Source organism: Bos grunniens, chromosome 27, assembly GCF_055505025.1.
Source record: "Bos grunniens cultivar Pamir isolate PY7600 chromosome 27, Bosgru_T2T1.0, whole genome shotgun sequence".
NCBI classification, from domain to species: domain Eukaryota; kingdom Metazoa; phylum Chordata; class Mammalia; order Artiodactyla; family Bovidae; genus Bos; species Bos grunniens.
This window is the reverse complement of record NC_141191.1, coordinates 8531591-8584356: the sequence shown is the minus strand read 5'-3', so window position 1 is coordinate 8584356 and position 52766 is coordinate 8531591. Positions and strand designations below refer to the sequence as shown.

Here is a 52766-nt window from a genome sequence, read left to right as displayed (position 1 = left end):
GGAGCGCGGGTCCGAAGCCTAGGTCCAGCGTCATCTTTCCACATGACATCCCAGAGGTGTCTGAGGCTGCTTCTGAGGGAGCGAGGGGGCTGCAGGACAGGACACGTGCGCTGGCGGGGCCGGCTGTGCGTCGACCCGGGGCTCAGTCCTCCTGACCTCCATGTGGTCCTGCTCCCTGCGGAGGGAACTGCCGCTCGAGGTCACACTCCGAAGGCTGCAGGGAGGGTCCCGGGGAGGGTCACAGAGCGCTCGGCGCGGAGAGGGTCCGGGGCGCTCTGCCGGAATCCTGCGGGGTGTGGCCCACACCCAATACACTTCCGGGCGCAACCGAGGCTCTTGGCTGCTGACCGCGGCCCAAGACCCAAAGCCACCCGTGCGCACGTGGGATGGTGCCTCCCCCAGAAAAACCGGAGGCAGAGCGTCAGGGGCTTGAAGGGCCCCTTCTTGTTCTCACTGGAAGCACGACCCTGAGACTGGAGTGTGTGTAGAGGCGTGCAGGCCGGGGTTGGGGGTCCTGAGCCCCTGAGACAGGAGCGATGAGTGAGCCCCCTCGGGGTCCAGCATGGAAGGCGTGGGACCCCAGGCTCGGATGGGAGAAGTCTGGGCACAGACGAAGAAGGAGAAGAATCCCATGTTCCTATGGTTCTGTCAAAGGTGCTTCCTGTTTTCAGGCTCGAGTTACTCTCCGTCTGGTTCACACCTAAGGGCTCAATGCTGAGGAGACTCAGTCTTGGGTTTTCAAGACCTCGGAGTCTTGTAGGTGAAACAAGGTCGACAAGTAACAGGACTCCCAACTCGTTCATGACTCAAGGTCATCATTCTGTTTCTCGAGCGAGAGAACGTGGGCTCAGAGTGAGGCCTGTCCTGTCAGAGTGCAGTCAGTAAGCTCCTCAGAGCAGAGCTGGGTGGGAACAGAGCTGCCAGGACCCGACAGAGAAGAGACGTGCTTACCCAGGGCCACATGCTCCCTGGCCTGCTCTGCTGGAGGAGCACGTGGGGAGCAGACTGGGGCCTTTTATGGCCCCAAAACTGAAGAAGAACTTTATGATATTCTGTGACTGCTCTCTCTCCCTCCCTTCTTCCCTCCATTTCTATATTCTTTCCTTTGAAGTAGCAACCATCCTTGCTTTGGACAATTTTCTCACAGCCCATACATCCTCCAGAGATTTCACTCAGGGTCCATAATCAGAATTAGCCCACATTACTAGACCCAAGGTGAATTTTTATCTCGCTCTAACTTTTCAAACAGAAATCTTGACATGAACTCAGTCATCTCCATTTTGACCCTGCAAGAGTGGTAGACTTAATCCCAGGGTCGCAGAAGCACTGGGTGTTGGTGTTGTCATTAAGATTCCCTCCATTTCTTCACTGGACACAGTCATTTCTGACCACCCAAGGACATCTTGGCTGAAACTACAACTTGTGTTTCATGCATGAGTTGAAATTCTTCATCAAGCCCTGGAAGAAAAATCAAAGGTTTTTACAGAAGAAATTACACATAAAGAAAAAAAGGTGGAAGCATCTATTTAAAACACAGCAACTGTCTTTAAAAACTGTTTTTGAAAAACCTTGTTTCATTTTTGGAGATTGAGGAAGTTGATCTTTGACAGGAGAAAGAAGGGATAAAGAAACAGGTAAACAGGGGAAATGGATAGAAACAAGTTAATGTTTTCATTGTCATAACTGAGAAGAGTTTGCAGCATAAAAGACATTTACCAGAGGATAACCCCTAGACATGATTTTGACCTTGTTTGGCCACAATTTCTTCTTCTGTGAAGTAAGGACGTTGGCTTTGAGGATCTCTGCCAGTTCCAGGCATTGTGAGTCAATGTCTTTCATTGAGAGCAGAAAGGAAGAATCCTACACTTCAGAACCCAGGAGGTTAATGATAATTCTTACAGACCTATAATGTTAGAACTGCAAAACCACTGAGAAGTAACCACAAAAAATCAAAATCAATAAGAGTTCAACTTGTGGGCTAGTAATGCATTATTATCCCAGATCTACAGCTTTTTAAAATGCAGACAGTAGCAGTTATAAAATGTAATGAAAGAAGAATGTGGCTCAAAAAGAAAAACCATGAAATATCTAGGAGTCAATTTACAAAAACACTCTGAAGGACCCAGAAAAAACTTACTGAAGGTAAGTTTCTTAGTACAAAATGTTGTACTAAGAGGAGGCAAAAACATCTAAAGGGAAATCTAGTTCTTAGACTCAATCACCCACATATCATTTTTTTTTTCTTTAGTAAAACCTGTAATTTCAATGAAGCAATAACATTGTGTTTAACTTGATGGAATAATTTAAATGTTATTTGGTAATGGAGAACCAGTGAGTGTAGCCATGCCCTCTGAAAGAGACTAAAGAGGGAGATTTGATTATCTTGAACTTGAGGAGCTGTGTTATTAATACCTCAGATCACTTAGTGCTGCCTCTGGCAGAGACAAACAGAAGAGCAGAAGGAAGAGAACTGTCTCTGACCAGGACTAGGTAGGTGCCAAGCAGGCTGTGTGGTTTAGGTGCTCTGATGGGTGTACAAAATGTGTCCCCCCATCCTCCCCTGGATGGCCTGCTGTACTTGGATCACCCAGGTGGCCCTGATCATTTTCAATTCTTCCAATCATGTATGAGCTTGTTTCTCTTCCATGCAAGACTAGGTTTCCTAAGAGGACAGAGATGTGAACTCAGACATCAGCCTTCCATATGAGACATGTGGGAGTGAGGGCATGTCTGTGGGCTCAGGAAATTCATAGTGCTGGATGGTGCAAGCAACAGTTCTCAGGTCACTGCTGGGAACTTGTCTGTCATAGGTTTTCAGAAGAGCCTCCATTCCAGGGCTGAAAGAATTAAGGATGAAACTAACCAGGAATACAGACAGAAGTAGATAAACATACTAATAAATATCTTTGAAGAAAACCAAATGTAATCTCTAAGGGTAGGTATAAATTTCATCTATTAGATGAGCAAGCACACAGCTAAAAGCAAGCCAGAAACAATTTTTGCAATACATATAATATAGGATTAGTGACCTTAAATATACATGGGATTCTGAGAAGTCAGTAAGGAAAGATGAATAGAAAAATGGGTAAAGTGTAGGAGATAAAAATAACCAAAAAGATTTTCAAAATGTTCAACCTCAGAAACAATTTTTTAAAATATATTAAAACAAAAAAGAAAATATTATTCCCTCATTCAATTTGGAAAAATTGAAAAAATTCTTAAAACCACTATTAATGAGAATACTGACTGTCAAATATACTTTTTAACATTGTCAGTAAAAGGATAAAGTGGTACAACAGTTTCTAGCATAGGCAATTGGGAAAAACCCATTAAAACTTGAAAAATGCATATATATATATGGAGATTCCACTTGTAGGAATTTATACAAAAGTAAGTGTTAAATAAATTTCTCAAGATATATATATATATATAGTCATAGATTTATGAGGCAAATTCATTTGAACAGATGTAAAATTTTTACAAGATAATATTTAAGTGGTAAAAACACATTGGCATTGAGTGTGAAGTAAGATTCTATGTTTTAAATTAAAAATAAATATTTACACAATTTCATTTGCAAAGGAAAAGAGCTGAAATATTCTGAATTGTAGGTAGTAGTTATAACTGAAGGGTGTGCCTATGGGTTTTTAAAAAATCTTTCATTTTTGCATTTACTTATGACCTGAAATTCTGGGTGTTTTTAGTTGAAACTTCCTGATGTGTATTATTTTTTATAATCAGAAAAACTGTGATAGATTTAAATGAAAGCAAACATTAAAATTAAAATCCTAGAAATAATTTGGTATATTTCTCTACTAATTTTTAACCAGTACAAACTCTTTCTTCCTTTATGTGGATTCTCTAGGAAGATTATAACCCACCACGATTCTGCATCTTCCTTTCAAGTAGCCCTGAAGATCCAATCAACTGGGCCCTAAGTCTTTTCTAATGAACCTCCTCACCCACAAGGGGCTGGCTTTACCCTCCTTTTGTAACAGCCAGACTCCCGCCCTACCCCTGGCTTTGGATGCTCCAGCCTCTGCCTCACGGGGACGCCACCTCCATAGATGTGGGCACAGGAGGGCCTCAACCCCAGATCTGAAACCCCAGGTCTAAGCAAACCCAGGGCGAGTGACAGCTGGGGCTCAGAGAGCAAGAAATGACGGAGCAGTCACACTCCTCCTGCTGATGCAGGCACAGGGCCCTGGGGTAGGAGGTCGTGTCTGCTCTGGTCCTGGAGGCCCTGAGCTCCTCGGACTTCTGACTGTGTCCTTGATCCTTCCCACCAGGCCTTCTGGGACCTCGATTCCAGGACAATGAGGCTCCTCCATGTCTTCCTCACCGCTCTCTTGATCCTCTTCCAGGTACTGCCTGGTAAATACCAGCCATGATGCCCTTTCTTATCATTACTTGGTTTTTCCTTCCCTAAGTTAACCATCATCAGAAAGTAAAGCATGACAGAGCTACCAGTAGGTCACTTCCACACCCAAATTAGGCATTGAGTGATTAGAGAATTCTTTCCAAAGCATGTTATTGGTCCAAAGACACCCTAAATGTCTTATTGGTGGTAACTTTCTCCCTCCTCTCCTTTCCCTGGAATGAGCTGGATGATTTGTGAACTAAATCAGTTGAATCACTTGGCTAGTATAACCCAGTATGAGACAAAGTTCCTTTATTCAGGCCTGGACTGGAGACCTCTTGCCACATGTCATGGTGTGACCTTGAGTTCTGCAGGACAAGGCTTCCATCTGACAAGCCTGTGAGAGCTGGGTGGGTTTTGCATGATGGGGAGGTGGGGTGACTGGTGAGGCACACAGGGCAGTGGTTACAGACCCTGCAGTTAACACCCAGGTGTTCCTGTGGCACGAAGGGTGTATATATATATATATTTTTTTTTTTTTCTTTCTTTCTTTCTTTCTTTTGGCTGTGCTGGGTCTTCATTGCTGTGTGGGCTTTTCTCTAGTTTTGCAGACCTAGGCTACTCTCCAGTTGCAGGCACATGTTTCTCATTGCAGGGGCTTCTCACTGTGGAGCCCAGGCTCCGGGGCACAGGCTCACGGTGGTGTCTCAGGGGCTTAGTTGCTCCCACATGTGGGATCTTCTTGAACCAGGTTCATCAGCAACACTGACATCTTACATCAGAACAGAGAGTGAGGGATACGAGGGGGACACTTTTTATTGGAGTTTAGCTGGGAAAGAAGGGGATCCCAGTCAGATGGTGAGACCCCCCAGATTTCCTCATGGGACTTCCATGAGGCTTCATATAAATGTCTTTTCCATTCCCAGACAGCACTAGGGCGCTCAATTTTGAAAGACCCTGCCGTCTTCGGGGTGGAATCTGCCTGAAGCAAGGGACGCCGAGCTGTGAGCCCTTCAGAGGACCCTGCCGGGCATTCACCATTTGCTGCAAAATAAAGCCGAGCTGATGGAGGCAGCCCAGTTGAGGAACCCGGCGAGAGACACTGAGCAAATCTCCTCTTGGGCAAATAAAAGCATACACGTCTCAAATCTACACAATCGAATGTTTTATCATTAGGACTGATGTTGTTTTCCATGGCAGGGTAGGCAGTGGGAGGGAGACAGTTATTATGCTTTAAATTCTTGCCTGGAGGTTTGAGGCTGGGGTCCAGGAGGTCCCAGCGTGCGCGGCTGTGCCTTCCCGCGGAGCCTGGTGTGAGCAGAGCAGCAGCTGCGGCGGAAGCCGTGGCCAAAAAAAAAAAAAAAAAATTCTTGCCTGGAAAATTCCATGGACAGAGGAACCTGACAGGCTACAGTCCATGGGGTTGCAAAGAGTTCGGCAGGACTGAGCAACTGAACACAAATGTTGCAACAGTGTTTTCATTCACAGAGCAAATGTGACCCTTAAGCCACTTTGGCCTGAGGCTGGAGTCCTGAGAGAGGTGCGATCATGCGGTGTCTTCCTTGTTCACTTGTCTTGTTCAAGGCGTGGCCCCGTCTGTAGCTTACTGAGTAGGCCGCCTCTCCATACAGGTGTCACTCTCCTCTCTCTGGGGAGGGAGCAGGCCTTGACAGGATCACAGCTCTCTGCAGTTTACAGAGCAGGTTTAGAGTAGGAGGACAGAGACAGGATGCAAGGTGCCCAGGAAGCGGGGGACAAAGAGGAAGGAGAAGAGACATGAACATTCTTCCAAAACCTGAACAATCTCATGGGAAATAAAGAGTGTAACTGGCACTGAGGAGATGTGACAAGGACCAGTTCTATAGCTGGGTCCCAATCAGTGATGAGTGGGCTTCCCTGGTGGCTCAGATGGTAAAGAATCGGCCTGCTATGCAGATGTCTGAGTTAGACAGAACCCCTGGAGGAGGAGACAGCAATCCACTCTAGTATTCCTGCCTAGGAAATCCCATGGACAGAGGAGCTTGGTGGGCTACAGTTCATGGGGTCAGGAAGATTAAGACACAACTGAGCAACTAACACTTTCACTTGACTTTCAATCATGAATAATTAAAGAAAATTCAGAACAGGTTAGCAGATGAACAACCAGTGTACTGTTTCTGGCTTCTTTGTCTTGCCTCAGGTTTCATTTTTTTTAATTCCTCAGCCGAAGTCACATATTTCAAATCTCAGCACCATCATAAATTATAACTGGTAATGAAAGCCACTGCGTTGTACTTTATAAAAATTATCCTGCTTATTCTTGAAAGTTTTTCCTTTACAGGGTATTTTAAAATCAACTTGGTCAATATAAAAATATTTTTAAATCCTAATTTCTAGATTATTACTAGTGTATGGAAAGTCGTGAGCCAATTTATCATTCTTTTAAAAATATAATAATTTTCACTTGATTCTAATACTTAATCCTTGAGGAAGGAGACCAGTAAAACATCCTGCAGTAATAAATAATTCAGTATCTAGTGTCAGATTCCTGATATCAAGTTTAATTTCACCACATACAAACTCGAACACCACATTGAATATCTCTAGTCTTATTTTTTCCCCATGGATACCATTAGGGATGATATTAGCATTGGTATAATGTAAGACTAGTTTACTTCTGGTTGTAGGAAGGCCATCATAATCACCTTCAATACACTTCACTTGGTGGGTTCTGATTAATTGCATAACTGTAGGATTAGTAATCAGCCATCATCTTGAGATGAGATGGAAAATACAAGAATTCTTGAGTCAGTCACTCTGAAGACATTTGTTACAGAAAAATGCTTCATTCAGAATAAGGGGGATCATTTCTTATGAGAAGCCCAAGATTTTCTGGGTGAGAAAGGAAATGAAATCCAACACTCAACCTCTGAGACTCTAAGTTAGGGATGGCTCAGCCAAAGCCCGGAGACAGAGGAGAGAAACAGCAGGTTAAGGAAAACCAGGAGGAGGGTGCCTGGATGTCTGTTAGCATCACTGACGCCATCTTGGCCTCGTGCAGCTCCCACCATCCTTCTGCTGACCATGCCCGGAACTGGCCTGTGCAGTGAGTCTCATCTCTGTCATCAGGGTCTTGTAGTTAATAGATATTGTTTAATAACCATTAGAACCAGGCAGCCTCTATGCTCTGTCAGTCCCCAAACAATGAGGATAACCTTTCCTGATGTATTCCCATGTGACTAGTTACCCTTACACAAATCTTAGGAAAAAAGATTCCTATTTCCAAGCCCCCACCTACATACACCAGGTTAGCAACAAAATAGTCCCAGGGGCTGCTCAGAGGGAGCCTTGGAGTCCTGCTCTGTGAGTAAGTAAGGTGCTCCCCCAACCTTGGTGAAAAACGGACTGATTGATTATACCCAGCGGCCTCCTCATTTTTTGGTCTCAAGATGCCATCTCAGGTTGGTGAGCTGTTTTCATTCCTTCTGTCCTTCATCAGGGACACTAAGCCCCTGTCCCAAACTTGTTTTGATTCAGGCTTTGGCTAAGGAGCAAAGCCCTTCGACTTTCACTTGCCCTGGAACTATGCTGTGTTTTATAGCATAAGAGTCAAGATCATGAGGCTTTATCAGTCATTAGACATCACCATGGCCTGGACAGGGCCCTGAATCAGCAGGGTCATTCCTAGAGCACAGATAAAGCCCATTGTCAGATGCAGGGGGACCGTCTTCTGTACAAACTGAGCCAAGTGACATGCTACAATAGATCGCATACACCTCTCGGCATCTGAAGAGAAGTGAATCCTAAACCCTGTGATAGTTTTCCTTCTGGAAGTTCCATTTGGTTAAGTGCAAGAGTGACTATCAGAAAAATAAAAGATTGTATCTTGACTGTACTTGTGCCTGAGTTGAAGTAGTGGATGGTCCTAACTCCATGAAAGCGAATGGAAAAAACATCATCTACACTATTCACAGGTTCCCATAGAGTAAGTGCTCCATCAATTTTAATCATTCTTTTAGATTTTTATTTTTTTGATGTGGACCGTTTTCAAATCTTTATTGAATTTGTTACCCTATTACTTCTGCCTTATGTTTTGTCTTTCTGACCACAAGGCATGTGGGATCTTGGCTCCCCAGTCAAGGTTGGAACCCACATCACCTGCACTGGAAGGCCAAATCTTAACCACTGGACTGCCAGGGACATCCCATCTATTCATTCTTTTCTTTTTTTCCCATCTATTTATTCTTATTTTTACTGTCATCATCATTGTTGTTCTCTTCAGGTCCTGCACCCATTAAGAGCTAACAAAAGAAACCCCTCCAGCTTTGCCAGGAACATTGTTAATCATTGCTCCTGTTTATGTCATGGGCTTTCAAAGTCCAGCAAATATTTTAGTTAGTACTCAGATCAGAACTCAACACTGTCTTCCACATGCAGTCGCCCTGATTGGACCTATAAAAGAAGCTTTGGGTCGCTTTTTATTCAACCCGCTGAAGTGCTGTTTGTTTTCTCCTTTCCAGGAACTTGCAAGGAGTCTCTTCTGAACCAGCCTTGAAGCTGTCTTGCCTCCTCATCTTTGTTGTCTTCTTCTCTCAAGTGATACCAGGTAAATGGTCTCTGGCATTTCCCTGTCATGTCTGAGTTCAATTTCATTTCTCCAACCTGCTCCACTTTCAGAGAGATACCCTGGTGTCCCCAAAGCAGCTCAGGGATGCAAATCTGGGAAGAGAAGGAAAGGGAAGTTTCCCCACTGGGTTTTCCAAAGGCCATCTGGCCTGGAGGCATAGAGAAGAAACCCTGATTCAATGGGAAAGAATGAAAATAAACCATTATCTGCTTTCTTTAAAGTCTAATATGATGACATAGTCATAACATACATAGTCTCCTTTTTTAAACCTTCCACCCACTGACGTATGTCTGACTGATAGCAGTATCTAAAGTTTACCATTTTCCTCATTCCAGAGGCATTTTGTTCCTGGCTGCAGAGCATGAAAAAAGAGGAAGCTTAGAGGTATTCTTTAGGAGATAATTCATATAGGTAGAACCATGGCATTTTGGGAAAAAACACAGATGTATATTCTGCCCTATATATTGAGCAAGTGGTGGCAGGGATGAGAAAAGAAGAAGAGGTGGGGATCTTAGCCCCTGTGTGATTGCTCCTCACATCACAGAAGTGCTGACTGTCACGAGGCAGCTCAGAGGGCAGTAAGATCACTTGGATGTGGGGGAGGAGAGTGGCTGGTGTGGCTGAGAGGGGCTGGAGGGTCCCCGAGAGCCAGCGCCTCGCCTCTTGAAGAGAGTCTTGTCTTTTGCCGCCATGTTGAGCTTGGTGCCCAGCACCCTTTGTCCTCTGTCTCCCCTCACTCACTTCCTCCCATCATCACATCACACCATGTGGTCGCTCAGTCGTGTCCAAGTCTTTGTGACCCCATGGTCTGGTCAGGCTCCTCTGTCCATGGGGTTCTCCAGGCAAGAATAATGGAGTGGGTAGCTATGCCCTCCTCCATGGGATCTTCCTGATGCAGGGATCTATCCCAGATCTCCCACATTGCAGGCAGATTCTGGACCACCTGAGCCACCTAATGTAAATACACTCATCTGACCAATCATTCCTTTCCTAAGTCTCACTGCCCAGGGCTCCTTGTGCTTCCCAGGGTGTTAGCTCACAAAACCTGACAGATAATGAGCTAAGTGAGCACGGGCTGGCTGGATGCAGTAGCTCCCCCGATGCCCACCCCAGAACCCGACCTCTGTCTGCTTCTGGTCAACAAGCCGATCTCTGCTGTGGGCCCACTGGGCACAGTCATCAATTCTGTGGCCTCACTCAGATGAGTGACTCCAAGTCAGTTTCCTCACTGGGCTAACTTTCAATCAGAGAGAAGGGGGTGTAGATTCCCTTCCTCCACTGGGCTCTGAGGGGATGTCCTGGGTAAGAATGAAGACAGAGCCGCAGAACTCCTCATGTGAGATTCTCGGCACAGCACTAGGGCATCTGTGGGTCCCAGCGATGGGCAGTCCAGAGGTCAGAGCTCCTGGGTCACAGCTGCCATGATGAAGCCCAGCATGGCATGGGTAGGCATAAGGACAGCCTCCACGATGTGGCACGTAGCTGCAGGTGCAAGGAACCATGATGAGCAAGCTCTCTGCTGGAAACTAAGTTCTAGCACATTCCACCATCCTGTGGGTAGAATGAGCAGTTCAAGAAAGTGGAAACAAGGTTGACGTCCCTGAGTGGGCAGAGCGGAGAGTGTGACCCTGCTGCCAGCCCTGGCATTGACCCCAAAGGGCGTTGACCCCCCAGGCCAAAGCCAATGAGAGCCAGCCCTCTGACCAGTCAACCTGGGCTCCAAAGCTGGTGACCTGTACTAATGCCCCAGAGTGGACAGGCTGGACTTAGACGGTCCTTGGGGGGGCCCTTGCTTATCTCCCCCACCTCCTAAGAGGCAGGAAAAGCAAATTTTTTCCTTTTTTTTTTTTTTTTTACTTTTTGGTTGCACTGTGTCTTTGCTCCTGAGCCCGAGCTTTCTCTAGTTGCAGTGACTGGGGGCTCCTCTCTGGTTGTGGTCCTCAGGCTTCTCATTGTGGTGGCTTTCCTTGTTGTGGGTCCTGGATTCTACATCACAGGCTCAGCCATTTGGCACATGTGATTAGGTGCCCCGAGGCATGTGGGATCTTCCAGGACCAGGGATGAAACCTGTGTCCCCTGCACTGGCAGGTGGACTCCCAGCCACTGGACCACCAGAGAAGTCACAAAACAACCTTAGTCCTGGTTTGGAGCCAGGCGGGCTATTCCTTTTCTCTTTTAGAAACCTCTCTCCCCTCAGCTGGTGCCTTGATCATTCTAGGTCCTGGGCTTCAGGGTCTTAATGTTTAGATCTTTAATCTTAATTGTAAGACTTATCTGAGAAACCCTGAAAGCAGGCGTATGTTCTTAGCCTGGGAATGGTGAGTGACCTTCAGAGTATTGCTGCCACTCTTCAACTACGTGGGGAATATGTGTGAGTATGTTCACAGATTTTAGTAAGAATCTGAGGTCTGTGGTACCATCTTATCTTCAGTGGGATGCCTTGCCAAGAAGATGAAAACACAAACTAACAAAATTTTAATGTGCTGTTTCCAAAAGACATCTGGTAACCCCACAATGGCGCATTTCAGAGGGCACAATAACAGGCTGTAAATGTCATCCCAAGAGAGATGTTTATAGTCTCTGATCCTAGTTTCCAAATTACAGCATAAAATTTCTATTCACAACAAATTTGAAATTCAGCCTTTCTCCTACTGAACAAGCAAGTATAATAGAAGGGAGAATGTGAGGGAAAAGAGGTGCATAAGACAGAATACTTTCCTGGCAGTGTATTTTGGGGATTCCTGGTTGAACTGAATTATTTCTTCCCCCGGATCATGATCTCAAGACTTTCTTCCAAAACCAGACATTTGTTGTTCTTTCTTTAGGTTGTAGAATGCTTAATTTGTGTGACTCTCACACAAGTGTGTGCCTGGGAAGAAAATAAATTGTCTTCGTCACATGGTAAACACTTCCGCTGTATGATGGACTCATGTTTGATGGAACTTTCTAAATTAAGTAAACTGAGGAATTCACATTGAATGGATCATCCCTGAATTACATTGGAAAGCTGAAGCCTCATTCTATCGTTTTCTTTATTCATTGACTATTCTGTCAACATCTGTTGAACACCTACTGTGTGCTAGAAACTGTACTGGTAGCTGAGGCCATGGAACCAAAGTCTCTTCTGTTACTCAAGTTGGGTGAATGAAGGATGTCTTCCCAGTGAAGGCCATGTGTGAGCTGAGACTATAAACAGCGAGTACAAATCAGGCAGGGAAACTCAGAGGACAAGTAGCTTAAGTGTGTTTCAGTGTGACGACTGACACTGTGTCAGGGGCTAGTTTGAGAACCAGGCTGATGAAACTCGAGAAACTATGGTGAACAGGTGAAGGACCTGAGACACTAGAGAATTTGTCCTTCATCCTTTTAACAGAGAAACACTGAAAATTTTACATGGAGGTCTGATGAGGGATGGGAACATGGAGAGACTGGGAATTCAGAGGTCACTGAGATTATCAGCAGCAACCACAGCTGCTTCAGAAAGCAGTTTGCTGTCTCTTGTGAAGTTAAGCACATGTTGACCATGTGGAAACCCATATGCCAATGGAAACACAGACGTCCTTCCACAAAGGGACACAAAACCTCAGTGACTTTTCATACTATACCACACACACACACACACACACACACACACTCAAAGCTCTTTCTCCCAGTCCATACATTTGTAGACATATATGAACAGGTTGTCTTTCCTGAGGCTCAGTGCTAAATACTCTGCCTGCCAACGCAGGAGACACAGGAGATGTGGGCTTGATCCCTGGGTCAGAAAGATCTGAAAAAGGAAAGGACAGCCCACTCCAGTATCCTTGCCTGGAAAATCGCACAGACTGAGTCCATGGGGTCACAGAAGAATCAGACATGATTTAGCAAGTAAACCCCACCACCAACAAATGAGGTTGTGGAGAACATCCATTTCAACAGTCACAGGAGCAGAGGCTGGGACCTAGGAAAGGCAAGGCCTGTCCAGAGTTAATCAGGTAACGAGTGGTGTGACCAGACTTCCAACTGAAATCTTCCCATCCAGTTCATGACCTCATGCAGTTAGAAAGACCCCACAGGACCCGAATGAGCAGTGTCTCTTTGTAAACAGGACTCAACTGTGGGGAGTGTCTTGTGTTGCTGAGGATGCTCCGATGCTGAAATTAGACTCTGCAGCAGTGTTTCTTCCAACTCTTGCATTCTCCAGGCAGGATGATGCAATCATGGGTGTTCTGATACTTGCAGGCACCACCCATTTTCTCACGTTCAAGGTTTTTCATTTTTCTTTCTCCTATAAAGAAAGGGGAGTTGAAAAAGAAACAAATAAATAAGACATGTATAACTAAAGCTACCAGAATTCATATTATACGCAAGGAACTCCAAATTACAGTCCACAGGGACACAACTGGCACTCTCCTTGGTTTGGTGTGACTTCCAAGCTTAGAATGTTTTTCCACATTTTTTTAAAATTATAGTAAGTACTGAGATCAGATTAGATCAGTCGCTCAGTCATGTCCGACTTTTTGCGACCCCATGAATCACAACACGCCAGGCCTCCCTATCCATCACCAACTCCCAGAGTTCACCCAGACTCACGCCCATCGAGTCAGTGATGCCATCCAGCCATCTCATCCTCTGTCATCCCCTTCTCCTCCTGCCCCCAATCCCTCCCAGCATCAGAGTCTTTTCCAGTAAGTCAACTCTTCGCATGAGGTGGCCAAAGTACTGGATTTTCAGCTTTATCATCATTCCTTCCAAAGAACACCCAGGACTGATCTCCTTCAGGATGGACTGGTTGGATCTCCTTGCAGTCCAAGGGACTCCCAAGCATCTTCTCCAACACCACAGTTCTAAATCACCAATTCTTCGGCACTCAGCCTTCTTCACAGTCCAACTCTCACATCCATGCATGACCACAGGAAAAACCATAACTTGGACTAGCCGGACCTTTGTTCGCAAAGTAATGTGTCTGCTTTTGAATAGGTTATGTAGGTTGGTCATAACTTTCCTTCCAAGGAGTAAGAGTCTTTTAATTTCATGGCTACAGTCACCATTTGTAGTGATTTTGGAGCCCAGAATAATAAAGTGCAACACTGTTTCCACTGTTTCCCCATCTATTTCCCATGAAGTGGTGGAACCAGATGCCATGATCTTCATTTTCTGAATGTTGAGCTTTAAGCCAACTTTTTCACTCTCCACTTTCACTTTCATCAAGAAGCTTTTTAGTTCCTCTTCACTTTCTGCCATAAGGGTGGTGTCATCTGCATATGTGAGGTTATTGATATTTCTCCCGGCAATCTTGATTCCAGCTTGTGTTTCTTCCAGTCCAGCGTTTCTCATGATGTACTCTGCATATAAGTTAAATAAACAGGGTGACAATATACAGCCTTGAACTCCTTTTCCTATTTGGAACCAGTCTGTTGTTCCATGTCCAGTTCTAACTGTTGCTTCCTGACCTGCGGATTGTTCTCTAGGAAGGTGATCATGGTCATTGATTTAAACAGCGTCTATGGGGCTTCTCTCCAGAGAAGGCAGTGGCACCCCACTCCAGTACTCTTGCCTGGAAAATCCCATGGATGGAGGAGCCTGGTAGGCTGTAGTCCATGGGGTCGCTAAGAGTCGGACATGACTGAGCGAATTCACTTTCACTTTTCACTTTCATGCATTGGAGAAGAAATGGCAACCCACTCCAGTGCTCTTGCCTGGAGAATCCCAGGGACAGGGGGTCCTGGTGGGCTTCCGTCTATGGGGTCACACAGAGTAGGACACGACTGAAGCGACTTAGCAGCAGAAGCAGAATGGGGCTTCCCTCAGGCTTCCCTGATGGCTAAGCTGGTAAAGAATCGGCCCACCAATTGAGGAGACAAGGAGATGCAGGTTCGGTCTCGGCATCAGAAAGATTCCTTGGAGAAGGGAATGGCAACACACTCTGGTATCCTTGCCTGGAGTATCCCATGGACAGAGGAGCCTGGTGGGAGACAGTCCATGGGGTCACAAAGAGTCGACCACAACCCAGTGACTAAACAACTGGACTTGCTTGGTTAATGAATTCTGAGAGGAACTGACATATCCCTTCAGGGTGGGGGCCCTTAATCGCCAGCACGAGAGTCCTGAGAGCACTTTGCTCAGACACAGGACCAGCAGCACCCACGGTGGTGGCTGCTCCTCAGGGGTAGGGGGTCTGATCAGAGCATATGGGACTTCCTGGGTTGGCATCATTTGAGCAAGAATTACCTTTGGCTCTTCGAAGATGCTAATCTGGAGGTGCTGTCACCACAGCACAGCCTGGAGCATGCTGTAAACTGAGGAGGGCTGCAGGGAAAATGCAGGACACACAGTTTAGCTTGGATTGCAGGTGAGCAACACATAACCTTGTAGGATAAGTATGTCCCGAATGATGCACAGATCACACTTGAGCTAAAGGATTGGTTGATTTTATGTAATTCAGTAAGTACATTAATTTTCATGGATTGTTGAGTATTTAATGAAACAAGGTCTTTGGAGTCAAACCCACTTGGGCTTGAGTTAAAGTGCTCCCTACATTCAATCTGCACTCCTTTGAACAAATTACTTCATTTCTTCATTGCATCTTGTAAAATGGCCTACCCCATAAATATTGCTATGAGGAATATATTTGGGATAAGGCATTAAAAGTTTCATTGTTTTAGTTAAAGAGGAATATCAGTTCACTTCAGTTCAAGCACTCAGTCCTGTCTGACTTTTTGTGAACCCATGAATCTCAGCATGCCACCCCTCCTTGTCCATCACTAACTCCCAGAGTTCACTCAAAGTCATGTCCATCGAGTCGGTGATGCCATTCACCATCTCATCCTCTGTCATCCCCTTCTCCTCCTGCCCCCAATCCCTCCCATCATCAAGGTCTATTCCAATGAGTCAGCTCTTCGCATGAGGTGGCCAAAGTATTTGAGCTTCAGCTTCAGCATCAGTCCTTCCAATGAAAACACAGGACTGATCTCCTTTGGGATGGACTGGTGGATCTCCTTACAGTCCAAGGGACTCTCAAGAGTCTTCTCCAACACCACAGTCCAAAAGCACCAATTCTTCGGCACTCAGCCTTCTTCACAGTCCAACTCTCACATCCATACATGACCACTGGAAAACCATAGCCTTGACTAGACGGACCTTTGTTGGCAAAGTAATGTCTCTGCTTTTGAATATGCTATCTAGGTTCGTCATAACTTTCCTTCCAAGGAGTAAGCGTCTTTTAATTTCATGGCTGCAGCCACCATCTGCAGTGATTTGGGAGCCAAAAAAAAAATAAAATCTGATACTGTTTCCACTGTTTCCCCATTTATTTTCCACGAAGAGATGGAAGCAGATGCCATGATCTTAGTTTTCTGAATGTTGAGCTTTAAGCCAACTTTTTCACTCTCCTCTTTCACCTTCATCAAGAGGCTTTTTAGTTCCTCTTCACTTTCTGCCATAAGGGTGGTGTCATCTGCATATCTGAGGTTATTGATATTTCTCCTGGCAATCTTGATTCCAGCTTGTGCTTCTTCCAGCCCAACATTTCTCATGACGTACTCTGCATATAAGTTAAATGAGCAGGGTGACAATATACAGCCTTGACGTACTCCTTTTCCTATTTGGAACCAGTCTGTTGTTCCATGTCCAGTTCTAACTGTTACTTCCTTATCTACATATAGGTTTCTCAAGAGGCAGGTCATGTAGTTGGGTTTTCCCATCTCTTTCAGGATTTTCTACAAACTAGTACAGCCTAAATAAATAAACAAAACAAAAATTGGTTTGTTTTAGTGATCTATGGTTTGCAGCACAGCAGATTTTTTTTTTTTTTTTTTTTTGCTTTTAAGGAAGCTGATGATGCAGTTTTATGTGCAAGACCAGGCATAACTTTTCATAGAAGAGTGTTTCCAAAAGGGGTCAGGGTGCCATGGTGAGTTTCAAGGGAGTTTCTTGCCATGGTTCCTCACCAGTTGGAAAACGGCCCTTGTCAGGAATTGCACAGTTGCAATGGCTTATTTTTCCTTGGCAAGGTCTAAAGATGACTCCATTGCAGCTATGTTAATCCTGGAGATAGCACCCAGGGACATCTCTGTCCATCAGGGAAGGGTCCTGTTGCCTCAGCAAGGAGGTCACACACCCAAGAAAGCATGGGGTGGCTCACCAGAAACCAGAGATGAGTTCATATAGGATAGAGGGAAGGGTTAATTTTAGGTCAAGTCTACATGAATTGTTAATTTTCCCAGGTTCAAAGCCAAACAAGGCCATGTTGATCGTGGTTGCTTCATGCCTGGACTGAGAGGTAACTCATGGTTTCGTTCTTTAAAGGGAAGATAAATGCTCTGTCCCAAAACCTTAACCTGTGAGTAGGAAATTAAGGCAGGCTCTTTTCAGCAAAGCGCCTCAGTTCCTCAGGTAAGAAGGGGTGGCCCAGTTCTACAGATAACGTTTTGAAGAGCAAAGCCCTTTACATCTACTACTCTACAAACAGGTGTTCTCAGCACGGAGCCCTGGGTGTTAATGGGCAGAGGCCGTTGTCCCAAGTTCCCTTATCCTATGGAAAGGGTGGGTGCCATGGATTCTGACAGTCACATGGGGACCTGCCCTCAGAAGGGGACCAGGGCTGGGTCTAATGCTGTGCTCCACCGCTGACACTTTTACTAGTTTCTTCTTTGACTTTGTCCCACAATTATATTTTGCAATGAGCCTTACTCAGTAGCTGGCCACTTTTATTCAAATTATCTCTTTGAATTCCCCTAAACAAACCTGCCAGGTAGGTATGCCCCAAGGTTTATACAAGATGGTCCTGCGGACTAGAAAGCCATGTCTGAGGCCACAGGCAAAACTGACTTAAACAGTCGATTAAAATTGGCTGCAAATCTAACAAAAAGTTGTGTCCAAGGCCAGAGTCTACTAAGTGGCAGTGATGTAACTTGGAGCAAAATCGACCTCTCTTCCAATGTTCCTGCCTGCCTCCTGCAGTCATCACAGTGTCCTGAGAGCTTTACCAGAACAGTCTCCTATAACGCGAAAGCTTGAATAGTGCTGTCAAATGCCAGCTATCTGGTGCTAATGAGACTGGGATTGGGCGGGGCACAACCTTTAAAAGAATGACAGGGACTTCCCTGGTGGTTCAGTGGTTAAGAATCTGCCTTGCAGCACAGGGGATGTGGATTCAGTCTTTGGCTTGAGCACTAGGATTCCACATGAAAGAAAGAATGTGAAGTCGCTGAGTTGTGTCTGACTCTTGGCGACCCCATGGACCTTGAACCACCATGCTCCTCTGTCCATGGAATTTTCCAGGCAAGAATACTGTAGTGGGTTGCCATTTCCTTCTCCAAATGCCGCCAGGCAACTAAGCCAGTGTGCTGAGATGAATATCCTGCATACCGCAACTAAGACCTGAAGTAAATATACTTTTTTAAATCCCTTTGTAACACGGCAGCTGGTGACACACCCACAGGCGCTGTGACAATTCCAAGGCTGACCATAAACGTCAAAATGGAGGTGCTGACCCAATTCCTGGAAATCCCCACCCTTTCCACAAAATAGCTGGAATACTCCTCCCACTCATCAGCCTATGAAATGACCCACCCCTATAAACACCTACAGCCCCATACCCTGATGCTGGGCTTGCCTTCCAAGATGGCCCACACTCTCCGTGTAGCATGTTTCCTCCCTGGATTGACCTTCCTTCACCGATACTCGCTCTTGAGTCCCTGCCTGTGCGAAGCCAAGTCCCCACATTCGGCGGCCATCCCAGGGACTCGGACGTGACCTGGGATGCGACCATCCTCTCTCAACCTACTCTCTTTCCCACAACACTGCTGCCATCTCCTCCAGCCTCAGAGATCACTGGAGCGTTAAAAGAGCATCATCTTTTCAGTTTGTTCATTGTTTTCTTTGCTGTGCAGAAGCTTTTCAGTTTGATGGATCCTACCATTTGGCTTTGTTTTTGTGGCTTGTGCTTTTGGTGTCAAGCTCAAAACCATCCTTGTGGAGACCCATGCCAAAGAACTTTTCTGTGCTTTCTTTTAGGAGTTTTGTGGGTTTTGTAAACCTTTAATCTATCTTGCATTGAGTTTTGTGTAGGGTATAAGAGATCTTACTTGCTCAACCAGGGATGGAACCTGTGCCCTCTGCATTGAAAACTTGGAATCTTAACCATGGGATTGTCAGGGAAATTCCAATTGTAACTGCTAATTTGTCTGTCTCTCCGATGATTCCTGTAAGTTTTCTCTAAGAATTTTAAAATTCCTTTGCTAAGTACATTCCAATTCAGTATTCATATGTATTCTTGATGAATTAAACATTTTTTCATTAGGTTAAATACCCCTCTCTATATCTGGTCCTTGTCCTAAAAGTTACTTGATTGTGCTGTGCTTTGTCACTCAGGCATGTCTGACCCTTTGTGACCCCATAGACTGTAGCCTTCCTGGCTCCTCTGTCCATGGGGATTCTCCAGGCAAGAATACTGGAGTGGGTTGTATTGATGCCTCCTCCAGGGCATCTTCCCAAACCAGGGATCAAACCAGGTCTCCCGCACTGGAGGTAGATTCTTTACCATCTGAGCCACCAGGAAGCCTGTCAATTAACCAATACAGCCTACCATGTTTTCTTTAAATTAATGTTTCCGTAACATATCTGTCAGCTCAACAGCAAAGAATCTGCTTAAGATGCAGGAGATGTAGAGACATGGTTTTGATCCCTGGGTCGGGGGAGATTCCCCAGAGGAGGGCATGGCAACACACTGTAGTAATCTTGACTGGATGATTCCATGGGGGTCTCAAGAGTGTTGGACATGGCTGAGGGTCTAAACAATGACAACAGCAGATCTGTTTCCATCCTTTCATTTTAAATCCACTTGCCTTTAAATTTGATGTCTCAAGTGGGTTTTTTATAGTTAGTTTATATCTGATTCTTGGTTTTTTTGTTTTTTGTTTTTGTTTTTGTTTTTAACTGAAATGACAATCTGTCTCCTTAAGATAGTGTCTAGAATCTTATCATCACACTTAATCCCATCAAGCTGAACCAAAATTCCATCTAGTATCATAGACTTCATTTTTCAGAGCAAGCTACAGTCCAAAAAGGGTCAGCGCCTCCACAGTCCACACGGTAGCAGAGTCGGGCACAATGCAGTGACTTAGCACACAGGCACACACCCCTGATCCTGACGCCCATTGCTGGTTTTCTGTCCAGAAGTGAAGATGCCTGCACCCTCTGAACTTTGACCCCACTCTCTTCAACTCAGAAGAATTGTTGGTCTGTTTGGGTTCTTGTAGCCAGAGCTTTAGGCCTGGAAATCTGTAGAGGCTGGAGATGTCATAAGTCTCATTTCACTTCTTTTCTTTTTTTACAAATGGTTAAGCACATAACATTTAATTAGCTAATTCATTAATTTGGCTGCCTTGGACCTTAATCATGGCAGGCAGGATCTTAGTTGTGGCATGTGGGATCTAGTTCCCTGACCAGGGGTGCACCCAGGCCTCCTGCATTGGGAGCACAGAATCCCAGCCACCAGACCACCAGGGAAGTCCCTCACCTCACTTGTTTTCTTTTCTCCTCAATTAGGGTCCTGTACTGCTTGTGCCAGAGTCTGAATCAGTAGTTTCACAGGTTTTGCCTGGTTCCTTAGTTGTGTACTGTAGGAGTGCAGTATACAGTCCCATCACACTCCATTTTATTTTTTTAAATGCTGAATTGTGGGGTCCAAGCTCCTGTCTTTGACGGTGTGCCCTTTCTTCCTGAGATAATATTGTAACCTTGAATATACTCAGGTAAACAACTCCCCTCACCTTGTCAAGATTCCTGTTCTCTCCTGAAGCTGCATGTTCCGGAATGATACCCATTGCTTTAGTTCCTGCTGAAGATCCCAGTCCCTTTGAGCTTTCCTGTTATTTTCCTGCACTTTTCAGGGGCAGTGATGCAGGTTCTATGAGCAGGTTTCTGTCGCTCTGGCTCCTTTTGCTTCCCTCCCTTTCCCTCCCCTCCTCTTTCTCACCCTCTTTCTATATCTTCAGCCTGTCTCATCTTGTGGAGGGGAGACTGCTAAGGGAGAGGTAACCCAGATCCAAGCTTGTGTAGACAGTGGTTCCAGTGAGCTACCTGTACCACCTCATTTATTTTACCCAGTATCTTCAGGCGGGAGGTAAGACCTTAGAAACGGGAGCTCTGTCCACTCTGCTCAGAGGGGCTTGGGGGTGAAGGTCTCTTCTGATGGACCATGGGACGAAGGAAGCAATGGAAACCACGTGGCTGCTGGTCAGCAGGGCTTCCCAGAAACTTGCCATCATCACCCAGGGTCTCTGCGGAAGCTCTTCCCTGAGCCCTGCGCTCCCCAGGAGTGGCTGCCTCCTGAGCCTCCCCGGACTCCCCGGTCTCTGCCCACCCTCAACCCCCACTCCCAGCTTCCTGGCCCTGGCATTTGGGGCCGCCCTTCTTGCTCTGTGTTTCTTAGCTTCTGTTCATTTCTCTCACCAGCTGTGTCTCTGTGTGTCAGTTATTGCAGGGTTGCAAAAACAAGTGGTCCACATCATGCTAATGCAACCTCAGCTGCAGTCTGTGGCCAAGTTTTGGTGAAGAAACTTTGAAATTTTTCAAGACTTTCTTGTGTCTGTGTGTGTGGGGGGGGGGGGGAAGGGGGGGCGGCGGGGTGTTCTCAAAAGGTTCTGCAACCCAGGAAAAGTTACTTCAGAGTGTAGACACCCACAGCCCATCCCTGTGGGGCTTTCAGGGGGTGCCTACCATCTTTTTCCTCTTCACTTGTCCAGATCTGGTTGTGAGTCAGTCAGGGTTCTCCACAGAAATAACCCATTTCTTTAAGGAATCATCTCACACCATTATGAAAGTAAGTCCCCAAACAAACAAACAGATCCAGTGCCAGTGAGGTAGGCCAGCAGGACTCAGGGAGGAGCTGATGCTGGAGTTAAAATCTGAAGGCTGGCTGCTGGCAGAATTCCTTCCCTTTGGGGGAAGTCAGTCTTTGTTCAGGCCTTCAACTGATCGGATGAGGCCCACGCATGTCATGCAGCGGTAATAATAACCTGCTTTACCAAAGTCCACTGATTCAAATGTAGGTCTCATTTCCAAACATCCTCACAGGAACACCCAGAATGATGTTTGGCCAAATATCCGGGCAGCAAGGCCCAGCTGCATCCGTACGTGAGATGAGGCACCACAGGGAGGTTCTCAGGTTCCCTCTTCTCTGTCTTGTCTCCCCTTTTCATTACAGTGTGGGTTTCCAGACATTAGAATCTTTGAGAAGGACAGCATTTGTGGTCCCTTAGAGGTGAGGGGACACATGGGAGTGGTCCTCCGTCCCTCCTGTCCGCCCCATTTATCCATCTAAAATGAGACCTAATGGGCTCTTTCTATTACAAACCCTGCATTTTGTCTTTGCCAATCTTCAACTGAAGCAGAGCTTGCATAGATTGAGCAACACGGATCCTGAGTGTCCAGCTGGAACCCGCATCCCTGTCAAACTATGGGATGGCCCCATCCAGCCCCAAGTGACCTTGACCCCCTCCCCTCCTCCTCTCCGACCCTCTCCTGCTCATCCTGCCTGCAGAACTCTGTGGAATCTGGCTGGTGGGGTCAGGACACATTCTAAGCAGTGCAAGGACCTCTGGCTTTTTATTCCAGTAGTTCTGATAAGCTCACATAGTTTAATGCCAGTAGTTCTCAACTCACATGGCTTTTCATTGTAGTTTACCTTTAAAAAATATTTACCCTCATCTTCACTGAATGGTGGGTGTTAGTCCCTTGGACTACAAGGAGATCCAACCAGTCAATCCTAAGGGAAATCAACCCAGAATATTCATTGGAAGCCTAATACTGAAGCCCCGATGCTTTGGCCACTTGATGCAAAGAGCCAACTCATTGGAAAAGACCGTGATTCTTGGATAGATCGAGGGCACGAGAAGGAGGTGGCAGAGGATGAGATGGTTGGATGGCATCACAGTCTCATGGACACGAATTTGAGCAAACCCCAGGAGATAGTGAAGGACAGAGCAACCTGGAGTGCTGCAATCCGTGGGGTCACAGAGTTAGACATGACTGGGAAAGCAACTGAACAATAACAAGAACAACAACAGTGACCTCTGGGAGGGGGAAGGGACCACGAACTTGTCTGTGTTTGGCTCCTGACAGGTACTCCATAAAGTCTGTTGCCTCAGTGACTGTGGAGCCAACACTGAGAACCAAGGAGTGCTTGGTCATTTACTGGGTTCAGATTATGCATGTGGCCTCTGCAACAGGGAGCTGGAGGCATCACTGGGGTGGCAAAGGGAGCCCAGGGTGTCCTGCACTATTTTCTGCTATTCTCAGCCTGTGAATCACCAGTGTTGTGGTCAGACTGCCCCCTGTGGGTCTGATGCACTCAGAAAGCTTTTAAAAAAAGAAAAAAAAATAGAGGCTTTTTGCTTAGGAGACCTAAAACTTAACAGCACACTCTCCCTACCATGGTGTCAGGTAGGGAGAGAATGCATGGGGGGCCTAGGCTTTTGCTTTTGTTCAGGTATAGGGTTGGAGGTCTGAGTTTTCAAGGATGCTGCTGCTGCTGCTGCTAAGTCGCATCAATCATGTCTGACTCTGTGCGACCCCCAGAGAAGGCTCCCCCATCCCTGGGATTTTCCAGGCAAGAATACTACAGTGGGTTGCCAGTGCCTTCTCCATTCAAGGATGCTCTATTGGTGAATTTAAAACATATGAGGGAGAATTTAAAGTGTAGGAAGAGAAACCAACAAACAAGTGACCCAAATGGTCAGTTACAGAAATCAACCAAGGTTTCTAAAACAAAGGAGCCTGGGGAGCGGGCCGTGGCCTGGCCCTTCCTCTGGCGTTTTCTGGAGTTCTGTGAGTCAGTCTAGCAAATCATACAACTTGAAGGGGGAGGTACTGGGATTCCTTAGTTTGTAGCCAAGTTGGGCAGAAGTGTGTGGAGGATGGGGACCCAAGGGTTGGGGACAGTCTTGTAGAACTGGGATCCTACCTGTGAGGCTGCCCCTCCTTCTGGGGTGGTTAGTGTCAGAACTGAGCTGAAGCCCTGGACACACAGTTGGTGTCAAGAAGGGAAAACACACAAACAAAACCCTCTCAGCCAGGACCTGTGAACCCTCTGTAATCTCAGTTTTAAGCAACCATTCTCGACTTCCACCTCCTGTCTTTCTGGCTCAATCCTTTGTAATTGAAGAACCTAGAATCCTTGACCTGATGCTGCTAAGCCCGTTCAAACGCCCCAGGTTTCAGCTTGTTTTCAGGACGCCTCATGCACAGCGGGTCCTGTCTCCCACTGGTCCTGCTTGGACGTCTCCTTCCCCTCTGCTTGCCTTCACTCCCCACGACTGCTTCACGTGGCACCTTCTCCTCCAAAGCTCCTGTCATCTCCCCATGCCCACTCTCAGCTGAGAGAGGTTATGCCAGGTTTTCAAAGAAATCAAAGTAACCAGAAGTGAATTTAAACAATTGTGGCCTCCAGGTGTGTCTACGTCTGAGCCCACGAGTGGCATGTGATTCTCTCCAAGCTCCCTGCACACTTTCCTGTCTCTTCTCCCTGCCCCTCTTACAAGGTCCCCACCACCTCCTTTTTCTTTTACCATCTTTGGAGAGATTCTGAATGGTTTCTGTTTGATGATGACTCCTCTTTGTCCAGGTGAAATATTCCTGTGCTATTTTTCTTAATTTATTGTATTTAACTGCTTGCTTTATACTGATTCTATTTTTTTGTTTGTTTGTTTTTTAATTTGTGCCGGCTCTTAGCTGTTGCATGCACAATCTTTAGTTGCGACACGTGAACTCTTAGCTGTGGCATGTGGGATCTAATTCCCTGACCAGGGATTGTGCCTGTGCCCCAGCATTGGGAGCTCAGAATCTTAACCACTGGACCACCAGGGCTGTCCCTGTACAATCTACTTTAAAGAGGTTTTGTAGGGGGATAGACAGAATTGGGTTCCAGGCTACAGAGATTTCTTCCTATGATGAATGATTGTTACTATGAATACCTTCTTTCAATGGGTAACCAATGAGAATAACACAAATGGACCATCCACATTCTCAGAACCAGATTCACAACTGCTGCCTCCTAAGCAGACTGCTTCCTGCCAGTGTGGTTCCCTCATGTGATGGTCAAGTCAGCACATCTCTTCTCCTTCCTGAAGCTGAGCTTCCTGTGCTATACAGCAGCTTCCCAATAGCTAGCTGTTTTATATATGGTGGGTTTATAACAGTCTTTTACCTTCACTTCCTGAATCCAGTCTATATATAGCTACTGAGTTATTTCCAGATTACAAACTTGACAGTGTTATTTTCTCATTTAAAGTCCTTCAGTTTCTTCTCTTTGCTTACAAGACAAATTCAAATATCCAAACCTGAGTCTACATATCCTACAGTGTTTCCTTTTTCTTTAGCCAAAGGACACATGACTTCCCAAATTCACATTGCAATCTACACCTTTCTATCTTTGCCTATGATCTTCCTTTTCCCAGGACTGGCTTCAACACTGTGTGTGTGTCTGCCTCATAAATACTGACTCATCCCTTAGACCATAAATCAAAAACTGACCTCACAGCAAAGTTTTACCAACCTCTCCCCCTGCTCCCACCCCCACACCATAGGAACAGGAACAGCCATTCCTTCCTTTAAGACCCCTCCTCCTCATTGCAGTAAATAGTGATGAACTGTTACAGTGTGGATCTGTTTGATCCAGCTGAAAGCCCCTGGCATTCTGGGTCCACATTTTGTTCATTTTGTACCTGATTCTGCCTAGGAACTGGAAATCGTGGGAGCAGAGGAAATGGGTCTCAGGAAGAATGGTGCTGAGCCAAGCTGCCCTGTGCCTGGAAAGGGGGCCAGGAGAGTACTAGAAACTTAGAACCAGGTGATGCCCAAAGGGACCCATCTGACTGTTTCCTATCTTGGTGTAATTTCTCTCACTTGAGTGCTTTGCCCAGAAACTTCAAGGATGTTAGATTACTATACTCGTGTAACATGAAGCAGGAAGATAAGCCTACATTCTGAGTAACTGACTTCCTTTTATTAAGCACGAGGGACAAACATATTTTCCCCAGAGGCAGATAATTTGGCTTTTACTTAGTGCAGGAAGTATCTTTTTGCTAAGAAACCATTCTTCAGAGCCTAGTGTCAGCAGGTGGGAGCCATGGGCTCAGATGCTATAGCATCTCAGAGTTGGAGGGACCTAAGTGATCATCGCATTTTCCAGATGAGAAAAGTAAGGTCCCGAAAAGAGAGGGTACTTCCCAGGGGTCCAGAGGCAATTGGCATCTCTGGAGCCACAGCCCCGGTTTCCTGACTTTAAAATTGGTGTTTTCTCAGTTAATCCTAAGACTCATTAATGACACTCTTTCATGGAGGAAATGTCTAGAGTTCTGAATAATAATCAGAAGAGAAATCAGAAAATAAAAGAAGATTAAAAGGTGAAATTAAGCAATGTTGTTCTATTTCCTTTTATGGACACTTTTTAATATTATTGCCAAAGTATTTTTGTCATTTTCAACCTAAACCATTTTTTTGTCTCCCTATTTCAAATGCACCCGATGAAGCACCTCAAGACTCTTCAGTTTTTCTGAGCTGAGTTCGTTGCTTCCCCGCCCCTGCCCCCTACTTTCCAGCTGATGCGATGGTTCAAGCGCACGTCTAGGTATGATTTACTACATTGTCTCCCCAGACAGGTTTTCTCTCTTTTTCTTGCTGACATGCTGCCCTATTTCCTCTTGATTTCCTCCTTTCTGCAGGGGTATCTGACCATCTGAGCCCTAAGGCCATGCCACGGTGTCACAAAGAGCTGTTCTCCTCCTTCTATCTCCTCCCGTCCTCAGTGTTCCTGGCGCTGCAGCAGCGCTCGGACCCTCCCACACCCTCCACTCGCCCAGCAGCTCAGCTCTCGGGGGTCGGCGATGACTGGCTCCTTGAGCTTGCTGAGTGGGATGGGCAGTGACGAGCCCCCCGCATTTTGCAGCCTCTCGTCCCCTCCAGTCTCTGCCGATGAGCCAGGCCTGGGAACAGAGGCCCCGGTGCCCAGCGCTGGCCCTTGGGTCCCTGCCAAGAGGTGCCGCGGGTCTGCAGGTGCCCACTCAGTGATTTCTCTGGTTCACTAGGGCCCGGTGATGGGAACACAGCGGGCGTCAGGGCACCTCCAGGAACAGGCCCTGGAGGACGAAGGAGAGTCTCCTCAGGCCCTGCTGCCCACAGGAGAGAGAGGAGGTGAGTGAGGGAAGCCGAGGGCCCAGGCAGACGGGTCTTGGCTTGGGGGACCTCAGGCAGGAGCCCAAGGAACAGGCGAGCGGCCGTCCTTCCGCTGTGCCCACTCTGCGTCGGGCCCACGCGCCTCTCCAGAGCGCCTGGAGCCACGTGCCTCAGAACCAAGGGGCCCTGGGGGTCAGCTCACCCAGCTCTGGCATCTCGCCGACGAGGGTGCGCAGGCACCGTTGGGACATGACCTGTAGTCAAAGGCGGAGCCGAGACCAGAGTCCGGGTCCAAAGACTCAGTCCAGCGTCATCTTTCCACACAACATCCCAGAGGTGTCTGAGGCTGCTTCTGAGGGAGCGAGGGGGCTGCGGGACGGAACACGCGTGGTGGCGGGGCCCGGCTCTGCATCCACCCGGGGCTCAGTCCACCTGACCTCCGTGTAGTCCTGCTCCCCGCGGAGGGAACAGGTGCTCCGGAGGCTGCAGGGAGGATCCCAGGAGGGTCCTGGGGCGCTCTGCACTGAGAGGGTCCTGGGGCACTCTGCTAAAAGCCGGCGTGGTGCCACCCGACGCCCGATACACTTCCGGGGGCAACGGACGCTCATGGCAGCTGACCGCGGCCCAAGACCCAAAGCCGCCCGTGCACACGTGGGGTGGTGACTCCCCCAAACCGACCGGAGGCAGAGTGTCAGGGGCTTGAAGGCCCCCTTCTTGTTCTCACTGGAAGCACGACCCCGAGACTGGAGTGTGTGCAGAGGCGGGCAGGCCGGGAGTCCGGGTTCCTGAACCCCTGATTCAGGAGCGATGAGTGAGCCCATTCAGAGTCCAGCGTGGAAGGCGTGGGACCCCAGGCTCGAATGTGAGAAGTCTGGGCACAGATGAAGGAGAAAAACCCCACGTTCCTATGGTTCTGTCAAAGGTGCTTCCTGTTTCCTGGCTCGAGTTATTCTCCGTCTGGTTCACACCTAAGGGCTCAACGCTGAGGAGTCTCAGTCTTGGGTTTTCAAGACCTCGGAGTCTTGTAGGTGAAACAAGGTCGACGGGTAACAGGACTCCCAACTCGTTCATGACTCAAGGACGTCATTCTGTTTCTCTAGGGAGATAATGAGGGCTCAGAGTGAGGCCTCTCCTGTCAGAGTGCAGTCAGTAAGCTCCTCAGAGCAGAGCCGGGTGGGAACAGAGCTGCCAGGACCTGACAGAGAAGAGATGTGCTAACCCAGGGCCACATGCTCCCTGGCCTGCTCTGCTGGAGGAGCACGTGGGGAGCAGACTGGGGCCTTTTATGGCCCCAAAACTGAAGAAGAACTTTATGATATTCTGTGACTGCTCTCTCTCCCTCCCTTCTTCCCTCCATTTCTATTTTCTCTCCTTTGAAGTAGCAACCAGCTTGCCTTGAACAATTTTCTCACAGCCCATACATCCTCCAGAGATTTCACTCAGAGCCCGTAATCAGAATTGGCCCACATTACTAGACCCAATGTGGATTTTTATCTCACTCTAACTTTTCAAACAGAAATCTTGACATGAACTCAGTCATCTCCATTTTGACCCTGCAAGAGTGGTAGACTTAATCCCAGGGTGGCAGAAGCACTGGGTGTTGGTGTTGTCATTAGAATTCCCTCCATTTCTTCACTAGACACAGTCATTTCTGACCACTCAAGGACATCTTGGCTGAAACTACAACTTGTGCTTCATGCATGAGTTGAAATTCTTCATCAAGCCCTGGAAGAAAAATCAAAGGTTTTTACAGAAGAAATTACACATAAAGAAAAAAAGGTGGAAGCATCTATTTAAAACACAGCAACTGTCTTTAAAAACTGTTTTTGAAAAACCTTGTTTCATTTTTGGAGATTGAGGAAGTTGATCTTTGACAGGAGAAAGAAGGGATAAAAGAAACAGGAAAACAGGGGAAATGGATAAAAACAAGTTAATGTTTGCATTGTCATAACTGAGAAATAGTTTGCAGCATAAAAGACATTTACCAGAGGATAACCCCTAGACATGATTTTGACCTTGTTTGGCCACAATTTCCTCTTCTGTGAAATAAGGAAGTTGGCTTTGAGGATCTCTTCATGGCTGCACAGGCTTTTCTCTAGTTCTGGAGAGCACAGGCTGATCTCCAGTTGCAGGGCACATGTTTCTCATTGCAGGGGCTTGCTGATCTCCAGTTGCAGGGCACATGTTTCTCATTGCAGGGGCTTCTCACTGTGGATCCCAGGCTCCGGGGCACAGGCTTATGGTGGTGTCTCAGGGGCTTAGTTGCTCCCACATGTGGGATCTTCTCGAACCAGATTCATCAGCAACACTGACATCTTACATCAGAACAGAGAATGAGGGATACGAGGGGTACGTTTGCTATTGGTGTTTAGCTGGGAAAGAAGGGGATCCCAGTCAGATGGTGAGACCCCCCCCCCAGATTTCCTCATGGGACTTCCATGAGGCTTCATATAAATGTCTTTTCCAGAGGGGGAGGAGCCAAGATGGCGGAGGAGTAGGACGGGGAGAACACTTTCTCCCCCACAAATTCATCAAAAGAGCATTTAAAAGTCGAGTAAATTCCACAAAACAACTTCTGAATGCTGGCAGAGGACATCAGGCACCCAGAAAAGCAACCCAACTCTTCGAAAGGAGGTAGGAAAAAATATTAAAGACAAAAAAAAGAGACAAAAGAGGGAGGGACGGAGTTCCGTCCCGGGAAGGGAATCTTAAAAAGAGAGAAGTTTCCAAACACCAGGAAACCTTCTCACTGCCAAATCTGTGCCGAGCTTTGGAAGCACAGAGGGCAACATAACAGGGAGAAAGAATAAATAAACAATTAAAACTCGCAGATTGCGAGCCCTACGGTAACTCCCCCAGTGGAGAAGCAGCGCAGACGCCTGCATCCGCCATTAGCAAGCGGGGGCTGGGCAGGGAGGCGCAGCGTGGGCTGCATGGCTTAGAGTAAGAATCTGGCCTGAATACCCTGAGCGTTATCTGAGCGAAATAATTTGGGCTAGCAAACCAGACTGTGGGATATCTACCACGCGAAAAGCCAGCCCTAACCTAAGACCGCCAGGCCTGCGCACAGAACAAAGGACTGAACAGAGATAGCCGGCTGCAGATCTTCCCCCTCCGGTGACAGGCAGCCAGAGCCGGAAGGGGGCAATCGCAGCCCCAGAGAGACATTATATACCAAACTGTAAGCAGGCTTCTTTGCTAACTAAAACTTCTTGGGGGTCTGGACGGTCAACATCTGCCTGAGAAGGTGCACCGTTTTTACACCCAGATAACCGAGTGGCGGGGAGGCGATAAGTCGCAGCATTGGTGCTCGCCAAACACCTCATCACCTGAGCTGCTCGGACCTGGGAAGAGCACAAAACGCAGGCCCAACTGAGTCTGCGCCTCTGAGGACTACTCGAGTGCCTGAACCTGAGCGGCTTGGACCTGGGAGGTGCATGCAGCCCAGGGCCGGCCTCGGATTGTTCCCAGCGGAACAACCTAGAGTCCGAGCAGTGTGGACAGGGAGGCTATATGTGCCGTGAGCGGGGGCAGACCCAGGGTGGCTGAGGCACTGCGAGCCCACGCCAGTGTTATTTGTTTGCAGCATCCCTCCCTCCCTCCCCACAGTGCGACTGAACAAGTAAGCCTAAAAAAAAAAAAAAAAAGTGTCCTCCACCGTGCCCTTTGTGTCAGGGCGGAAACCAGATACTGAAGAGACTAGCAAACAGAAGAAGATATAACAGAGGGAAATGCCTTGGAAGCTACAGGCAATAGATCAAAACCCTGTGGTTACTACGGACTACATAGGAAGGGGCCTATAGATCTTGAGAAATATAAATGTGACCAAGGAACTAGCCAAAAATGAACTGAACCCACAACACCCACAAAAAAAAAAAAAAAGTCCTAGATATATTTTTATTATTTTTACGATCATTCTTTCTTTTTTTTAATTAAAAAAATTTTTTAAGTCCTCTATCGTTCCTTTAATTTTCACTTTTATAACCTATTACTTTGCAAAAAAAAAAAAAAAGACCCCATTTTTTTCTTCTTCAGCAAACTTCATATATATATATTTTATAATTTTTTGACCTTTTTTTTTGTTTGTTTGTTTTTTGTTTTTGTTTTTTTCTTCTTTTCTTTAACATTGTATTTTTGAAATTCCAAACTCTACTCTAGATTTTTAATTTTCACTTTTTGGTATATGTTATCAATTTTGTACCTATAGTTTTTTTTTTTATATAGTTTCTGTGACTTTTTTTTTTCTTCTTCTTCTCTGTTTCTTTCTCTTCTTCTTTTATATAACATTGTATATCTGAAATTCTAAACTTTACTCTAGATTTTTAATTTAGGCTTTTTGGTATTTGATATCAATTTTGTACCTGTATTTTCTTTATAATTTTTGTGACATTGTTTGTATTTGTTTGTTTTTTTCTCTCTCTTTATTTTTCTTCTTCTTCTTCTTCTTTTTTTTTTTTAACATTGTATTTTTGAAATTCCAAACTCTACTCTAGATTTTTAATTTTTGCTTTCTGGTATTAGTTATCAATTTTGTACCTGTACTTTTTTTATAATTTTCACGACCTTGTTTGTTTTTGTTTGTTCGTTTTTTCTCTCTTTCTTTTCCTTCTTCTTTTTTTCAACATTGTATTTTTGAAATTCCAAACTCTACTCTAGATTTAAAATTTTTGCTTTCTGGTATTAGTTATCAATTTTGTACCTGTACTTTCTTTATAATTTTCGCAACCTTGTTTGTTTTTCTTTGTTCGTTTTTTCTCTCTTTCTTTTCCTTCTTCTTTTCTTTAACATCGTATTTTTGAAATCCAAAACTCTACTCTAGATTTTTAATTTTTGCTTTTATGTATTTGTTACCAATTTTGTACCTTTAAGGACCCAATCTTCAGGACCCATTTTTCACTAGGGAGCGAGATTACTGGCTTGACTGCTCTCTCTCCCTTTGGACTCTCCTTTTTCTCCACCAGGTCGCCTGTGTCTCCTCCCTAACCCCTCTCTACTCTACCCAACTCTGTGAATTTCTGTGTGTTCCAGACGGTGGAGAACACTTAGGGAACTGATTACTGGCTGGATCGGTCTCCCTCCTTTTCATTCCCCCCTTTTATCCTTCTAGCCACCTCTGTTACCTTCCTCCTTCTTCTCTTCTCTGTATAACCCCGTGAACATCTCTGAGTGGTCCAGTTGTGGAGTGCACATAAGGAAGTGACTACTGGCTAGCCCACTCTCTCCACTATTGATTCAACTCATCTCATTTGGGTCACCTCTAACTCCCTCCTCCCTCTTCTCTTCTCCATGTAACCCTGTGAACCTCTCTGAGTGACCCTCACTGTAGAGAAACTTTTCATCTTTAATGTAGATGTTTTATCAATGGTGCTGTATAGAAGGAGAAGTTTTGAAACTACTGTAAAAATAAGACCGATAACCGGAAGCAGGAGACTTAAGTCCAAACCCTGACTCCAGGGAACTCCTGACTTCAAGGAACATTAATTGACAGGAGCTCATCAAATGCCTCCATACCAACACTGAAACCAAGCACCACACAAGGGCCAATAAGTTCCAGGGCAAGACATACCAAGCAAATTCTCCAGCAACAAAGGAACACAGCCCTGAGCTTCAAGATATAGGCTGCCCAAAGTCACCCCCAAACTATAGACATCTCATAACTCATTACTGGACATTTCATTGCACTCCAGAGAGAAGAAATACAGCTCCACCCACCAGAACACCGACACAAGCTTCCCTAACCAGGAAACCTTGACAAGCCACCTGTACAAACCCACACACAGTGAGGAAATTCCACAATAAAGATAACTCCACAAACTGCCAGAATACAGAAAGGACACCCCAAACTCAGCAATTTAAACAAGATGAAGACACAGAGGAATACTCAGCAGATAAAGGAACAGGATAAATGCCCACCAAACCAAACAAAAGAGGAAGAGATAGGGAATCTACCTGATAAAGAATTCCGAATAATGATAGTGAAATTGATCCAAAATCTTGAAACTAAAATGGAATAACAGATAAATAGCCTGGAGACAAGGATTGAGAAGATGCAAGAAAGGTTTAACAAGGACCTAGAAGAAATAAAAAAGAGTCAATATATAATGAATAACGCAATAAATGAAATTAAAAACACTCTGGAGGCAACAAATAGTAGAAAAACAGAGGCAGAAGATAGGATTAGTGAATTAGAAGATAGAATGGTAGAAATAAATGAATCAGAGAGGATAAAAGAAAAACGAATTAAAAGAAATGAGGACAATCTCAGAGACCTCCAGGACAATACTAAATGCTACAACATTCAAATCATAGGGGTTCCAGAAGAAGAAGACAAAAAGAAAGACCATGAGAAAATACTTGAGGAGATAATAGTGGAAAACTTCCCTAAAATGGGGAAGGAAATAATCACCCAAGTCCAAGAAACCCAGAGAGTCCCAAACAGGATAAACCCAAGGAGAAACACCCCAAGACACATATTAATCAAATTAACAAAGATCAAACACAAAGAACAAATATTAAAAGCAGCAAGGGAAAAACAACAAATAACACACAATGGAATTCCCATAAGGATAACAGCTGATCTTTCAATAGAAACTCTTCAAGCCAGGAGGGAATGGCAAGACATAGTTAAAATGATGAAAGAAAATAACCTACAGCCCAGATTATTGTACCCAGCAAGGATCTCATTCAAGTATGAAGGAGAAATCAAAAGCTTTTCAGACAAGCAAAAGCTGAGAGAATTCGGCACCGCCAAACCAGCTCTCCAACAAATACTAAAGGATATTCTCTAGATAGGAAACACAAAAATGGTGTATAAACTCGAACCCAAAACAATAAAGTAAATGGCAACGGGATCATACTTATCAGTAATTACCTTAAACATAAATGGGTTGAATGCCCCAACCAAAAGACAAAGACTGGCTGAATGGATACAAAAACAAGACCCCTACATATGTTGTCTACAAGAGACCCACCTCAAAACAGGGGACACATACAGACTGAAAGTGAAGGGCTGGAAAAAGATTTTCCATGCAAATAGGGACCAAAAGAAAGCAGGAGTAGCAATACTCATATCAGATAAAATAGACTATAAAACAAAGGCTGTGAAAAGAGACAAAGAAGGTCACAACATAATGATCAAAGGATCAATCCAAGAAGAAGATATAACGATTATAAATATATATGCACCCAACACGGGAGCACCACAGTACGTAAGACAAATGCTAACAAGTATGAAAGGAGAAATTAACAATAACACAATAATACTGGGAGACTTTAATACCCCACTCACACCTATGGATAGATCAACTAAACAGAAAATTAACAAGGAAACACAAACTTTAAATGATACAATAGACCAGTTAGACCTAATTGATATCTATAGGACATTTCATTCCAAAACAATGAATTTCACCTTTTTCTCAAGTGCACATGGAACCTTCTCCAGGATAGATCACATCCTGGGCCATAAAGCTAGCCTTGGTAAATTCAAAAAAATAGAAATCATTCCAAGCATTTTTTCTGACCACAATGCAGTAAGATTAGATCTCAATTACAGGAGAAAAACTATTAAAAATTCCAACATATGGAGGCTGAACAACACGCTGCTGAATAACCAACTTATCACAGAAGAAATCAAAAAAGAAATCAAAATTTGCATAGAAACGAATGAAAATTAAAACACAAAAACCCAAAACCTGTGGGACACGGTAAAAGCAGTCCTAAGGGGAAAGTTCATAGCAATACAGGCACACCTCAAGAAACAAGAAAAAAGTCAAATAAATAACCTAACTCTACACCTAAAGCAACTAGAAAAGGAAGAAATGAAGAACCCCAGGGTTAGTAGAAGGAAAGAAATCTTAAAAATTAGAGCAGAAATAAATGCAAAAGAAACAAAAGAGACCATAGCAAAAATCAACAAAACCAAAAGCTGGTTCTTTGAAAGGATAAATAAAATTGACAAACCATTAGCCAGACTCATCAAGAAACAAGGAGAAAAATCAAATCAACAAAATTAGAAAAGAAAATGGAGAGATCACAACAGACAACACAGAAATACAAAGGATCATAAGAGACTACTATCAACAATTATATGCCAATAAAATGGGCAACGTGGAAGAAATGGACAAATACTTAGAAAAGTACAACTTTCCAAAACTGGACCAGGAAGAAATAGAAAATCTTAACAGATCCATCACAAGCACGGAAATTGAAACTGTAATCAAAAATCTTCCAGCAAACAAAAGCCCAGGTCCAGACGGCTTCACAGCTGAATTCTACCAAAAATTTAGAGAAGAGCTAACACCTATCCTGCTCAAACTCTTCCAGAAAATTGCAGAGGAAGGTAAACTTCCAAACTCATTCTATGAGGCCACCATCACCCTAATACCAAAACCTGACAAAGATGCCACAAAAAAAGAAAACTACAGGCCAATATCACTGATGAACATAGATGCAAAAATCCTTAACAAAATTCTAGCAATCAGAATCCAACAACACATTAAAAAGATCATACACCATGATCAAGTGGGCTTTATCCCAGGGATGCAAGGATTCTTCAATATCCGCAAAGCAATCAATGTAATACACCACATTAACAAATTGAAAAATAAAAACCATATGATTATCTCAATAGATGCAGAGAAAGCCTTTGACATATTTCAACATCCATTTATGATAAAAACTCTCCAGAAAGCAGGAATAGAAGGAACATACCTCAACATAATAAAAGCTATATATGACAAACCCACAGCAAACATTATCCTCAATGGTGAAAAATTGAAAGCATTTCCTTTAAAGTCAGGAACAAGACAAGGGTGCCCACTTTCACCATTACTATTCAACATAGTTTTGGAAGTTTTGGCCACAGCAATCAGAGCAGAAAAAGAAGTAAAAGGAATCCAAATTGGAAAAGAAGAAGTAAAACTCTCACTGTTTGCAGATGACATGATCCTCTACATAGAAAACCCTGAAGACTCCACCAGAAAATTACTAGAACTAATCAATGAATATAGTAAAGTTGCAGGATATAAAATCAACACACAGAAATCCCTTGCATTCCTATACACTAATAATGAGAAAACAGAAAGAGAAATTAAGGAAACAATTCCATTCACCATTGCAACAAAAAGAATAAAATACTTAGGAATATATCTACCTAAACAAACTAAAGACTTATATATAGAAAACTATAAAACACTGGTGAAAGAAATCAAAGAGGACACTAATAGATGGAGAAATATACCATGTTCATGGATTGGAAGAATCAATATAGTGAAAATGAGAATACTACCCAAAGCAATTTATAGATTCAACTCAATCCCTATCAAGCTACCAACAGTATTCTTCACAGAGCTAGAACAAATAATTTCACAATTTGTATGGAAATACAAAAAACCTCAAATAGCCAAAGCGATCTTGAGAAAGAAGAATGGAACTGGAGGAATCAACCTACCTGACTTAAGGCTCTACTACAAAGCCACAGTTATCAAGACAGTATGGTCCTGGCACAAAGACAGAAATATTGATCAATGGAATAAAATAGAAAGCCCAGAGATAAATCCACGCACATATGGACACCTTATCTTTGACAAAGGAGGCAAGAATATACAATGGATTAAAGACAATCTCTTTAACAAGTGGTGCTGGGAAATCTGGTCAACCACTTGTAAAAGAATGAAACTAGACCACTTTCTAACACCATACACAAATATAAACTCAAAATGGATTAAAGATCTAAACCTAAGACCAGAAACTATAAAACTCCTAGAGGAGAACATAGGCAAAACACTCTCCGACATACATCAGCAGGATCCTCTATGACCTACCTCCCAGAATATTGGAAATAAAAGCAAAAATAAACAAATGGGACCTGATTAACCTTAAAAGCTTCTGCACATCAAAGGAAACTATTAGCAAGGTGAAAAGACAGCCTTCAGAATGGGAGAAAATAATAGCAAATGAAGCAACCGACAAACAACTAATCTCAAAAATATACAAGCAAGTCCTACAGCTCAACTCCAGAAAAATAAATGACCCAATCAAAAAATGGGCCAAAGAACTAAAAAGACATTTCTCCAAAGAAGACATACAGATGGCTAACAAACACATGAAAAGATGCTCAACATCACTCATTATCAGAGAAATGCAAATCAAACCACTATGAGGTACCATTTCACACCAGTCAGAATGGCTGCGATCCAAAAGTCTACAAGCAATAAATGCTGGAGAGGGTGTGGAGAAAAGGGAACCCTCTTACACTGTTGGTGGGAATGCAAACTAGTACACCCACTATGGAGAACAGTGTGGAGATTCCTTAAAAAACTGGAAATAGAACTGCCTTATGATCCAGCAATCCCACTGCTGGGCATACACACTGAGGAAACCAGAAGGGAAAGAGACACGTGTACCCCAATGTTCATTGCAGCACTTTTTATAATAGCCAAGACACGGAAGCAACCTAGATGTCCATCAGCAGATGAATGGATAAGAAAACTGTGGTACATATACACAATGGAGTATTACTCAGCCATTAAATAGAATACATTTGAATCAGTTGTAATGAGGTGGATGAAACTGGAGCCTATTATACAGAGTGAAGTAAGCCAGAAGGAAAAACATAAATACAGTATACTAACACATATATATGGAATTTAGAAAGATGGTAACAATAACCCGGTGTACGAGACAGCAAAAGAGACACTGATGTATAGAACAGTCTTATGGACTCTGTGGGAGAGAGAGAGGGTGGGAAGATTTGGGAGAATGGCAATGAAACATGTAAAATATCATGTAGGAAACGAGTTGCCAGTCCAGGTTCGATGCACGATGCTGGATGCTTGGGGCTGGTGCACTGGGATGGCCCAGAGGGATGGTATGGGGAGGGAGGAGGGAGGAGGGTTCGGGATGGGGAACACATGTATACCTGTGGCAGATTCATTTTGATATTTGGCAAAACTAATACAATTATGTAAAGTTTAAAAATAAAATAAAATTAGAAAGAAAAACAAAATGTCTTTTCCATTCCCAGACAGCACTAGGGCGTTCAGTTTTGAAAGACCCTCCCGTCTTCCCGGTGGAATCTGCCTGAAGCAAGGGACACCGAGCTATGAGCCCTTCAGAGGACCCTGCTGGGCATTCACTGTTTGCTGCAAAATAAAGCCGAGCTGATGGAGGCAGCCCAGCTGAGGAACTCGGCGAGAGACCCAGAGCAAGTCTCCTCTTGTGCAAATAAAAGCAGACAGTTCTCACATCTACACAATTGAATGTTTTATCATTAGGACCGATGTTGTTTTCCATGGCAGGGTAGGTAGTGGGAGGGAGACAGTTATTATGCTTTAAATTCTTGCCTGGAAAATTCCATGGACAGAGGAACCTGACAGGCTACAGTCCATGGGGTTGCAAAGAGTTCAGCAAGACTGAGCGACTGAACACAAATGTTGCAACAGTGTTTTCATTCACAGAGCAAATGTGACTCTTAAGCCACTTCGGCCAGAGGCTGGAGTCCTGAGAGAGGTGCGATCATGCGGTGTCTTCCTTGTTCACGTGTCTTGTCCAAGGTGTGGCCCCATCTGTAGTTTGCTGAGTAGGCCGCCTCTCCATACAGGTGTCACTCTCCTCCCTCTGGGGAGGGAACAGGCCTTGACAGGATCACAGCTTTCTTCAGTTTACAGAGCAGGTTTAGGGTGGGAGGATGGAGACAGGATGCAAGGTGCCCAGGAAGCGGGGGACAAAGAGGAAGGACAAGAGACATGAGCATTCTTTCAAAACCTGAACACTCACAGGAAAGAGAGTGTGACTGGCATTGCGGTGATGTGACGAGGACCTGTTCTATAACTGGGTCCCAATCAGTGATGAGTGGGGTTCCTTGGTGGCTCAGATGGTAAAGAATCGGCCTGCTATGCAGATTTCTGGGTTGGACAAAACCCCTGGAGGAGTAGACAGCAATCCACTCTGGTATTCTTGCCTAGGAAATCCCATGGACAGAGGAGCCTGGTGGGATACAGTTCATGGGGTTGGGAAGAGTAAGACATCACTGAGCAACTAACACTTACACTTGACTTTCAATCATGAATAATTAAAGAAAATTCAGAACAGGTTAGCAGATGAACAACCAGTGTACTGTTTCTGGCTTCTTTGTTTTGCCTCAGGTTTTATATTTTTTAATTCCTCAGCCAAAGTCACATATATCAAGCCTCAGCACCATCATAAATTATAATAACTGGTAATGAAAGCCACTGCATTGTTCTTTATAAAAATTATCCTGCTTATTCTTGCAAGTTTTCCCTTTAAAGGGTATTTTAAAATCAACTTGGTCAATATAAAAATATTTTTAAATCTTAATTTCTAGATTATCACTAGTGTATGGAAAGTCGTGAGCCAATTTATCATTCTTTTAAAATGTATAATATCATGTATGAAACGAGTCGCCAGTCCAGGTTCGATGCACAGTACTGGATGCTTGGGGCTAGTGCACTGGGACGACCCAGAGGGAGGGTAGAGGAGGGAGGAGGGAGGAGGGTTCAGGATGGGGAACGCGGGTATACCTGTGGCGGATTCATTTCGATATTTGGCAAAACTAATACAATATTGTAAAGTTTAAAAATAAAATTAAAAAGAAAAAAAGAAAAATAATAAAATGTATAATAATTTTCACTTGATTCTAATACTTAATCCTTGAGGAAGGAGACCAGTAGAACATCCTGCAGTAATAAAGAATTCAGTACCTAGAGTCAGATTCCTGATTCCCACTTTAATTTCACCACATACAAACTCGAACGCCACACTGAATATCTCTAGTATTATTTTTTCCCCATGGATACCATTAGGGATGATATTAGTATTGGTATAATGTAAGACTAGTTTACTTCTGGTTGTAGGAAGGCCATCATAATCACCTTCAATATGCTTCACTTGGTGGGTTCTGATTAATTGCATAAATATAGGATGAGTAATCAGCCATCATCTTGAGATGAGAGAAAAATCCAAGAATTATTGAGTCAGTCACTCTGAAGACATTTGTTAGAGAAAAATGCTTCATTCAGAATAAGGGGGATCATTTCTTATGAGAAGCCCAAGATTTTCTGGGTGAGAACAACCTGAAATCTCACCCCCAGCTGCTAAGACTTAAGTTAGGGATGGCTGAGACTTAAGTTAGGGACGGCTCAGCCAAAGCCCAGAGACAAAGGACAGAAAAAGCAGGTTAAGGAAAACCAGGAGGAGGGTGCTGGATATCTGTTAGCATCACTGATGCCATCTTGGGCTCGTGCAGCTCCCGCCGTCCTTCTGCTGACCCTGCCCGGAACTGGCTTGTGTGGTGAATCACGTCTCTGTCATCAGGGTCTTGTAGTTAATAGATATTGTTTAATAACCATTAGGACCAGGCAGCCTCTATGCTCTGTTTGTCCCCAGTCAATGAGGAAAACTTTCCCTGATGTATTCCCATGTGACTAGTTACCCTTTCACAAATCTTAGGAAAACAGATTCCTATTTCCAAGCCCCCACCTGCATACACCATGTTAGCAACAAAATAGCCCCAGGGGCTCCTCAGAGGGAGCCTTGGAGTCATGCTCTGTGAGTAAGTAAGGTGTTCCCCCCACCTTGGTAAAAAAATGCAAACTACTACAGCCACTATGGAGAACAGTGTGGAGATTCCTTAAAAAACTGGAAATAGAACTGCCTTATGATCCAGCAATCCCACTGCTAGGCATACACACTGAGGAAACCAGAAGGGAAAGAGGCACGTGTACCCCAATGTTCATCACAGCACTGTTTATAATAGCCAGGACATGGAAGCAACCTAGATGTCCATCAGCAGATGAATGGATAAGAAAGCTATGGTACATATACACAATGGAGTATTACTCAGCCATTAAAAAGAATACATTTGAATCAGTTCTAATGAGATGGATGAAACTGGAGCCTATTATACAGAGTGAAGTAAGCCAGAAGGAAAAACAGCAATACAGTATACTAACGCATATATATGGAATTTAGAAAGATGGTAACAATAACCCGGTGAACGAGACAGCAAAAGAGACACTGATGTATAGAACAGTCTTATGGACTCTGTGGGAGAGAGAGAGGGTGGGAAGATTTGGGAGAATGACATTGAAACATGTAAAATATCATGTAAGAAGCGAGTTGCCAGTCCAGGTTCGATGCACGATACTGGATGCTTGGGGCTAGTGCACTGGGACGACCCAGAGGAATGGTATGGGGAGGGAGGAGGGGGATGGGAATGGGGAACACATGTATACCTGTGGCGGATTCATTTTTATATTTGGCAAAACTAATACAATTATGTAAAGTTTAAAAATAAAATAAAATAAAATAAAAATAAAGTGTGTTCACAACTCCAAAAAAAAAAAAAACAAACACGGACTTATTGATTATACCCAGCGGCCTCCTCATTTTTTGGTCTCAAGATGCCATCTCAGGTTGGTGAGCTGTTTTCATTCCTTCTGACCTTCATCAGGGACACTAAGCCCCTGTCCCAAACTTGTTTTGATTCAGGCTTTGGCTAAGGAGCAAAGCCCTTCGACTTTCACTTACCCTGGAACTATGCTGTGTTTTATAGCGCAAGAGTCAAGATCATGAGGCTTTATCAGTCATTAGATATCACCATGGCCTGGACAGGGCCCCGAATCAGCAGGGTCATTCCTAGAGCACAGATAAAGCCCATTGTCAGGTGCAGGGGGACCGTCTTCTGTACAAACTGAGCCAAGTGACATGCTACAATAGATCGAAGACACCTCTCAGCATCTGAAGAGAAGTGAATCCTAAACCAGCGACTGATCTGATCTGATCTGATACTCCAATTCAAATTTTTTTTTAAAAAGTAATTTTTAAAAATGCTGATTTACAGGACTTCCTTGATGCTCCAGTGGGTAAGACTCTGTACTCCCAAGCATAGCAGGTCAGGGAACTAGATCCCACATGCCACAACTACGACCTCAGTTCAGTTCAGTTCAGTTGCTCAGTCATGTCCGACTCTTTGCAACCCCATGAACTGCAGCACACCAGGCCTCCCTGTCCATCATGAACACCCAGAGTTCACTGAGACTCACATCCAACGAGTCCGTGATGCCATCTAGTCATCTCATCCTCTGTTGTCCCCTTCTCCTCCTGCCCCCAATCCCTCCCAGCATCAGAGTCTTTTCCAATGAGTCAACTCTTCACATGAGGTGGCCAAAGTACTGGAGTTTCAGCTTTAGCATCATTCCTTCCAAAGAACACACAGGACTGATCTCCTTTAGAATGGACTGGTTGGATCTCCTTGCAGTCCAAGGGACTCTCAAGAGTCTTCTCCAACACCATAGTTCAAAAGCATCAATTCTTTGGGGCTCAGCTTTCTTCACAGTCCAACTCTCACATCCATACATGACCACTGGAAAAACCATAAACTTGACTACACGGACCTTTGTTGGCAAAGTAATATCTCTGCTCTTTAATATGCTATCTAGGTTGGTCATAACTTTCCTTCCAAGGAATAAGTGTCTTTTAATTTCATGGCTGCAGTCACCATCTGCAGTGAATTTGGAGCCCAGAAAAATAAAGTCTAACACTGTTTCCACTGTTTCCCCATCTATTTCCCATGAAGTGGTAGGACCTTATGCCATGATCTTCATTTTCTGAATGTTTAGCTTTAAGCCAACTTTTTCACTCTGCACTTTCACTGTCATCAAGAGGCTTTTGAGTTCCTCTTCACTTCCTGCCATAAGGGTGGTGTCCTCTGCATATCTGAGGTCATTAATATTTCTCCCGGCAATCTTGATTCCAGCTTGTGCTTCTTCCAGTCCAGCGTTTCTCATGATGTACTCTGCATAGAAGTTAAATAAACAGGGTGACAATATACAGCCTTGACGTACTCCTTTTCCTATTTGAAACCAGTCTGTTGTTCCATGTCTAGTTCTAACTGTTGCTTCCTGACCTGCATACAAATTTCTCAAGAGGCCGATCAGGTGGTCTGGTATTCCCATCTCTTGAAGAATTTCCCACAGTTTATTGTGATCCACACAGTCAAAGGCTTTGGCATAGTCAAGAAAGCAGAAATAGATGTTTTTCTGGAACTCTCTTGCTTTTTCCATGATCCAGTGGATGTTGGCAATTTGATCTCTGGTTCCTCTGCCTTTTCTAAAACCGGCTTGAACATCAGGAAGTTCACGGTTCACATATTGCTGAAGCCTGGCTTGGAGAATTTTCAGCATTACTTTACTAGCGTGTGAGATGAGTGCAATTGTGTGGTAGTCTGAGCATTCTTTGGCATTGCCTTTCTTTGGGAATGGAATGAAAACTGACCTTTTCCAGTCCTGTGGCCACTGCTGAGTCTTCCAAATTTGCTGGCATATTGAGTGCAGCACTTTCACAGCATCATCTTTCAGGATTTGGAATAGTTCAACTGGAATTCCATCACCTCCACTAGCTTTGTTCATAGTGAGGCTTTCTAAGGCCCACTTGACTTCACATTCCAGGATGTCTGGCTCTAGGTCAGTGATTACACCATGGTGATTATCTGAGTCGTGAAGATTTTTTTTGTACAGTTCTTCTGTGTATTCTTGCCATCTCTTCTTAATATCTTCTGCTTCTGTTAGGTCCATACCATTTCTGTCCTTTATGGAGCCCATCTTTGCATGAAATGTTCCTTTGGTATCTCTGATTTTCTTGAAGAGATCTCTAGTCTTTCCCATTCTGCTGTTTCCCTCTCTTTCTCTGCATTGATTGCTGAAGAAGGCTTTCTTATCTCTTCTTGCGAACTCTGCATTCAGATGTTTATATCTTTCCTTTTCTCCTTTGCTTTTCACTTCTCTTCTTTTCACAGCTATTTGTAAGGCCTCCCCAGACAGCCATTTTGCTTTTTTGCATTTCTTTTCCATGGGGATCATCTTGATCCCTGTCTCCTGTACAATGTCACAAACCTCATTCCATAGTTCATCAGGCACTCTATCTATCAGATCTAGGCCCTTAAATCTATTTCTCACTTCCACTGTATAATTATAAGGGATTTGATTTAGGTCATACCTGAATGGTCTAGTGTTTTCCCTACTTTCTTCAATTTAAGTCTGAATTTGGCAATAAGGAGTTCATGGTCTGAGCCACAGTCAGCTCCTGGTCTTGTTTTTGCTGACTGTATAGAGCTTCTCCATCTTTGGCTGCAAAGAATATAATCAATCTGATTTTGGTGTTGACCATCCGGTGATGTCCATCTATAGAGTCTTCACTTGTGTTGTTGGAAGAGGGTGTTTGTTATGACCAGTGCATTTTCTTGGCAAAACTCTGTTAGTCTTTGCCCTGCTCCATTCCATATTCCAAGGCCAAATTGCCTGTTACTCCAGGTGTTTCTTGACTTCCTACTTTTGCATTCCAGTCCCATATAATGAAAAGGACATCTTTTTTGTGTGTTCATTCCAAAAGGTCTTGTAGGTCTTCATAGAACGGTTCAACTTCAGCTTTTTCAGTGTTACTGGTTGGGGCATAGACTTGGATTACTGTGATATTCAATGGTTTCCCTTGGAAACAGAGATCATTCTGTGGTTTTTGAGATTGCATCCAAGTAGTGCATTTCATAAGCGTCTTTTAATTTCATGGCTGGAATCACCATCTGCCATGATTTTGGAGCTCCCAAAAATAAAGTCTGACACTGTTTCCACTATTTCCCCATCTATTTCCCATGAAGTGATGGGACCAGATACCATGATCTTAGTTTTCTGAATGTTGAGCTTTAAGCCAACTTTTTCACTTTCTTCTTTCACCTTCATCAAGAGGCTTTTTAGTTCCTCTTCACTTTGTGCCATAAGGGTGGTGTCATCTGCATATCTGAGGTTATTGATATTTTTCCTGGCAATCTTGATTCCAGCTTGTGCTTCTTCCAGCCCAGCATTTCTCATGATATACTCTGCATATAAGTTAAATAAGCAGGGTGACAATATACAGCCTTGAACTCCTTTTCCTATTTGGAACCAGTCTGTAGTTCCATGTCCAGTTCTAACTGTTGCTTCTTGATCTGCATATAGGTTTCTCAAGAGGCGGGTCATGTGGTCTGGTATTCCCATCTCTTTCAGAATTTTCTACAATCTAATACAGCCTAAATAAATAAACAAAACAAAAATTGGTGTGTTTTAGTCATCTATGGTTTTCAGCACAGCAGATTTTTTTTTCTTTTAAGGAAGCTGATGATGCAGTTTTATGTGCAAAACCAGGCATGACTTTTCATAGAAGGGTGTTTCCAAAAGGGGTCAGGGTGCCATGGTGAGTTTCAATGGAGTTTCTTGCCAGGGTCCTCACCAGTGGGACACAGCCCTTGTCAGGAATTGCACAATTGCCGTGGCTTATTTTTCCTTGGCAAGGTCTAAAGATGACTCTTTTGCAGCTATGTTAATCCTGCAGATAATGCCCAGGGGCATCACTGTCCATCAGGGAAGGGTCCTGTTGCCTCAGCAAGGAGGTCACACACCCGATACCATGGGGTGGCTCACCAGAAACCAGAGATGAGTTCATATAGGATAAAGGAAAGGGTTAATTTTAGGTCAAGTCTACATGAATTGTCAGTTTTCCCAGGTTCAAAGCGAAACAAGGCCATGTGGATTGTGATTGCTTCATGCCTGGGCTGAGAGGTAATTCATGGTTTCATTCTTCAAAGGGAAGATAAATGCTGTGTCCCCAAACTCTTAACCTGTGAGTAGGAAATTGAGGCAGGCTCTTTCCAGGAAAGCGCCTCAGTTCTTCAGGCAAGAAGGGGTGTCTGAGTCCTACAGATAAGGTTTTGAAGAGCAAAACCCTTCACATCTACGAGTCCACAAACAGGTGTTCTCAGCACGGAGCCCTGGGTGTTAATGGGCAGAGGCCATTGTCCCCAGTTCCCTTGTCCTATGGACGGGGCGGGTGCCATGGCTTCTGACAGTCACGTGGGGACCTGTCCTCAAAAGGGGACCAAGGCTGGGTCTAATGCTGTGCTCTCCCACTGACACTTTTACTAGTTTCTTCTTTGAACTTGTCCCACAGTTATATTTTGCAATGAGCCTTGCTCAGTAGCTGGCCACTTTTATTCACATTATCTCTTTGAATTCCCCTAAACAAACCTGCCAGGTGGGTAAGACCCAAGGTTTATACAAAATGGTCTCGAGGACTAGAAAGCCATGTCTGAGGCCACAGGCAAAACTGACTTAAAAGTCGATTAAAATTGGCTGCAAATCCAACAAAAAGATGTGTCCAAGGCCGCAGTCTACTAAGTGGCAGTGAGGTAACTTGGAGCAAATCGACCTCTCTTCCAATGTTCCTGCCTGCCTCCTGCAGTCACCACAGTGTCCTGAGAGCTTTATCAGGACATTCTCCTATAACTTGAAAGCTTGAATAGCTTTGTCAAATGCCAGCTAAATGGTGCTAATGAGACCAGAATTGGGTGGAGCACAACCTTTTTTTATTATTTTTTTTAAAATTTTATTTTATTTTTAAACTTTACAATATTGTATTAGTTTTGCCAAATATTGAAATGAATCCGCCACAGGTATACCCACGTTCCCCATCGTGAACCGTCCTCCCTCCTCCCTCCTTCCTCCCCTACCCTCCTTCTGGGTCATCCCAGTGCACCAGTCCCAAGCATCCAGTACCGTGCATCGAACCTGGACTGGCGACTCGTTTCATACATGCTGTTATACATGTTTCAATGCTATTCTCCCAAATCTCCCCACCTCTCCCTCTCCCACAGAGTCCATAAGACTGATCTATACATCGGTGTCTCTTTTGCTGTCTCGTACACAGGGTTATTGTTACCATCTTTCTAAATTCCATATATATGCGTTAGTATACTGTATTGGTGTTTTTCTTTCTGGCTTACTTCACTCTGTATAATAGGTTCCAATTTCATCCATCTCATTAGAAGTAATTCAAATGTATTCTTTTTAATGGCTGAGTAATACTCCATTGTGTACATGTACCACAGCTTTCTTATCCATTCATCTGCTGATGGGCATCTAGGTTGCTTCCATGTCCTGGCTACTATAAACAGTGCTGCGATGAACATTGGGGTACACATGTCTCTTTTCCTTCTGGTTTCCTCAGTGTGTATGCCCAGCAGTGGGATTGCTGGATCATAAGGCAGTTCTATTTCCAGTTTTTTAAGGAACCTCCACACTGTTCTCCATAGTGGCTGTACTAGTTTGCATTCCCACCAACAGTGTAAGAGGGTTCCCTTTTCTCCACACCCTCTCCAGCATTTATTGCTTGTAGACTTTTGGATCGCAGCCATTCTGACTGGCGTGAAATGGTACCTCATAGTGGTTTGATTTGCATTTCTCTGATAATGAGTGATGTTGAGCATCTTTCCATGTGTTTGTTAGCCATCTGTATGTCTTCTTTGGAGAAATGTCTATTTAGTTCTTTGGCCCATTTTTTGATTGGGTCATTTATTTTTCTGGAGTTGAGCTGTAGGAGTTGCTTGTATATATTTGAGATTAGTTGTTTGTCAGTTGCTTCATTTGCTATTATTTTCTCCCATTCTGAAGGCTGTCTTTTCACCTTGCTAATAGTTTCCTTAGTTGTGCAGAAGCTTTTAAGGTTAATTAGGTCCCATTTGTTTATTTTTGCTTTTATTTCCAATATTCTGGGAGGTGGGTCATAGAGGATCCTGCTGTGATGTATGTCGGAGAGTGTTTTGCCTATGTTCTCCTCTAGGAGTTTTATAGTTTCTGGTCTTAGGTTTAGATCTTTAATCCATTTTGAGTTTATTTTTGTGTAAGGTGTTAGAAAGTGTTCTAGTTTCATTCTTTTGCAAGTGGTTGACCAGTTTTCCCAGCACCACTTGTTGAAGACATTGTCTTTAATCCATTGTATATTCTTGCCTCCTTTGTCAAAGATAAGGTGTCCATATGTGCGTGGATTTATCTCTGGGCTTTCTATTTTATTCCATTGATCAATATTTCTGTCTTTGTGCCAGGACCATACTGTCTTGATAACTGTGGCTTTGTAATTGGAGCACAACCTTTTAAAGAATGACGGGGACATCCCTGGTGGTCCAGTGGTTAAGAATCTGCCTTGCAGCGCAGGGGATGTGGATTCAGTCCCTGGCCTGGGTACTAGGATTCCACATGAAGGAAAGAAAGTGAAGTCACTCAGTCCTGTCTGAATCTTTGCGACCCCATGGATTTGGCCCACCATGCTTCTCTGTCCATGGAATTATCCAGGCAAGAATATTGCAGTGGGTTGCTATTTCCTTTTCCACATGCCATAAGGGGACTAAGCCAGTGTGCTGAGATGAATATCCTGCATATCGCAACCAAGACCTGAAGTAAATATTTTTTTTAAATCCCTTTGTAACACGGCAGCTGGTGACACACCCAGAGGCACCGTGACAATTCCAAGGCTGACCATAAAGGTCAAAATGTAGGTCCTGAAACAGTTCCTGGAAATCCCCACACTTTCCGCAAAATAGCTGGAATACTCCTCCCACTCATTAGCCTATGAAATAACCCACCCCTATAAACACCGACAGCCCCATACCCTGGTGCTGGGCTTGCTTTCCAAGATGGCCCACACTCTCCGTGTAGCGTGTTTCCTCCCTGGATTGACTTTCCTTCACCGTGACTCGCTCTTGAGTCCCTGCCTGCGCCAAGCCAAGTACCCGCATTCGGCAGCCATCCCAGGGACTCGGACGTGACCTGAGATGCGACCATCTTTCCTCACCCCACTCTCTTTCCCACAACACTGTTACCATCTCCTCCAGCCTCAGAGATCACTGGAGCGTTAAAAGTTCACTGTCTTTTTAGTTTGTCCATTGTTTCCTTTGTTGTGCAGAAGCTTTTCAGTTTGATGGATCCTACTGTTTAGCTTTGTTTTTGTGGCTTGAGTGTCAAGCTCAAAACCATCCTTGTGAAGACCCATGTCAAAGAAATTTTCTCCTATGCTTTCTTTTAGGAGTTTTGTGGTTTCAGGAGTTTTGTGGTTTTTGTAAACCTTTAATCTATCTTGCGTTGACTTTTGTGTATGGTATAAGAGATCTTACTTGCTCAACCAGGAATGGAACCTGTGCCCCCTGCATTGAAAACTTGGAGTCTTAACCAATGGATGGTCAGGGAAATTCCAATTGTAACTGCTAATTTGTCTGTCTCTCCGATGATTCCTGTAAGTTTTCTTTAAGAATTTTAAAATTCCTTTGCTAAGTACATTCTGATTCAGTATTCATATGTATTCTTGACGAATTAAACATTGTGTCATTAGGATAAATACTCCTCTCCATATCTGGTTCTTGTCCTAAAAGTTAGTTGACTGTGCTGTGCTTAGTCACTCAGTTGTGTCTGACCCTTTGTGACTCCATAGACTGTAGCCTGACAGGCTCCTCTGTCCATGGGGATTCTCCAGGCAAGAATACTGGATTGGGTTGCCATGCCCTCCTCCAGGGCATCTTCCCAAACCAGGGATCAAATAAGGTCTCCCACATTGGAGGTAGATTCTTTACCATCTGAGCCACCAGGAAGCCTGTCAATTAACCAATATAGCCTACCATGTTTTCTTTAATGTTTCCATAGCAAATCTGTCAGCTCAACAGTAAAGAATCTGCCTGAGGTGCAGGAGATGCAGAGACATGGTTTTGATCCCTGGGTCAGGGAGATTCCCTGGAGGAGGGCATGGCAACACACTGCAGTAATCTTGACTGGATGATTCCATGGGGGTCTCAAGAGTGTTGGACACGACTGAGGGTCTAAACAATGACAACAGCAGATCTGTTTCCATCCTTTCATTTTAAATCCATTTGCCTTTATATTTGATATCTCAAGTGGGTTTTTTATACTTAATTTATATCTGATTTTTTTTTTTTTTTTTTTTTTTTTACTGAAATGACCATCTCTCTCCTTAAGATAGGGTCTAGAATATTAGCATCACACTTTATCACATCAAGCTGAACCAAAATTCCATCTAGTATCATAGACTTCGTTTTTCAGAGCAGTTTTAGAATTGAATGAAAAGCACAGAGTTTTTAGGCAGGCTACACAGGCAGGCTACAGTCCACAAAGGGTCAGCACCTCCACAGTCCACAGAGTAACAGAGTCGGACACAACTGCAGTGCCTTAGCACACAGGCACACACCCCTGATCCTGACTCCCACTGCTGGTTTTCTGTCCAGAAGTGAAGATACCTGCACTCTCTGAACTTTGACCCCATTCTCTTCAACTCAGAAGAATTGATGGTCTGTTTGGGTTTTTGTTGCCTGAGCTTTAGGCCTGGAAATCTGTAGGCTGGAGATGCCATAAGTCTCACTTCATCTGTTTCTTTTCTTTTTTTTAAAAATGGTTAAGCACATAACATTTAATTAGAGAATTCATTAATTTGGCTGCCTTGGACCTTAATCATGGCAGGCAGGATCTTAGTTGTGGCATGTGGGATCTAGTTCCCTGACCAGGGGTGGACCCAGTCCCCCTGCATTGGGAGCACAGAATCCCAGCCACCAGACCGCCAGGGAAGTCCCTCACCTTACTTGTTTTCTTCTCTCCTCAATTACGGTCCTGGACTGCTTGTGCCAGAGTCTGAATCAGTAGTTTCACAGGTTTTCCCTGGTTCCTTAGTTGTGTACTGTAGGAGGGCAGTATACAGTCCCATCACAGTACTTTTTTTTTTTTTTTTTAATGCTGAATTGTGGGGTCCAAGCTCTTGTCTTTGAGGGTGTGCCTTTTCTTCCTGAAAACTCAGTTCCTTGACTGGGGGCTCAGGGTGGGGGTGATGGGCCTGCCACCACATTTGCTGGAATTGTTCTGTATCAACCTCCAGAGACCACTAAATACTTACAACACGATGCCTCCAAGGCTTTGGAATGTACTTCAACTCACTAAAAGGGCATGGCAACCCACTCCATGTCTTCTTGCCTGAAGAATCCTATGGACAGAGGAGCCTGGTGGGCCCCAGTCCATTGGGTCACGATAAACACTTGTTGAGCAGCTTTTGTGTCAAAACACTTGGGCCAGGGGTGATTAAGCAATGAAGTGCCCTTCAAAGTCCTGCAACCAAATACGGAGATTGGAAATATGCAAATGTAGTGAATGTAAAAATCTAGCGGGACTCGTAGATGGAGCACTCAGATCAGAACCCTTTTAAAAGGAAAGATCATATTTGTTGGGGAAAGCAGCTGTATTTTTAAAAAGGAGGTAGAATTGGAGGTGCCCCTGAGAGATGGGTTTGGAGACATAGCTGGAGAAGAGGTTTCATCCAGGCCTGAGGTCAGTCAGAACAGAGGCAAGAGTGAGAGGAAAGCTGAGGGCAGGGTCGAGGAGGAGCCAGGTTCCCCGTGTCTCTGAGCTGTAAAGTGCACAGAAGGACCTGGGAAGACCCTCAGGGATGCCCTGAGGTTTCAAAGATGGATTTGATGGGGAGATGCTATGACAGATGGACAGACTGCAAAGCTCAGATGGGTGACAGAAGGCAAAAGAAGTGTTTTAGAAAGAACAAGTGATCCAGTGTCACTGGTGGGGGGGGTGGGGGTGGTGGTGAAAGCTGTGAAAGAGGAATAAAATCTGACAATCTTTGGAACATCAGTTTGGACCCTCTCACTACGGATTATACTTTATTTGAATTAAAGGTGAGTCATTAACACTTTCTAGGTCACCTGTTTGGTAACAACTAGCACAATAAACAGAATGTTAAAAAATAATAATGATAATAATCAAGCTTCTAATTTTTTGCAAAAAGTCTTTAATTTGAATGGCTTCTGGAGGAGGCATTTTCACGCTTTGTGACATTCTCCTTGTATTTCTGGATTTTTCATTTCTTCTTCCGGCAGCATTTTCGGCCCCTCAGGGAACAGCGGCCTATCTGTTCCTCCTTTGGAAGACAGCCAATCAGAGCACACTGGCCGCTTCTTATTTTGCAATAATACTTTTGTAACCCACTTATGATGCTGCCATTGTGTGCAGGAAAGAAACGAAGCACACGGGAAGGTTTTAGGAAGGCCGTGGTACAAGTCCAAGGCTTTTGGAATCCCTCTAATAAGTTATCTGGTGCCATTTTTTATTCTTTAATGTCTTTTTCCTTTTTCTTTACCATCTGGAGTAAAGAAGAAGGTGGGGCTAGCTACTAACAATGTGTCTGTGGGTTTGGCTCAGCTGAGAAAGTGGTGTGACCATGGCAGCCCCCTTGTAAACTGACCCCTGGGAGGCAGGGTCCGCGATGGTCCCCTGGGCCCTTAAGAGGCCGAAAGACTGTACCTCCAACCGCTAAGCTAATAAAAGGGAATCTGTGCTTCTGTCCTCAGATGAAGTTCATTTTTCCTGTTGGTAGGAAAGATTTACATCACTTTCTTCCTGTCTCATGAACAGGTATAACAATTCTCCCATGGAGGGATGGTTTGTGAGCTGATTAGTCTCTTAAGAGTGAGTCAGAAGGGATGGAGACCCTGCTTTGAGGTTCTTGATGATCTTTGTCAAGAAAAACAAAAACAAAAACTGGTAATGTCTAGTTCCCAGACAATAAATCTACTTTATCTAAAATTCCCAAATGAATGGAGAGGGCTGACTCTGAATGACGAATTCTCAATCCATTCAGCCCTCTCATTTCCCAGCACATTTTACCTGGAACAGGCAGCAAGAACAAGAAGAGCAATGCAAAGAGAAGGTAGTAGAGCCTTATGGCTGGCTGGCTTCCCAGCTGAGACTGGACAGGACAGTG

At 44.4% G+C, this 52766-nt stretch overlaps 1 long non-coding RNA gene across 1 annotated transcript; it reads left to right on the top strand.

The window, feature by feature from the left end:
• The first annotated feature begins 29587 nt into the window (after positions 1–29587).
• LOC147343492 (uncharacterized) lies at positions 29588–38377 on the top strand. The gene is made up of 2 exons (XR_015156034.1): positions 29588–29759; positions 38152–38377. It is a non-coding gene; the product is annotated as an uncharacterized LOC147343492 (long non-coding RNA).
• Positions 38378–52766: the final 14389 nt, after the last annotated feature.